The following is a 70774-nucleotide window of genomic DNA, read 5'->3' as shown; positions in this document are numbered from 1 at the left end:
GAGGGCTGGTCCCACAATAAAGCCAAACTCTGATCAAGACCAAAGACCCAGAACCTTGTGAGAGGGCCTCCTTTATAACAAAAGAATATCACAACTTCTAAACCAGGATAAAAATAAAGCAAAGGAGAAGTAATAGTCATTGGTTGAAGCAGCTACTTGACAATATAGGGGATAGTAAGGGTACTAAGCCCTCTTCATGAGAAAAAGACAATCATGTGATTAAGGTTGAAAATGCTAACAATGACTATATTAAAAATGTTTTTTACTAGAATCAAACCTTAAAACTTATACTAAAACAATCATACAAACACTACTAAAATAATGAGCATTATAACATTGATTCACTATTACTAACATTATTTAACTATCCTAAAATTACACTTATTATCTAAAGACTACTGTTAACATTAAAATCTAATCATCCTAAAAAGGGGTAGGGAATTTCTCACTCAAAACAGGGTGTGGAAGCTGCCACTCTATGGCTGAGCAGTTACTACATGCTATCAGCTCCAAAGAGGATTATCCATCAGCCCTAAGGCTACCTGATTAGCCCCAAGACTATTCCACCAGCTATTAGACTATTATAGAACCCCAAACCACCTCTTCTTCAAATAAAATTCTTCTAGATTGAGTGGAGTTTGGGTCTTCCATTCTTGGGGCGAGACCTGGCTACAAACTTGGGTATATTTCTCCCACTTCACTTGAGTATCTTTTCTCAGCCTTGTAAACTCTTTATTGCTGCAGGGTGAATCCAACCTCCCACAGGGGATTGGGTCTTGGAGGTGGGATGGTGTTGGTGGAATGATGAATGTGAAATAGCTTTCACATTCAACCTGTAGCACAGGTTTCACAGGAAAAGCTGTTCTACCTTGGCTGGGGCTTGGCTTTATTTTATACCCTCATTGTCACATATCTCCTTGGCACACAATTTCATTCTCAACATACATGTTTCCATAGAACCTAACAACAGACTCCAAGTCTAAGGAGATAGTAAACAAAACATTGTTGCTAAGTGTGGGGTCAGAGGACAGAATCAACACGATCCAGATTTAGGTGGGGGAATTCTGAGCACAGATTTGCCAGAAATTGTATGCCTAGAAAAGAAGGTCCTATCTAAGTGGGTACATAAAAATCCTTAGGTTTAATCTCTTGGTGATATTCTGGGGGGGGGGGGGGAGTGATGGAGTGGGACATCTGTATTAACCCTGCAGGCATGTTGCTCTCATCTATTTTTCCTGGGGTTAATTAAGAATAATAATAGCAATTCCAATAATAAGGGGATGTTAATAAGGACAGTCACTAAGTAAGAATAATAATCATAGCAATTCCAATAATAAAAGGATATTAATTTTTTAAAAAGTCACTCAGTTAATAAGGAAAGTTAATAAGGAAAGGGTTGAATGGTTATCTCATCTGCAGTCCCTGGTTTCCATGTGTGACCCTGTGACCTTGTCAAACAGTGTGGTCTTTGATGGCTCCCAGCACTTTATCAAAGGGAATAAAGTTAAAATGTAGTACAGGTGATCCCTGTAACAGTTAAAAGAGTGGTTGTCATAAACTGTGACCGCAAAAATATGGTTTCAAGACAGTGTCTTGAGTTAAATCAAAAATAAGTTGGTTGCCATGGGAAAAATTCCCAAATATGAAATACCCAAGTCAGCTGGGTTTTATGGAGATTTTAATTAATACAAATAAAGGAATTAAGAAAAGGAGAGAGAATAAGAGAAGTATAGTATGAAGGGCCTAGGCCAACACAGCCTAGGCCTGAGCCTTAAGAGAGAGACTAGTCAGTCTTTTATCAACTCACTACAAGATTTGTCCCAATCAAGCACTAGTGTTCAGAATCAACCTCCAGTTTAGCTCAGGAAGCTCCACTTCAGCTTCCAAGGCTGAATCTCCGTTCAGCCACTGAGAGAGAGACCAGCCTCCAATTCAGCTCCATAGCTGAAAAAAGTTCAGAGGCCTTCTGACCTTTTAAAGAGAATTTTCTCCTATGTCACCTCCCCTAAGTTTTCACATTTACCAATCACAGTAGACGTTTTCACAGGACTGACCATTCTTAATTCACATCTTCTTTAGTTCTCAACTTCTCTGGGTAGACTAAAACTTCTGAGTAAGTTCACACCTCTTTGCCCCTTGCAAGTTTGCAAGTTGCTTGACCTTTTAGTGATTAATTTGACCTTCATAGGTACTTAGCACCCTTTTGTATTAGATCTAAAAATAGACCTAGCTTAAGGTTCTAGCTTTACTATAAGTATGAGTTAGGGACTTTTCATTGTTCAATCAGGAGTTTGCAACTTTATCTTCCCCTAAGGCACTGTCTGAGTAGGGTGGAGTAATTTAAAAGTTCTCAATACATTCCTGATCAAGTACTTTCATTGTTAAAAATGAGGAATAGCTTAATCAAATCCTCTAAAATAGAGTCTGAGTAGTTTTTAAGATTCACATTCTGGAAGGCAATTAGGAACTATGACCAAAGGGCTATAAAACTGTGCCTTCCCTACTATAATACCACTACTGGGTTTGTATCCCAAAGAGATACTAAAAAAAGAGAAAGAACCTACTTGTACAAAAAGATTTATAACAGCTCTTTTAGTAGTAACAAAGAATTGGAAATTGAGGGGATATTCATCAATTGGGGAATGATGGAACAAATTGTGGTGCAAATTGGTGATGGAATACTATTGTTATAAATAAAATGGACCTGGAAACTATTTACCAGATTTATAAACATTTATTAGTAAAGAGAGGAAGGATTGAGAAAGGGAGAGAGAGAGAGAGTTAATAACACCTTTCTAGATCTGATTCTCCCTTTTGTTGGCTCAGGCCAAGCCTCAGTTCACCAGAGATGTCACAGTCAGATAAGGGAGCAGCTCCAAGAGAAAACCATCAACTTCATGTCAGGTATGGAAGCTAAGAGCAAGACTGGGCTTCCCACCTGAGTTTTTAAATCCTCTCAGCTTCACCCCCTTGGACACATTTTGATGCCTCTGTCACCAGGATGCCCACTCTGACAGGGAACCCAGGGGTTCAGTCTTCCAGCACACCACATAAATATGACTCCTCTGTCCTGCCACAAGGATGCACATTATCTAAGTTCCCTAAATAATTACTTCACACACTGTTGTGCTATAAGAAATGACAAGCCAGATGATTTCAGAAAAAGATCTTTCAGGGAAAAATCTACAAGAACTAATGCAAGCAATTTAAGCAGAACTGAGGGAACATCATACATAGTAACAGCAATATTTTACAGTGATTATCTATGAAAACTTGGTTACTCTCAGCAATGCAATGATCTGGGTCAATCCTGAAAGACATGACAGGGAATGCTATCTACTTCAAGAGAAAGAACTGTTGGAGTCATCTTTCACATCAGCATATCTTTGATTTTATTTTGGTGGTTTTGATTATATATGATCAATATGGAAGTGTGTTTTGCATGACAATAAAAATAAAATTAAAACAAAGAAATCTCACCAAGGATCAGATTTGGTGAACATTTGACTGGTACCTTTTATCCCCACAATTACAGTAATTTGTTTTCCATTTACGTGGAAATATAATTTTTAGCATTTGTTTTCTGATACTTTGAGTTCCATATTCTTTCCTATAAGAAAATTGAAGAAATTGTGGGGATTAGGACAGCAAGTACTTAAATGTGGAAATTAAGTGAACTACACTGAATCCATCTTGTGACTCAAATCTGGAGCTAGCTTCGTGCCATTTCTTTTCAATTATGGGTCCAGTTAAAATTCTTTCTTGTGACAAAACTTTATTCAATTGTGGGGATTAGGAGGAAACCTTATTGCATTGTCTGAAACTAGCCCTGTGTAGCTGGGAAACTGGACCACCTGTACTTGCTGTTTAGAGAACTTTAATTAAGGACCTGGGTTATGTTGCCCTGAAATGTGATTAGATCCTAAGACTGATGTAAGGAATTTTCTCATAATTACATACTTGAAGAAATATATGTCTTATCTAAAAATTGGCCCCATATACTGATCCATCAGTTATTGTTTCCATGATCCTTTGATTGTTTACATATACTTCAGGAAGAATGGGACAAGATCATCCTTTGATTCTCCACAGATTATTCTTTGGCCAGGGAAAAGGGTTTTGCCAGTACCTCTTGTCTCCAGGCTTGGCTCTCTATCCACTGAGCCACCTAGTTACCTCAATTCTTTTTTGTGACAAAATCATCTCGTCAGCTGAATGAAGCTTTTCCATTTCTCTTATCCTTCTCTGCTGGGAGCCATCAGGCCATGATGCCTTGACAGAGCCACACGTGGTAGCTAAGGAGGCCACAGAGTGGCTTTTGGCAAGATGTGATTGCCCACTCAGTCCCCCTTGCATGACCTCTCTCATCAATGCCCCTTTCCTATGGAATTGACATGATTATTATCCCCCCTAGTCTCAGAAGGAATAATGTAAGAGCAAAATACTTGTACCCTAATTCTCTAAAACATCACCAAAAGATCAGACCCTCAAATCGAACACTAAAAAGACTATCATGGGTTAACTTTTACTTAGGTAAATAATCCCCAGTAAAACCATAGCTACTGGCCAAGCCCAGAACTTTCCCAATCACAGAAACTTATTCTTATGAAGCCAGTACACAAATCAGTCATAAAGGCCCATACAAAACGTATAGGTACACCAAGCTTCAATATGCCTCAGTGACTCGATTTCACAAACCAGTAACTCAGAAACTTCCTAGTAAACCCTGAAAAATGACCAGTCTAATACTAAATCTGAATTGTGTTCCTAGTACCTCTCAACTTCAATGATATGATTGTTGAATTGTCTTTAAGAACTTTTGATTGATTATTTCCTTTTATTAAAACTAATAAGTAAATTTCCTTGATTGTTTGTAACTTCTCATAGGATAATGAAAAATTAAGCCACCTGTGACAAAATCATTTATCTTGTGTGAAACCTTTATGCTGTCTGTAATCACAATACAAGAATATAGAATGTTAGTCAAGTGATTTGTTAATGTATCACTTTTCCAATTATCTCCATTTAGACATGTGTGTTAGGTAATGTATCTGTATGCCAAGAAAATGGGTATGAAAATAAACATCAAGCCTGGGGATGGCGGAGCAGCTGTCAGATGCAAAGCATTCCCTTGGCTGTAAAAATACAGCTGTCTTCTGTTTGTTATTTTCTGGACTGATTGTTAGCCACATGTCAGGAACCCCTGGAGTCTCAAGTGAAGCTGGACCTTGCCCATGGCATTTCTGGTGCCGGAACAGGACCATTCCCGGCTAGATAAGTCCCCTTCCCTGAAGCCCTATAAGTTTTGAACAGATCAGGTTCTCCCCCAGGAAGAGGTCCCAGGTCCCCTTGTGGATATAGGAAGGTTTGGGGGGGGGGGTGTAGTGATCCAGGACTCCCAATTTAAGAGGAGCGGTTCAGAACAGGAAAAGGTAGGAGAAGAAAAGGGCCACCATGGGACACAGTGAATCCAAAGAAAGAAAGCTATTCACTGGAATTATTAAGCATACTTTACAGAAAAGAGGAGTCAAAGTCAGCAAGACTCAACTAACCAAATTTTTAGATTTTATCCAAATTTGCAGTCCTTGGTTCCCAGAAGAAGGGACAATAGATCTAGATACTTGGGGAAAGACTGGCCTTGATTTAAAATCTTATTATGCTGAGCATGGCCCAGAGCATATCCCCACAGAAACATTCTCATTCTGGTCCTTCTTTAAGGATGCACTAGGTTAACCCATGAGGCCACTCGCCTTGCGCAGACCTTCTCAAACTTGTCTGCAACTGAAAAACCCCCCTTAATATCTAGGCAAAATTCCAAAACTGAAATCTTCAAGGTCTCAGTCTCAGAGCAGGAGTCTGAAGAGGAGGATGACAATGAAGAGAAACTCCCCTCCAGAGATGAATCGACCTTAGAAAGAGAGGCAGCAAAATACAATACTGACTGGTACTTCCCAGTTAGGCTCAGGCCACTCCCCCCAGCCCCACCCCAACCCCAACCCCCTATACATACCTCCTCAATACAAAAGTGTAAAAAGAAGGAAAAGGGAGAGCAGAATTGACCCTCACCCGGCACTGTAGGTTTTTCAGGGGGCAATACAAAATGTACAAAAAGATGGAGATTTCTCTCTCTTCCCTGTCATTTATTGGGAGGAGGAGGGGGAGACTCAAATGATGAAGAGGAGTCCAGGTGGGAACCTCTCCCCTATAAAATAATTAAAGAAACCAAAACAGCATGCACCTCATATGGCCCCACTTCCCCATTCACCTTATCCTTAGTAGAAACCCTTGCGGGGAACTGGATGATCCCTTATGATTGGAATCAGATAGCTAAAGCATGTCTGACAGGAGGAGATTTCCTTCTTTGGAAAGCAGAATACAAAGAATCCGCTAAGAGAGAAGCAGCTAACAACAAAAGAAAGGGAAATAGGATCACTAAAGACATGTTGCTAGGTGAGGATGATTGGATAAACTGTGCAGAGCAAATTAAACTGCCCAAGAAAGCTCTGTACCAATGTGCCACCTGTGCTTTAGAAGCTGGAAAAAAATCCCAGTATCAAAAGGGCTAACCTCAGGGCTGGCAGATATTAAACGAGGCTCAGAGGAAAAGTATGCACACTTTTTGGATAGATTAATTCAGCAAATCGAGAGAACTATCCCCCATGAGGTTGTGGCTGACATTGTAATCTGTCAGCTTGCATACAAAAATGCCAATAAGACATGCCAGGGAATGCTCCAAAATGTAAAAAGGACAGGGAACATCAGAGACTTTATAAAGGCTTGTGAGGATTTTACTCCCTCCTTTGTCCAAGGAGTGGCAATAGCAGCAGCCCTCCAGGGAAAGACATATCCTCAGAAGATTAAAAATACAGGAGCAAGAAAAGAATGCTTCAAGTGCAGGGGAATAGGACACTATCAGAGAGAATGCCCACAGGGAGACATTAGACCCATTAGAATCCCACCACCCACATTCAACTATGGACCAGGTCCCTGCAACATATGTGGAAAAGGTTACCATTTGACCAAATACTGCCAATCAAGATAACACCGCAATGGGCACTCACTACCTGCTAGGCCTCCTCAAAACATGCAACAGGGAAACTTCAAATGGGGCCTGCCCTCAAAACAATGGGGCAACTGTGGGGCTCAGCCAGAAAAACCCATTCCTTCCCCAACAATTTGCTCCTTGCACCAAGCAACCCCAGGAAGTGCAAGATTGGACCTCTGGGCAGCCTCTGGTCTCATATTGAACCCTGATTCTCCCCATCCCCACCCCCATTTATTCCTACAGGGGTGAAGGGCCCTCTACCTGAGGGAACAATGCACCTCATTATAGGAAGGAGCTCTGTCTCCCTCCAGGGAATAATTGTAACCCCAGGGGTAGTAGACTCAGATTTCATGGGGGAATTACAAATAATAGTACAACCTCCATCTAAAACTGTGACAATAATGAAGGGACAGAGAATCGTCCAATTGCTCCTTCACCCTCATGTACAAACAATTAATCCAGTCCTCAAAACATTTAGAGATCAGGGAGGATTTGGGGCCTCTACTTGGGCATTCTGGGTCCAAGAAATAAAAAATTCAAGACCCATGAAAATTCTTAATATAAATGGAAAGAATATGGAGGGGTTACTAGATACAGGTGCAGACACTAGTTGTATAGCAGGAAAACACTGGCCACCAACATGGCCCACCAAAATCATCCCCTTTAACCTCATAGGAATTGGAAAGATCACTAATGCAGCACAAAACTCTCAGATTCTAACATGCTCAGACGGAAACCCCTGGAGTCACAGGTGAGGCTGGACCTTGCCCGTGGCACTTCTCCACAGCTTCATGGTCCTCAACTAGTTCATAGGCCCTTGAAAGCTCTATTATAGTCACTTCCTTGAATTCGATCAAACAGATATTGAAGTAGCCCCAGAAAGAGCTAGGATGGAAAAGTTACCCCGTCCGCATTTTTAGGGGACAGACCTGGTTTTTCCTTCCCTCCAGAAGGACAAGATGTTTGGGGCAGATAACAAAATGCTTTCTGCTTAGTTTGGGTGGCAAGAGACAAAAGAGGAATTTTAGGAATATCAAAGGGCCAGTGAACTAAAATTTGACTAAGTGAAGATAAACACTCCTTAGTCAATAGCCCTATCATAAATCTAAGAATTGTCCCCCCTATCTTGGACCCCACATTCCTGTGTTAAGGTTTATTTGTTAAATAAGAACTCTGCAATGTATATAATCTGATCTTTAATGTCAAACCAATGCAGTTTTCTATTAGGGAATTCTGTCCCAGCTGTTAGTTTCTTTATTTCTCTCTTTTATTAATAAATTATGGTTCCAATAATCAATATTCTAGGTGTTTGAACTCATTTGTGAAGTGTCCTGCTCCAATATTTTAACAGACAATTTTTCCCAATATGGAAATCATCTTCCAAAAATAAGTGGCTATGCTGGCAAGGGTTTTGAGTTTTGAGTTTTGAGAACTTAGGCAAAAGCAAGAAGGGATTTCCAGTCTTGTCTGGACCTGTTGATGGAAGTTTTATTAATAGGGAGGTAGAGACTTCCCTTTGACCAACAAAGTCACTCACTCCACACTTCCAGGCATGCTTTGATTCATGCCTGTTGTAAAAAAATGAGGAAATCAGAGGGGAAACAGATGAACTCAGTTGAATCAATTTGGGGTGTCCTATATGAAATTTTTGTTGAATGTCTTTTTCCTGCCACAAGTAAGGAAACATCATTTAAAAAAAACTATTTAATAACCTATGAATGTCTTGTTTCATTTTTATAGTCAACATAAATTACCAGGAAATTGGCTTGATTCATGTGTAGTCTAGAACAAGGCTATTACTATATATATTTCTTTGTCATTTGAATACTTCTCAATCCTGTTATCTCATTTAATTTCTGTCATCAGCTTTCTAGTGTGGAAGGTGAAGGAAGTAAAGAAGTGGTAATTAAATATTCTTCCCCTTACAATAGAAAATTTGGAGCTTATTTTACATTTTCTCTTGCAATTCAGAACCTCGGGCCAGGAAAAATTCTTTCTTATCCAGTATTTTGTCCACTTTTGAGTCCCACTAAAGAAGAATACAGAAGATTTTGTTTGGGGGTTATTTAATTAATTGGCAATAACACAAGTTTCCTATAGATCTGCAGTTCTAGATTCAATAGGAACAGCCTGCTCTTACTTAGGCAAAAGACAAAGCATCAACTGAAAAACCAATTAAGTGTGCAACATGTATGCACCCATCATCACTCATTTATGTGTATTATAAGTTACTTTGTGTGGTTATTCTGTGTTTTCTCCTAATATGTGGGGTTTTCCTTAATGGACTTCCCTGACCAGCAGGGTCCCACAAGGGAAGGGGCTCACCTTTGTGGTGGGACCCGAGGAGAGGTAGGAACCGAGAACCAGGGTGGAGAATGAAAGACACCGACAAATCAGTGATTGGATAGGGCAGGCAACCCCTATGATTTTCCTTAAGGCGGAAAATGAGGATAATGGAATACAAGGTGGTTGAGGAGATTAAGATAGAGAATGCAGGCCGAGATGGTTACAGCCTCAGGGAAGGAGAAGGTCAAGAAGAGAGAGACATAGTCATTGAGGAGCCCAGTGGAGCTCCATGGAAGGGAGAAAGGCCAAGAGGAAGTTCATGGGATTGCCTCTGAATTTATTCATGTCCTGCTTGGGCAGTACTCCCAAGGACGTAGTAACCACATCACAAAGTATAGACAATTAAGATTGGGTGGCAAGGTAGAGGGAACACCTTTTGGGCGTGTAGGACATAACCGCGCTTTCCCGGGCAAGTTTCCGAACATGTTAATGGACTTGTGTTGGGCAATAGGTCTCGTGATCAGGTCAAGGTTACCTTCACAAACCTTATCGGTAAAGCCTCATGCTTAGAGACACAGTAATAATACAGTCATCTATATTTCATAGATGTGAATATGCTTGGGATGCTACATAATAGAATGCAAACACCTTGAGGACAGAGTCTGTTTTGATTTCATATTCATTTCCTCAGATCTAGCCCTGGTTATCAAGAGTTTATGGAGGAGAGAAGCAGGTACTAGTTCAACTGAACTAAGTTGGAGGGTTTATGAGCATTCTAGCAGGGAGATGGAACTATAGTTCTGGAGGTGTGAATTGCCTTGATAAATGTGTTCCCTATGTGTATGTTTTACTACTTTTATTCTAAATGTATGACCTTTCTTCCTACAGGCATTCCTTGTTTTTGTGGCAGTATATTAGTGCCCCAGGTATGTTAGGGACAAAGAGAGGAGAATATATTTAATAGCTATTGTCCTTACTTTACACTCATGAAGGCCTTTTCTGAGAACTAATTCTGTCTGCTCACCAATTAAGAAATGAAGGAAACATGTATTTATTAAAGTGCCAATTATGTTTGAGCTCCTTTACAAATATTGTTTGATAAATAAAACAAGCCTGGAAGGTAGGTTCTACTACTATGTCCATTTTAAAGTTAAGGGATTTGCTCAAAATCAGAAAGCTAGTGTCAGAGAAGAGTTGAACTCAGGTCTTCTGTGGATTCTATTCTATTCAAAGTACCACTGAGTTGCCCAAGGAAAATACACAAACTAAGGATAGTGAACCAAAGTAGCAGGAGCCCAATTGTACAGAACATAAAACTCTATAACCTATGGTGAAATTATGGCACCTGTGTCAAATATGGCACACACTCTCTATGGGCATGTGTGCTGCCCTTCCCCCCTCCTCCAAGAGTTTGTTACTAAAAAGGCAGAGCTGCTCCCCTCCCTTTCTCCACCCTGGCTGAAGACATTCTTTACTTCACCCGCCCCTCTGCCCATCAGCCCAATAGGAGGGTTTTCCCCCTCCCCTGTATGAGGTAAGGGGAGGGAGTGGCATAGCACTAGATCTCTAGGGGCATGGCCCATTATCTCTAAAAAGTTTGCCATCACTGCCCTATAACCTAAGGAATTGTGGAGACCTAACCTGTAGCCTGAGAAACTTGGAAGCCCAACCTGGGAATAGATGCTAAAATTATATTACATGTTATTTAATTTTAAAAAAAGAAAGAAAATGAGAGGGTACTAAAACTGTGATTTCACTTTATAGGGAGTTCCCAAAAGAGGCAGCTTTCTCTACAATATAGGTAGAAACCTTATCTACAGTTTATAGCCTTTAGATAATTGTCTAAAGCACAGAAAGCTTAAGAAACTCAGTATCCCAGAGGCAACTAGATAACAGGGTAGATAAGAGTGCCAGGCCTGGAATCAGGAAGATTTGTTTTTAAAACTGGCCTCAGACACTTCCTAACTCTGTAACCCTGGGCAAGTCACTTTACCCCAATTCCCTTGCTGTTCTTCTGTCTTAAAATTGATCATAAGAGAGAAGGTAAGGGTTTAAAAGAAAATATTCAACATCTCAAGGCCAATATGCTTTAAAAGCAAGACTTGAGTAGAGTTATCCTTGGCTTAGAGACCATCTTTCTATTCACTATTGTAAACCTTAAAATTTCTTAGACTTATAAATGTTGGAAATTTCACCATTGGGAAATTTCATACTTGGAAAATTTCTTACTGATAGTCTATTGGAATGTGAACCCCATTGGCATGGGAGGTTCCTCCTCCTCCCTTTTTAAGATTACTTTAGGACAGAAACCTTTTGCTGAACAATGGAAAGGACTTTGACCTATGCTTAAGCATAGAACAGGAATTTCTTTGAGTCATGATTGATTTTAGAATTGATACAATAGAGATACTTGGAATGACAGAATCAGGTCTTGGAAAATACAATTTCCACCCCACTCAGTCCTAACAGGATTTAGGAAGGGCTGCAGCATAGATCAAAATTTAATTATTCCAATCTCTACCCTACTCAGGGTAACAGGATTTAGGAAGGGCTGTAGCAAAGGATCAAAGATTTAATTATTTGAGAATATGACCTTCAACAGACATGTGCAAAGCCAGAAACCTCTGGGCGGTCCTGGGTTAAGCTAGAGCCTCCATTGGCACAGGGAAATTGATGGACAGTGATTGGTAGATATGAGAACTGAGGGGAGGGAACTTGGATGGTTTCCTTAAAGATAGAGGGGTCTGAAGACTGGGGGGGGGGGGGGTGTTGAGGAGTTGGTCTGAGTGGTTGGAGTGTGCTCTGAGAAGCTTGCTCTGAAGGAAGCTGAAGGTGGGGGCCTTTGAGACTGTTTCTCCATTTTGGTCACGTGAGTAATAGGGACTGATCTCTTTTCTTTGCCCCAGCTATCTAAGGGCTTGGGCCTTTTGGCCCAGCCTAAACAGAGGGGGTATTTAAGCCCTATTCCCTTCTCTCCCCTTTCTCTCTCTCTCTCTCTCTCTAATTCCTTTCTTCCTCCTGTTTGTAATTAAACTCTATAAAAGGCTGACGGCTGACTTGAGTTTTCATTTAGGAATTACATAGCTGAATTCCTTGGCGACCTTAAATTAATATATATCAGTCTTTTAAAGTGATTTCCTTGTCACACTATACCATGATACTTTGTTTTCTTTTAATTAATTTTTTTTTACCTATTACATGTAATAACACATTTCCACATACATTTTCTGAAGTCATGTGATCCAAATTGTCTCCCTTCACCCCTTCCCTACCCCCTCCCAGATCTGGCAAGCAATTTGATCTACCATATTACTTCATAAAACAGTATTAAAATATACCCTAGAGCCTAGGCCAATCTAGCTACTGTGTGGAGGCACAATGAAAAATGATAACATTTTCATGTAATTCTTCCAAGTTTAGTTTATTTTCCTCCATCCTTGATCCCCTTCTATTAGTCCCCTCCAAACTAAGCCAAATAGCAATCAATAAATGAGGTTTCCCTGTTCCAAACAACAATATTTGGAAATGCCCAGACCTGATACCTTATCAAAACCTGAACTACCTTCTCAAGTATCAAAAATACTCTTGACTTGAGTATTCTGAAACCTGACAGTTGTAAGGGAGAATTTCACATTACTCTCTTCCAAAACTCCATACTGTAGCAAGGGAAATTACAGGGTGCAAGAGAATGATTGACAGGATGTGAGACTCAGAATCTTCCTGAGCCTGGTTGAGTCAGAACTCCTAGGAGCAGACTACTACCTGTCACACTGGAGCTGCAAGTTGAAGGGGAAAGGTGTGTGGCTGAGGCATCCTGGAAATCCATCCATCAAACAACTGGCCTTGAGGATTTACTAGCTGTGGTGAGAGAATATCTCCAGTCTTTCTGGTGGACAGCCGGTCTGGAGAAAAGATCTCTAACTTGCTGGGACATCTGAGGACATCAGCTGGACTCCCGTACCTGAACCACCAAGGACTCTTTGTGAGAAATCTGGTTATCTGTTGGACTTGCCTTTAGGAATTTATGTTATTAGCTACGATAGCTAAACAGTGGGTTTAAATCGAGGGTAAAGCAGTCAGATTTCCCTTCTCCCATTTTCCTTCCTCCCTTCATCTCTTCTGTTAATAAATTCAATATGATTTGTGGGAGGGACTGGCTGGCAGCCCTCACACAAGAGGAAAGATAGAAGTTTATCTCTTTGGGGGAACAGGATCTGAAGCTGGAGGGATGGCAAGAGAGAACCAGACACCGAATATATTTAAATCGAGCCCACAGACTTTAGCTCCGGCCTTCTACTTCATAGATACATGAGACAGTGAGAAGACCATAACACAACATCATGGGCATCAGAAATAAGCTTAGAGATTAATAGAGACAAGCCACAGTCCTTAAACCCGTGCTTTTAGCACGGACTGTTAGGGCTTAACGATAGGGGTTAGAGAAACAAAGATGCTGAGCACGGCCAGAGGCCAGCTCCAAGAGAGAGAGAGGGATAGTGGTAAGGAAGAGAGATAAGTGGGTAAAAGCTGAACTGGGCCTGTGAGCTCGTCTTTTATTGATTTTCACATGCACATAATGCATATTAATTAAAGACAGAGTGGATTATCATTGGTAGAAAAGTAAATTGTCACAAGATAAGGGCGTAGCCTTTTCACAGCCTGGTGAGAACAAAGAAACCTGATTTTGCGCCTAAACCTGTGGGGATCAAGGGTCAGTGCCTTACTGGCCATGTGCAGGATAGAGAATTCGCTCTCCTAAGACCATCTTTATAGCTTAATTATCTCTCTTGAGTAAACACAGCTGTGGACTGCTACATCATTTATATGTGCTGTTTTACCTTTGTATTACCTTCCTTCCCCCTTTCCAAAATATAGATTTAACAGTTGGCTGAGCCAGCTAGGATTTAAAAAAAAAAACACACCTTATTTTTTATATTTATATAGAAAATTTGTATAGGAAAGTCAATTGGAGACTGAAAGATTCTATTTGCACTCAGAGAGTGGTGCATTCCACAGGAAAGGGGTCAGTGAAATTTTGAGATTCTAGCTAAGCTGATAGGGACATTTAATCATTAAATACCCTTTGCCACATGGTCTATGCAGCCATATTGGTGACCATATTGGATTTTTTAAAGAAATTTTTTCCCTTTTGTTAATTGTGTGAATTTTAGATTACTCCACCCTACTTAGTCTAACAAAAACAGGAATGTCTACACCCACACTTAAGGATTAAGTATTTAGGAGGATGGCCTATGACAGACATATGCTAGCAAATGACAAATCAGAAACAACTGATAGACCCCTGGGCTGTCATAAGTCAAGCTTAAACTACCATTGGTACATGTAAGACACGGGAAAGTGATGTAAAAACCATCTATATATTTCACATCACTTCCTCTCTCCAGTCTCTTTGTCAGCGGAGAGGTGGCTGGCGGAGCATGCTGAGTGTTTTGGCATCTTGGGTGGTGGCTGCTATTGTCCAGGTTTAGTGGTGAGTTTTCCTTGATACCATACTGGAGGAAGCTGAGTAGCCTAGTTCAGGTGAGTCATCTTTACTGAGCTCTATCAGAGTTTAGGCTGATTCTTTCTCCTTTACCTTCCAAACACTATCCTCTTAAAAAGTCACTAATCTTCTTCAGGGACCTTGTGGCAAAGGACTTTGAACTTCCCCTGGTGCAGGCCAGGTGGGAGAAATCCTATACCTTTTCCCTCTCCCTTCTCCTTAATTCCTTCCCTCAATATTAATTAAACCACCATAAATTTAAAAAACTGACTTGGATATTTTATTTGGGATATTCCCTGGTGACCAAAATTAATTTAGATTAGGTCACAACCCTAAAATTATCCTTACAATCATTTGTTAATAAGTTATTCATAGTGGATTATAACAATTCAAATTCACTTGGATATATTTTATTGTCTATGAATGTAAATGTGTCTGGGGATACAGTAATGGATTTTTTTGTGGTGTTATGGGAGTGTGTTTTGCATATCCCATATATTGTCTTTGTACTTTTCCTTAATGTTTGTTATGTGGGTTTAGATTATAAGTAGATGAAACATTTTATGGAAATTACAATGCAAACTCTCCTGTCTTGTATCCCTGTAATGTGTATCTGTCTTTGTGTTGTGTATAAGTGTAGACTAATGTTCTTTCTAATTGGAAAATGGTTTAAAGCAATCATGATTTGGTTAACCAAGGATTCAGAGCTCAAAATAATGGTAATGCATATGAAACAACAGCTGGGCCAGATGGAACTATATATAAAGGAGAAAAAATTTGTGAATACAGTATATGACTGTGGGGGGAAAAGTAAATACTGGTATAAATGGAAATTTGAATAGGTTACAAGAAGAGGCTGAAGGGATGGTTTCTCTATTTCCATTAAGAGATCTTTCTGTACTCTCAAGGGATGAAATTTTCCAGGTCAAGACACACAAAAGATTCACCCCAGAGGACTTGGAATCCATAAAGAGAAGAATTCCAGCCTTTGTAGATGAACCCAATTGTGTAATTAAAGAGATGAAGAGTTTTATTGATTTATTTGATCCCAATTATAACAATTTTGCCCTCTTAATGAAAGAGCTATTAACAAAACAGAACGTAATAAGTTTATAGAAGAAACTAGACAGGATCCCTTCTCTCTCTTTCTGTCTTGTCTCTGTGTGTGTGTGTGTGTGTGTGTGTGTGTGTGTGTGTGAAAGAGAGAGAGAGAGAGAGAGAGAGAGAGAGAGTGTGTGTATATGCTGGGCATAGTGAATTAACAAAGTGTTTAACAGACTTAACCAGGAATACAGAACCAGAACCTCTGAAACTAAAACCTCAATATCTGTAAGCCTTAAGTAAGCTTAAAGAATTCATTTTACCTGCCCCAGCTTTGGATATCTCAGAATATACAAAACCATTTCAATTATTTGTCAATGAAATAAAAGGTATTGCTTCTGGTGTACTGACACAGACTTTAGGACAAAGTTATCATCCAATTGGATATTATAGTTGTCAGCTTGATCCAATAGCTGCTGGTAGAGTTCCTTGTCTAAGGGGGTAGAAGCTGAAGCTGTGTTAGTACAGAAGTCAGCTGATTTAGTTTTGGGATGTCCGTTGACTGTATATTGTTCACATCAAATAGAAGCACTAATGAGGAAATTTCATACTCAAGCATATTCCGACCAGTGAATATCTAAGTATGAAATTATACTCCTAGGTAGTGAAAACATCAAGTTGAGGAGGTGTAGTAAATTAAATCCAGCTACACTTCTTCCTGATTTGCCAAAGAACGATGAACCATTACATGAGTGTGTAGAAGTAGTAGATCTAGTGGATATGCCTAGGATGGATTTAAAAACCACTCCAATAGAAAATCCAGACAGAATATTACAGTACAAACTGACACTCACTTTGGGTTTTTATTCTTGAATAGACTCTTTCACTGCTCTTACTGAATCTTACAGTCATCCATGTCTTCTCTCTCCTTTTACTATTAGTTTGGAAGAGTTGCCATTTGAGGTATAACTGGGTATTAGAACTACAAGTTACCACTTTGAAAATCTTGTTCTGATACTTATTCTTGGGAGAAAGGATGAAGAATTTAGGTGTCTGCTGTTCTTTGGACTGTGGGAGATCTTCCCTAAGGGAGAGGTTCTAGATTAATCTGGGATTGGGGCTCACTTCGCTCTTTCTACTAAACTTGCATTTTTCTTCCAGTTAGAAGGAGGAAGAAGGATTTAGGGATTTCTGAGAAGGGAAGACCTTGCAATTTAGCCTTTGTCCCAAAGGGCTTCATTTTCACAACTGCTTCTCTCTCTGGAAACACCAAGGCTGGACTATTTGAGCGTCTGTCCCTACTCCTGGCATTCATCTCAAAAAGAATAAAGGGACCACAGGTCTCAGATGGATGCCTTGGAAGATTTTAATGACAGTGCGAGAGAAGGATACTAGAAATTGGCGAGATTAAAATGCTGAGAACAAAAGGAGAGCCTAAATATGCCGTGACTCGGATTCGAACCGAGGTTGCTGCGGCCACAACGCAGAGTACTAACCACTATACGATCACGGCTTGCCACGAAACGGGACGCTAGACTGGCTTTCATCTGACTTTCTTATCTCTCTTTAGACCCGCCCTCTCAAGGAAATTATTTTTTCTTCTTCCGTTTCTCTCTCCGATGTCACTTATTTCTCTTGCTCTTCTCTCTACTCTCTTAACAAGCATGCAGTTCTGCCTGGAGAGAGCACTGTGAAATCAGGGCCCAGGAAGCAATGAGAAATACTACAGTCCACAACCCTCTCTCCCTACCCAGTCTTTGTTTCTCTCTGCCTTTGTCCGTCTGACCTTTTGTCAGGGAATTTGATTCAGGTGTGCTAGGAAATTAACTAAGTCTGGAGGCCAACTCGACCTCCCCGGCAGTCGAAACAAAGCATTTCCTCCTCACCGGCCCCCTCACAAATCTCACCCACTTCCCTCGCCATCTCTCCTGCCTCAATCCCCCCACCCCCTACCCCCAGATCTGATTAAGGCAGAACCTGAATCCTAAAGGATGTGATCTAGAAGGCTCTGGTGTGAAGGGAACCAGATGTTTATGAGGGAAAGAAGAGACCCCACCACCACCACTCCTACCACCCTCCTCGCCCCCTCAGGTCAGTGGTTAAAACAACTAAATTGAATTTTAAATGAACAATGTCACAATACAAATTGAAGAAAGGAGACGCAGAATACCCTTTGAAGCGGGGAGACAGGTGTATGTGGGGAGGGGAAGCCCTATTAGAATAGGTCGAACACACCCAGTAAGTACAGCTTCTTTCTAGCGAACCTCAGTTTTATCCCAGGGAACTAATAGTAAAGTAAGCACATTATACAATAGTTGCTCCTATTCGCTGCCTTCTTTGCCTGTGAGCAAAATGGAAATCAGTTGGTGTTTGCTGCGCGCTCAGCCATGCCGTCGGTAAGAATTCCGCTAGAGAGGGCTGTTTTCTTCTTTCCTACTGCAAGTTAAGCTATTTCCTCTCCCGCGAGTGGAGCAAGAAAGACTACAACTTGATTGCCGCCCTCCCACCCCCCACCCCCTTTTGGGTACCCTAGTACAGAAAAAGGTGTGTGTGTGGGGGGGGAGGGTAAGGAGGTGAACATTTTCTGCTCCACAAACACAGGAAAAGCCTCGGTCAAGAGGTTTTTGTCCCCTTTTGTCCCCTTTCTGTCAGTCGATTGTTTCACTTTGATCATTACCCCTCTATTCTCGTCGAGGCAGCTGAGAATGGATTTTTCTTCTTGGATGCCACGCCTCCCTCCTCTCCCCCCCATCCCAGGGCGAAAATCCGGGCGCTTGTTCTCACTTTCCAGGGGAAGCTAACGTGAGAGACTACTAAATACGTGATAGACACTCTGGAAATCAAAGTGAGGAATTTATCTCGGACAGAAAACAGTCTAAGGCAATAAGAATGTGCGTATGCGCACACACCCCCTTCTTATTTCACATAATGAGTATGTGATCCCGGAGGTTCCTGGCTATTACAAGTTGTCTCCGTTTTTTCTCTAGCAAAGTATAATCGTTTATGTAGAAAGGTATTTTCCCAGAGCTCCCTATTTAATCCTTGAAAGATCTGCGATTTTCTCTTTGTGGGTTTCTGCCTCTAGCCAGGCATTGAACCTTGGAGAGTAAGAATATTTCTGACTGTAATTTAGGGTTAATCGCTTTAACTCGCTAGCTGTGTTTTCAGAGTGGCTTCTATATTGCTCGCCAGGCCTCTTGTTGGCATACATCGGTCTAGTGGGTGAGAGGATCACTGCTCACAAGACAAGCAGTATCATTTTTAGCCATCTGTCTCCCCCAAAGTGTCAAAGCCAGTGTGGGGTTCTGAGCGCCATGTCCTAGCCAACTGGGCACACCGGTCCTTAAGGCAAAGCAGAATTAAAAAAAAAAAAAATTAACCTAGAGTACAAGAAGGCACATATAGGCCGACGCAAAGTAAAATAAACAGAGAAAGGAAAATACCACGCACAATGACTACAGTAGTGACCATGAAAGGGCCACTCAAATGGCTGAGGGAAGAGGCGTGGCCTCACATACATAGAATGAGGCCCACTACCGATGTGGAACGACCCATAGTCACAGTGAGATCGCAAAGTACTGAACCATCGGTCTTGGGGTTCGACAAGTAGGTTCTCAGCAGGTTGTGTGTGCGTGTGTGTGTGTGTGTGTGTTTGCAAGAATATGTCACACGACGATGAAAATCTCCAAACAGTCGCTTTTTGAGTGGTGGTCTTGGATAAGGCTTTGGAGTTATAGCGCGCAATGAAAACATCATCTCGAAGGCGCAAAAACGCCTGAGAGAAAAGCTTCCGAGAAAACCAGCATGGAAGTGGAGGCTGGACTGTGTTGGACAGCGGAAAGGAGCCTGGTGGGGTTTCAGGGAGCGGCGGGAGCGAGAGCGAAGGACCCAGTGGTTTGTGGATGCGCGGCTCTTAGGTCCTCCCCTAGGGGAGTTAGAAGGGCCCGGCTTCCTTCCCTTCAAGAGGCTTGTCTTTCTGGGTCAAGCGAGAGCCCTCCCTTCTGCCCCAAGGGTCAGGGAGGCACGGTCCCTAGCTGCCGGCGGAGCTCAGCTAGGAGTCGAAATCAGCAAACCCTGTTCCGCGGTCAAAGAATGATCTGTGGAAGGGACTGCTTGTCGTTTCCGTAGTGTAGTGGTTATCACGTTCGCCTCACACGCGAAAGGTCCCCGGTTCGAAACCGGGCGGAAACAACTCTTTGCCCTTTTTGGCCAGCCCACTCTCACTGACTCTTCCCCCCCACCCCCCCCAACAGGTTTTCTCGAGGAGCTGGGAACAAACTGGGCGCCGGCCTGTGTAAGGCGCCTCCCATGCAATTAACGCCTGCGGCTCTGGATAGCCTGCCCACGAAGTCCCGGCACCGTGTTTGCCCCTGTAGGTCCTAAGCTGCCAGGGGCCAGGGCAGGTCGCGCAGGAGACTGCCGGGGACGTGGCGATGTGCAGTGTGTGTCAGTCAGTCAACTGGCATTTATTAAATATTTGCTTGTGTACTATCTGCCTAGCACGGTGCTAAGAATAAGCGTTGGGGCGACCAGAAAGGCAAAAGACCCCAAGGAGCTCACAATTTAACGGGGGGTGGGGGTGGGAAGGGGGAGTGCGCCCGCGCGGTTTGACTGCAGACAACTGAAAATAAGAGGTGGCAAAAGCAGCCTTTCCGAGGCAAACTGCTGCTAGCAGTCCATTAGAAAATGGACAAGAGAAAAGAGGTACGCCCAACGTGGGGCTCGAACCCACGACCCTGAAATTAAGAGTCTCATGCTCTACCGACTGAGCTAGCCGGGCACGCTCTCAGATGGCCCTCCCCAACCGGGAAGTGTACTCGGGATTCTTCTTGGCGTGCAAGAGAAATGTCTCAAAACTTGAGCTGACTTTGTGTGGAAAGCGGTCGAAAAGAAGTCGCGCCCAACGTGGGGCTCGAACCCACGACCCTGAGATTAAGAGTCTCATGCTCTACCGACTGAGCTAGCCGGGCGACCACACATACTCTGTCTCCCTCCTCCCCCCCCTCCCCGTCTCAATTCCTAAGTGTGAAGCAATCTTGAAGCTGGTTCTGGATTTACAGAAAGTCAAAGTGCAGTCCATACTCTCCTGGTTCTCTTCTTTACCTTGCCATATAGGGAATGATCGCTACTATGCTGCATTTTCCAACCTGTGTCGCAAAAAAAAAAAAGGCTCATTCGTGTGGAGGGAATGGACGCATTAACCAAGGTCCAGGAAAGCGGGAAAGACTGACTCTCAAGGTAGGGAGAGAGGAGGAAAGGAAAAACACATTCCCTACCCGTGCTCCCACTCACCATTTTTGTACCCAACATACAGCCCCCATTTTGCGTCATTTGTTTAGTTTTTTATTCTAACCCGAGCCATGCCATGGAGCATGTACAGAGCTGCCAACAGTAAGGGCGCATTTTTCATTAGATAACGTCAGTTTGTAGTGGACGCACTTTTTCGATAGCTCTTTGGCAACACGTAAATAAGGGCAGAGGAGGTCAATGGTGGAGCTAACCCTTGGTCTGGTTTTGTCAAGGAGTGATTGGCAATAGGGGAAGGAGACAAATGATTCAAGACATGTACAAGTCATTAAAAGAAAGTGGAGATGAGGAAGGGGCTCACTGAGGACCTGGCACTTGAACTGACCAATGAAAGAGCAAAAAAAAAAAAGTTGAAAGGGACAAATTACGTGAGAAATTGTATTTCAGAGAAGGTTTTAGGTGTTGAGGAGGGGGAGAAAATTCTTTGTTGTGTAGCCCGGCTAGCTCAGTCGGTAGAGCATGAGACTCTTAATCTCAGGGTCGTGGGTTCGAGCCCCACGTTGGGCGTACCTCTTTTCTCTTGTCCATTTTCTAATGGACTGCTAGCAGCAGTTTGCCTCGGAAAGGCTGCTTTTGCCACCTCTTATTTTCAGTTGTCTGCAGTCAAACCGCGCGGGCGCACTCCCCCTTCCCACCCCCACCCCCCGTTAAATTGTGAGCTCCTTGGGGTCTTTTGCCTTTCTGGTCGCCCCAACGCTTATTCTTAGCACCGTGCTAGGCAGATAGTACACAAGCAAATATTTAATAAATGCCAGTTGACTGACTGACACACACTGCACATCGCCACGTCCCCGGCAGTCTCCTGCGCGACCTGCCCTGGCCCCTGGCAGCTTAGGACCTACAGGGGCAAACACGGTGCCGGGACTTCGTGGGCAGGCTATCCAGAGCCGCAGGCGTTAATTGCATGGGAGGCGCCTTACACAGGCCGGCGCCCAGTTTGTTCCCAGCTCCTCGAGAAAACCTGTTGGGGGGGGTGGGGGGGAAGAGTCAGTGAGAGTGGGCTGGCCAAAAAGGGCAAAGAGTTGTTTCCGCCCGGTTTCGAACCGGGGACCTTTCGCGTGTGAGGCGAACGTGATAACCACTACACTACGGAAACGACAAGCAGTCCCTTCCACAGATCATTCTTTGACCGCGGAACAGGGTTTGCTGATTTCGACTCCTCGCTGAGCTCCGCCAGCAGCTAGGGACTATGCCTCCCTGACCCTTGGGGCAGAAGGGAGGGCTCTCGCTTGACCCAGAAAGACAAGCCTCTTGAAGGGAAGGAAGCCAGGCCCTTCTAACTCCCCTAGGGGAGGACCTAAGAGCCGCGCATCCACAAACCACTGGGTCCTTCGCTCTCGCTCCCGCCGCTCCCTGAAACCCCACCAGGCTCCTTTCCGCTGTCCAACACAGTCCAGCCTCCACTTCCATGCTGGTTTTCTCGGAAGCTTTTCTCTCAGGCGTTTTTGCGCCTTCGAGATGATGTTTTCATTGCGCGCTATAACTCCAAAGCCTTATCCAAGACCACCACTCAAAAAGCGACTGTTTGGAGATTTTCATCGTCGTGTGACATATTCTTGCAAACACACACACACACACACACGCACACACAACCTGCTGAGAACCTACTTGTCGAACCCCAAGACCGATGGTTCAGTACTTTGCGATCTCACTGTGACTATGGGTCGTTCCACATTGGTAGTGGGCCTCATTCTATGTATGTGAGGCCACGCCTCTTCCCTCAGCCATTTGAGTGGCCCTTTCATGGTCACTACTGTAGTCATTGTGCGTGGTATTTTCCTTTCTCTATGTTACTTTGCGTCGGCCTTTTTCCTCATATTTCTCTTTTCTTACAGAGAAAGCTGCATATTCATATGCCACAAAGGACTTAGCAATTCTCCAATTGTCTGAAGTACCCTTTGTTTTCAGTTATTCATTTTTTCCTATGCCTCAACAACAACAACAAATGCACTGTTAGGAGAGCTGAACATTGGTTTAATCATTCTGGAAGGCATTTTGGAATTACATGAAAAATGTGACTAAAATGTCCCTTTGTCCTAGAGTTTCTCAGAGTAGGCAGTAGAAAGGTAGTTTATTTATTCCCAAATGGAAATAAAATTGAGGCCTGATATTCTTGTACTTTCTCAAAGCACAGCAGTCCCAATGTGTATTGAATGGTGTTTGATTTGTGATGCCTGGATTTAGCTATCTCCTGATTGTAACAATGAAGATACTTAGCTATTTCTTTATTGTGAAGATAAAATTGTAATCTCCTGATTGTAACAATGAAGATATTTAGCTCTTCCTTTATAGTGAAGCTAGAATTGTAAGCTACAATCTATTTTTAGATTTTAACTACAAAAAGGTATTAAGTAACTACAAAAGATGAATTTACCAAAAGAGGTGTTAAGTAACCCCAAAAGATATAATCTAACCAGAGAAGGTGAGAACTAAAGAGTGGGCAGTCCTGGAGAAAAGTGTCTGCTGTATTTGGTAGATGTGAAATTTAGGGGAGATGACACAAGAGAAAAAGATCTTTAAAAAGAGGACCAAAAGGCAGAAGAAGATCATTCAGATTCAGACATTTGGACAGTGTTCATAGATTCTAGATTGGAGCTCAGAGGAGCCTGGAAGAGAGACCTGTCAGGAGTAACTGGAAGCCAGACACCCAGACTTCTTTTAGACTGTCACCATTGGTGAGTAAAAAGCTGACTTAGTGACCCCATCTTTCTGGAGGCATTAAGCCTCCAGATAAGGCCCATCTTCTTGAGACTCTCTTCCCCTGGCTGGGGTTTACAGATTCTAACTGGTATCAGAAGAAGCCTGAGTTCTCTCTCTCTCTCTCTCTCTCTCTCTCTCTCTCTCTCTCTCTCTCTCTCTCTCTCTCTGTCTCTGTCTCTGTCTCTGTCTCTGTCTCTGTCTCTGTCTCTGTCTCTCTCTCTCTCTCCTTAATATCTTCCTTCTATTGTAAATATTGTAAAAAAACTACCATAAATTCCATTTACTTTAGCAATTCATTTTGGGATTTAGAAATTAAATCTCTGGTGACCACCTAATTAATATATTCAAGTCCAACCCACAATTAATTTTATCAGATTTAAATGTAGAGCCTGCAGGTCTCCCTGATATGGTAAATTGTAGTGCTAGTCTCCTTGAATCCTACAAACACCAGTACCTTCTTAAGTAGTTTACTCTCAAATTTTTCCATCTGTTCAAAGTGTTTTAAGGAAGGGAAGTCATAAAGAAATTAAAATTTTCCAAGTAAGTCATTAGGAATTGTAAACTCTTTCTACCTTGGTAAGTGTAATGGAGAGAGAGAAAGGAAGTCTCCCACCACTGAATTCAGGACCAGAGTATGGTATAGATGGAATGTAGCCAAGAGGGGGAGAGAGGAGATAAATTGGTTTCCATCTCTCTTTCCCATTTCTCTTCTCAACCCCACTCTGGTTGTCTTCAGAATCACAGGTTACTGTTTCTCCAGAGACTTGAGTGAAATAAAATACAGGACTGACAGCCTATCCTTTTCTGAGGAGAGAAGTGTAACTTTCCTCCCCCCAAACTCCAAGTCTCCCTTCTTGAATACTATAAAGCAGGCACTTTATCTAGAAAATAGCTATTTATTCTAATGGAATACATGAAAGGTGGGGCAAATGAGTTCTGGGATAAGGCAATAGAAAGGTGGGAAATAGGAAGTACCTAAATAACAATTGGACCCCTTCTTCCCAAATCCTGCAGGGTCAGGCTTTGCCTTTCTGACCCTCTGGAGTCAATTGTGAGAGCTCTCCTGACTCTTAGCTGTCCTAACTATGATATCAATTCAAGACTATTTAGACATATTGAGAGGAAATTTTCTTGTGGTAAATGGCTTTCTGGCAAAGTCCTATTCACTCTCGTTTGTTTTCCACTGAATATTGGGTCAGGCTTCACAAGAAGATTCTCCAGGCTCAGAGGTTCCCTCAGATCAACCTCCCTAGTGGGCTTCCCAAAGAGACCAAAGAGAAGTGAGTTCAACTGTTTGGATCTTCTCAGTTCCTCTGTTCCTTCTCCAGAATTCTCTCTCCTTCCTGCCTTCCCCCAAATAAGTTGGTCTTCCAGCATGATGAATCTGCCTTCCTCTCTTACATAAGATATAGTTGTACAATCAAGGTACAATAATCTGTCACCACTAGGATGCTTTTTTATATTTTTCCTGTCTTTTTGGCAATAAAATGTTATACCCCAAAGCTCCTGAGGTTTCTAAGAATTTATACTTTTCTAGAGTGCAGTACAGTTCAAAACTACTTTTCCTTAGCCAAAACAAAATACATGCTTCATCCTGTTTAGAGATCATTTTTGCCATTTTGGGCTCAACAAAATCTTTTTATCATTAACTCACCTTTTCTCTTGACCCAAGTGGCCAAAAGCATTGCTTTTGTGGTTATAGAATTAAATGCCTTGCTTGATTCCAATTGCTTTTGAGAGCCATGTAGAGATGCATTACAAATTAACACAGTACAAAAACCTATAGCCCTGAATACTACCAATCTTCCAACAGAAGGACACCTTCAGAGCAATGAAGTTTCATAGTGATCACATCTTTGCTTCTGGGCTTCTATCACTTCTCATAGCTAGCTCTTCATCATACAATTGCTCCCAGGGTCACTCATCCAAGGACAACTAAGTCAAGGATTAGTTTGAGGCAACAAACTTCTCATTCACTGATTGTGCATTCTCTGATGAAAACCTAAAGTCTCCGGTTCACTTTTAAGTTGTCATCCATAGGCTGGACCTGATACAGGCTAATCTTGTAGCTCAGATTCTAGACCATAAAGGAATGAGATGTTCCTAGTCCATCCAACCAAAAAAAAAAAAGTTACCAAAGGGAGATGTACACAGTTATAATAGTGGTGAAATTATATTCAGCATGAATTTAGACATTTATTTAGTATGATGCCTTCTTTTAAATAATTTAAGATTATGAATTTAACCAATAGCAGCAAACATGAACATTTCAATACTCAAAGAACAGAAAAAGAGGGTTGTGTAAGAAATTGCAGTTTTTTAAAAAGTAGATTTTGTTTAGTTATATATTAAATTTCACAGGACAATAGCAAATTTCCTCTTCAAGTGTTGTGTTCCTGGTGTTTTAAAAAAATGATTTTCCTTTTTACTTCTTCCTTCATCCCCCCCTTTCTCATTCCCTCTCTTCCTTCTTTTCTGCTCTTATTTCTTCTTTTTTATATTCAGCAAAAGCAATACTCACTTTCTATTATTCTCACTCCTCCACCAAAAAAAATTATAGTCCTCTTTTGAAACAATTAAATATAGTCAAGCAAAACAAGTTCACACATTGTTTTGTGACTGGGTAAGACATACATTTCAGTCTGCCTCTAGTTCTCACTCCTTTTCAAAACTCTGAAGCAAGCTTCATTCCTCTGGAGTCATGATTGGTCAGTCCATTGATTAGCAAAAGGTAAGAGAATTTTCCTGTCCATAGATTGGAGTGAGGAAGGAGATAGTGGTAGGGGTGGAGGGCTATATATTGTAAATAGAGAAGATGTGCATTTCCTGGATGAGCTTGTTCAGATGTTGGTGTGTAAGGGCAAAGTGAAAAAATAGCCTTGGTAGCATGCATGGGAGAAAGGATGAATGCATGTGGCATTGAGGCAGAGAGTGTGTTTGCATTAGAGCTGATTTAATTTCTTCTGGACTGAGGCAGAGTTCCTTGATGCAAGTACAAATTAGTGTGAAGCTTGGGTGCTCCAAAGGCTTCTGTAATAAAACCTTCTGAAAGGGCATCTTTCGAAGTAATTCCTTAGTGTAAAGGTTAGCACTCTGGCCTCTGAATCCTGCGATACTCGTCTAAACCTTGATGGGATCTTTTAGTCAAGGTTCTCCTTGGCTAGGGAGAAGTTCAAAGGAGACCTTCTAGTCCATGGCTCCTTTTCTGTCCCTCTTTTTTTGCCCTGCCTTGGATTCCTGCCTGCCAGTTGGACTATCTCTAACTACAGCCGGCGAGATTTGATGGTGTCTGCAGTTATAATTATTTTTCTTGAGGACACAAATTTTCCCTCTCATTTTAGTTGTGTCTCTCACATTGCAAGCTTTCATTTGACCTTTTCTGGATTTCACTGAATCTTAAGCCTTGGAAGAGGTGGAGGAGGGGGTGAGGGGAAGGGCTTAAGAAAAGAGCGTGATTTAGTACATTTTAGGAACCTGAGTAGGTGGGACTAGTTCTTTGTCCCCATTTCTCGATTTGCTCCTCCTCCTAAAAAATCAGTGACTTGTCCTACAGCGCCTACCTCCAGCAGCGGTTCGTTAAAATTTGATTGACAAGATGAATCCCTAGGAGGTGCCAACTGCCCTAGAAAATTGATAGGATACAAAGGAAAATGCCTTGGAGACCAATAAAAAGTAGCAGTTGGTTTTCTAAAGATGTGAATTTCCAAAAAACCTTGCAAGTACAGAAAATAGCTGCATTGGCCGGGAATCGAACCCGGGTCTCCCGCGTGGGAGGCGAGAATTCTACCACTGAACCACCAATGCTTGTCTCTTTCTCCTACTGCTCTTCTTTCAGAGCTAATATTTCTGGAAACTTTCTGAAAGGAAATTGGCAAAGTATTACAGAATAGTTAACCTTTCCAGGCCCCAGGTCACTGATTTGAACAAGAATACTAGTTAGTTTTTATGGTCGCTAGCAGCTCCAAAACTATGAACCTCTCATTCTCACTGACTTTCCTCAAACTTGCCCATAGCTCAATCTAATACAAAATGTGGCTTCCATTGAGTCACTTCTAAATATAATCATCTCTAGTTCTTAACTCTCTTAATATCCAATTATATTTTCCACACAAGAGTAGGGCTTCAAGAGGAAATCAAAGGTCAACCACTTCAACTTCATAACTGCATATCACACTTTTCCCAAGGTTCTAGAGTCCAGACAAAAACAAAGGGGAAGGGAGTGACAGTGAGGAGGAGGGGTGACAGAGCAATTATAATACTGCTTTAAGCTGAGAAACAGTTGGAACCAGAATCTGGGCAGAGTCCAGTTTCTAGTTTTCTCTTCTATTTGTAATAGCCCAGAGGGGCGCAGGACTGGGACCAGAGTTCCCCAGGTAAGGATGAGGGAAAAATAATAGAGGAATACAAAGGTAGAAATTATAAGGACCTTGCCTGTAGGTAAGGACAAGGGAAAAGAGAAGAATCAAAAGATAACAGACACAGTGTGGAGTTGGAAGGATTTCACCTTGCTGATGGCAGGCAAATACAGTTTATTGAATGCTACTAACAACTTTTAAAGGAATAGATCATAAAGAATGAAAGCATTCCTTTGAGACAGGTCCTTGGGAAAGTGCAATATGGATGGTAGATGACACCTGGTACAGGATAAGGACTCCAAGAATTAGGGTGAGAGAATATTTCCAAGAAATGTAGATAGGCACTTGAGGTAAGATAATTACTCAAGCACCATCCAAGGTTCATGGAACAGTCAGCAACAGCATGTCTTTGCCAGCAACAGGCATGTATTACTATGAGAGGCCTAAGGAAGGGGAGGAAGAGGGCACTTGGGCTCATTCTCAGACAGATTCTGAGTTTTCACCATTTGACCGAGGGCACTCAGATCTTTATCTTAGATGGGCTCCAAGTTATCAACCTCTGACACTACATCACATTGGTTTACAGTTCTTGGTATATGTTCATAAGACCTTGTTATTCCACTGAAATTGCTCACTTCAAAGTTACTAATGATCTCTTAGTTGCTGAATTCAGTGACCTTTTCTCAAATCTTCTCTATGATCTCTCTGCAGCACATGACACCATTGGTCATTCTCTTCTCCTTGATATTTTCTTCTCTCTTTGTTTTTGAGACTCCACTATCTCCTGGTTTTCCTTCTATCTATCCTATCCCTCCTTTGTCTCCTTTGCTAGATACTCCTCTAGGTTAAATCTTCTAACAATAGGTGTCCCTCTGGGTTCTGTCCTGGGTCCTCTTCTCTCTCTCTACCTCTTCATTTAGTTATCTCATCAGCTCCCATTTCTGTGCTAATGATTTTCAGATATACCTATCTTGTCCCAACCTTTCTGCTAACTTCCAATCTTCCATCTCAGCTTTGGGGTACCTCCTGGATGTCCAGTAGATATCTTAAACTCAAAATGTCTAAAACAAGGTTCATTATCCTTTCCCTTAAACCTTCCCCTCCTTCTACTTTCCCTTTTCCTGTTGAGGGCAACACCATCCTCCCATCCCTCAGGTTCACAGCCTAGGATTCATACTGAATTTCTCATCATCTCTCACTCTGCCCCCAGTTGCCAAACAGTTGCCAAGGCTTGCCGATTTTACCTTTGCAAAATCTCATGACTACCCACCCTGTTTCTCTCCTTTGACACTGCAAATATTCTAGTTCAGGCCCTCATCACCTCATGCCTTGATGACTGCAATAGACTTTTGCTGGATCTGCCTGTCTCAAGTCTGTCCCCTGCAATCTATTCTCTATTTAATCACTAAAGTGATTTTCTTAAAACACAAGTATGATCATCACACACACACACACACACACACACACACACTCAATATACATCAGTGGCTTCCTTTTGCCTCCAGGAGCAAATACAAAATGCTCTGTTTGACATTCAAAGCCCTCCATAACCTAGCTCTCTCCTACTTTTCCAATTTTCTTACCCCTTACTTCCAGCCACATATTTGATCCAATGACACTGGCCTCCAGTCTTTTTCATGAACAAAGCACTCCATCTCTCAGTTTTGGACATTCTCTCTAGCTGTTCCTCATGCCTAGAATGTCTTTTCTCCTCCACTCTGCCTTGGCTTCCTTTAAAATCCCACCTCTCACAGGAAGTCTTTCCCAACTCCTCTTAATTCTAGTTCCCTCTGTTAAGTAATTCCTACTTATCTTGTATATAGTTTACTTTGTGTTATGTTTGTTTGAGTGTTGTCTCTGCCATTAGGTTGTAAGCTCCTTGAGGATAGGGATTCTATTTTTACCTCCTTTTTGTATCCCCCCCTTAGCACCAGGCACATAACTGTCCTCCAGGTCTAAACTAGTTTTTGTTTACTAGATAAAATGAAGCTTATATTCTCAATTTTAATTATCCCAATTTTAGAAACTGCTCTAGTGTGTGGAATATGAAAACATTCCTAGGATTGTCAAGACAAAGGAATGAAGAAAGAGGCTTGAAAAATACATTACCAACTCCTATTAGAAATCAAATAATATAGTTAGTGCATTATTTAGAAATAAAAATAATACATCATTAAGAATGATGCTAAATAGAGGCTAAAAGAGGCTAAATAGGTTTATTAAAACAGATTGAGATTATACATTAAAGTCAGGAGAGCTGGGTTGAAGGGATTTGAGATTAAGCTATTCACTCAACCTACCTGGCTGTCCTTCCCCCTGGGTGATGCTTAAATTTTCTATATTTCATAACAGGAACAGGAAGAGGTTTAATCAAGGAACTCTGCATCCATTTGCTGGTTTGAGGTACTTCCCCTGAAGCTGAACTTGTGACATGTTCTTTTCCCTGGAGATCCTCCTGCTGATCTATTGCTAAAAAACACAAATGAGCAGGATTTCCTGGTATTCTCCATAGTGCCCATTGTAGGGGTCAGTTAAGGGGATATGATGGCAGGACTCTATCTCGGGACTCTGGCCACTCTCCTTTGGCTCATCCCAGTACTAGCCAGCCTCAAAATGTCAGGAACTAACTGAAGCAAAGTGAAATAAACAGAAACAGGAAAACATTGTATATAGTAGCAACAATATTGTATGACAATCAATTGTGAAAACTTGGCTACTCTCAGCAATGCAATGATCTGGGACAATTCAGAAGGATTTTTAATGGGGAACACTATCTACCTCCAAAGAAAGAACTGCCAGCGTTGGATGAATGAAGATCAAAGCATACTATGTTTCACATCAGTGTATTTACAGTTTTATTTTGGGATTTTGGTTTTGTATCAGTGTGCTCTTACAACAATGACCAATAGGGAAGTGTATTTTGCATAATAATACTTGCATAGTCCAGATCAAATTGCCTACCATCTCAGAGCAGAGGGAGGGAAGGGAGGAAAGGAGATGGCTTGGATCTTACGATTTTGGAAAACATATGTTGAAAATTATTATTACATATAATTAGGAAAATGGAATATCTTTGGATTTCAAAATGTCAGGTACTACTTTAAGTGTACCCCTATTCCATGAAGGCACCCAGCTCTGGCTTCCAAAATTGGGATAAGTCCTGGGACACCATGGATCTTAAAAGAGAGAATCAGATTTTTCTCACTCCCTGGCTCATTATGCCCCTATCAAAGAGCAGAACTCCTGGGCAAACATTGGCTCATGTCTAAGTCTTTCCCAAAAGGAATTTAGAAGCAACCTTTCTGCAAAAGTTACTCAATCTATAGAGTAGATATTGAATATAGGTCTGTTGAAGGCAAAATGAACCTTCCTTCACTGGGCCAACACACACAAGCCTTGGAGACTGATTTGTATAAAAGTATCTTTGTTTGTTAAGAAATCAAGGGTAAAATACAAGGATTAAAACACAAGGATGCCCTGATTCTAAGTCCTAAAACTCCAATCCTTCAATTTACATCCATCTCACCATGGAGTCTTCTGGTCTTCAGGCTACACTATTTCTCCCTGGCTCTAGCTAATTCCCCACCAAAACCTTTTCTTATCTACCTGACTACAGTCCTCAGTTGTTGGTTTAATTATTTATCTCAGAAGTTGTCTCCAAATTCACTAAGAATGAACCCACGATGGCTGAGTTCACTCAGAGCTAAATATGGCTCTGAGGTAAAAACCTCAGAGCCCACCAAGCAGGATCTCCAGATAAATCTTCTCCCAGGCAGTGTTGGTAAAACAGCAGATATAGATAGACCTTCGATAAGATGTTCTCTCCAGTGAAACAGGATTCTTGGAATGGAATCATGCTAGTAACTCTGGTGACAGCATCCAATATTCTTAAACTTAACCTGATCAAAGTTTATCTTCCTATAATCCTATACTTATACTTTACTACAAAAGAAATGCTCAAAACATAAAAGGCTCATAAATAAAATTGTACATACTTAATATATAAACTCTCACACTGTTCTTATTATATTCTCCCCAGAGATAGATAAAACTTTAGGGAGACTTTAGAGACTGATTAAAATTTTTCATTTTTAACTCAGTTTCTCTTTTAGGAACCACAATTCAAGAAAGGTCCATAGTTTGTGACCATCCCAGAAGGCATAGCTGCTATCACATCCGTTAAGAAAGTCATACCCAACAGTTGGAGTTTTCAATGACCCTGGACCTCTGGAGCTCAGGCAGTAATTTCTAAATCTAGAAACATTTCCCTTATGATGAGTGCTGGATCATTCATGCTCAGTAAAAGAAACATAAAGCAGAAGAGGCAATTTGGATCCAGTTCCAGCCTTGCCTAGAAAACATCTACCTCTCAAGTCAGGTGATGATGGACACAATAACTGATGCTGGAGAAGGAATGAGAAGGAAAAACCCATCTAGAGAAATGCAAGGTAGAAATTACAAGGTTCCCAAGTGGCTCAAAGGGGTAGGTACCAAGAGGAAAGAGAACTAGAGATGCTAATGCTCTTTTTAAACCTCTTCACTGGGCAATTCTTCCTGTTAGGTCACCAGTCATCTTTAAGGGAGTATCCATGAACAAAGGGACCATGAATATACACCTGATTAAGCATGCCTTGAAATAAGGATACAGAATTATGTCTACCTTGTCAACAAAGTGACTCAAGCTTATGCTCAGCCTTATAACTTCCCTCCTTGATACTCTTGAGGGTTCTCAGCATGGCTCTACAAAATCCTCAGTCAGCTTTTGAAGCTCTCCATAGCCTGACTTCCATATGCCTTTCCAGTCATATTTATATTATCTCTCCCTTCCCTTATGCTTGTCCCAGTCCACCTTTCTTGCAAGATCCCATGTACACAGATTACTATCTCTGACCTTTATGCATTTGCACAAGTCCTTTGACTACAATGACTCCTTATCTAGGAGAATCCTCAGCTTTCCTCCAGAAACAATTCCTGTGAAATACCTCTCCTGCCTATATATATGTCTCACTGTGGCTCACAGATTCCTTATTTATGCTCCCACTACCTCACAGGGGATTACTTTGTATTTCTTTGTGCGTTCTTAGGGTTTCTTTATTTATTTGCATATTGTTCTTCCCCCAAAGAAAGTAAAGCTCAGTAAGACACTGCTTCATTTTCACCTTGGTGTCCTTAACATCTAGCATGGGTTCTGTGTTTAGTTGGAACTCAATAAAGATTTGTTGTTATCTGTACATGAAGGAACAGATAACAATATCAACCAAGGCTATCTCAGTGGCAAAGAAGATGTTAGGGCCCAGGGTGCACCACCCTCAGGATTCCTTGAAAAGCAGGAAAACCTTCTGGGGCAGAATGGTTTGGAGTGAGCATAGAATTGTAACTTCAGTGCCTTTCTATGAAGAGTGAGCAGGAAAGGGAGAGAGTCAGAATAGAAGTTAATGCTTAGTAAGAACCATATTTATACTGGGAATCCCCTGAAAAAGATGTCCAAGCAGACTCCACTCCCCCCAACCCTGCCAACCCCTAGCTTTACCTCCCCCCCCCAACCTAGACAGGGCCCCAGTAAATCTAGTCTACTTCATTTGGCTTTTCAGATTAGAAAGTCAGAGGGGGAAAAAATGGTTGCTATCCATAAGACAGTGTTAGGATGCCTCTACCAAGTAGTCTGATTTTTCCTCAAAAGGTTCACCTTGTGTAATCAGAATCTGAACCCTAAAACTTCAATTCCCAGCATCCCACTTTCCTTCTCAACTTGCCTGCTGACTTAGGGAGTATATATATTTTGTGTAGCCCCACCTCTCTTTCCTCCTGATCAAGGGCTATGAAGGTGGGGTGAGGTGAGGCAGGAGAACTTACTCCAGTGGGTTTATTTTTTGTTAGATAATTAGGTTTGAACTTCCATTTAATCTTTTAGTTTATTTGCTTTCTATTTCAAGTGATTATTAATAAACTTTAAAAATATAATACTTGGAGTTATTGGAAATTAATTTAAATCTTACAACCCTACAGATTGTTTGTATGTATAATGGTTATCAACTTTGCCTCAATGGTAATTTGAAGGCAGGAAGAAACATCCCCTTTAGGCTAAAATTTCTGTGATGCTAATTTTCCAGGAAGAAAAACTTTTAGTCTCACCTTGCTCTTTGGCACATCATTGATTAAATCTATTCCCCTGGAGGCCAAGAAGAAAACACAGTTTACCTTAGTCAGAAAGGTTTTATGTTTGCTGCTTCTGCAACCCCTGGTGTTGTTCTCCCCTCTTTATCCTTCAGCTGCAGGAAAAAACACAAACCAAGGTTAAATAGGCGCTAATTCAGATCCAAGCATCCAAGTATGCTAAGTCATGAGAATTAGAAGAGATCTCAGACTCTTCAAGTTTCTAAGTTGCTTGAACAGTGAATGATCCACTTCAGTGCTGAGGCCTTCAGTCCTCACTGGACTCGAAGTTTTGACCTCTCCCACTCCAGATCTTTGGAAGTTTCCAAAGTCAAAGACTTCTAATCCTCTTTCCTTTAAGAACAGAGAAGAATTAAAACCGAATCAAGTAAGAGTGGCTAGGTGTGAGTAGAGAATGGGGAGGGAGGAACTGGATCCTCTTTCTACCCAGAGGCTTATACATGTCTTCCTTACTGGAATCAGCCAGGCAAGAAAGAGGACTGAAGTCTGGATGAGAGTTTTTTTGTCTATCCGTCAATTCTAGTTCAACAGCCTCTGGTAAATGGGCTCTTCTTCATCAGGAGGTAACCTGAGTGGAAATAGAATACCCTTTCATGCTAAGAATCAGAGAGCCAGATCATTCCATATGATCTTCAAAAACTTACAGAAAGAGGCACTGTTAAATATACATGCTCCTAGGACACAACAGTCAGCATACCATTTCATAAACATATGCATTATATGCACAAGATTCTTACAAGATGGTATGGAATGGGAGTCGGGGTGGAATGGCTAGTCCTTGAACCATCCACAGATAATCTGCTGATTCCAATCTAAACCCATGGAAACTTTAGAGAGCCACTTTCAGGGCATGATAGAGGGTGTGATTAGTTTTGGAGATGAAGTAATTGGTAACAAGAATGCTTAATAGGAAACTGAATTTGCCCAGAAAAAATGAACCAGCCTTTACTCCATCTTTTTTCTTTGTTTGCTCTAGAGCATCCAGATTTCATACTCTTTTTGTATTTTAATTATTGTCCATCTACTGTTCTGTCCAGGAAGGAATAAGAAAGAATAGAGTTGTTTAGAGATCAAGATTCATTTGCATTCTTCCCCCGCCTCATTTCTTAGGTTGCCTATTTCCTTCCCATCAGAGTGAAAAACACTCGGGCTGCCACCCAGAAAGCCTAGTGTGCATCTCTACTATCCCCTGACAACTCGGTAATAGGTGAGCCAGGAAAGTAACTTGTCCTTCTGGTCAGATGGAAATGGAGGGAGGGAGGAAATGGTGTTGTGGAATGGGATTTATTTCTATGTTTCCTTGAGCCTGGGTTTGACCATGCGCTCATGATGAACTCCAGTCTCCGGAAATTTAAAGTCGAAGGAGGTGCCGTCAGAAAAGGAAGTGAAGAACAACAAAATTTTCCCTTGTGTTAAGGGAGTCAAATGGAAACCTTCAAAGCGTCCTGTTTCGTGGCAAGCCGTGATCGTATAGTGGTTAGTACTCTGCGTTGTGGCCGCAGCAACCTCGGTTCGAATCCGAGTCACGGCATTGTGGGGATGTCCTTTTTTCAATCACGGATTTTTATTCTTGCTAACAGCTAAGGTGATTGATCCTCTTCCCCCATTCGTGCCAGGAAAAGTGCCTCTATTATAGTTCGCAGCCTCGGGATTTGCAGTTGAGACTTGTGAGATTTATTGCGTTTGAGATGAACGCTTGCAGCAAAGACTGGTACCCTGTATGGTAGAGTCACTACCAGAGTAGTCGTGAAAGGGAAACCCTTTGGAACCTCGGTCTAATAGGAACCAGTCCCATCTTTCCAAAGACACCCTCCCCCATTCTTCTGGATGGAGTTGTAGAAGAGAAATTTAACAGAAAAGGCTGAAGAGAATGGCCTAAATGGAGGACAGTCTAGAACCTCTCACCCGGGGAGAGTCTCCCACGGCCAAAGGACAGACACCAGAATCCGTCCTCCCTTCTACCAAGAATGAGCACCGGGGTCAAAATAGCAAACTTTTAGTTCGAGTATGCAGTTATACCCAAAGTGATTACTCTTTCCTGATGACAAGAAAAAAGAAATACGTGAGGAAATTGATACCTTCCAGAGCCATAGGAATAGGGAAGAGCAAGTAGTCTAAGTATTCTTAAGCCAAGGACCTCTAGTAAGCAGCAGGTAGACTGGTTACAATTGTTGGGAAAGTCAGCTCATGGAAAGTGCATTAATATCCTTGTGAAGCCACTTGATTGTGGCTTGAAGGCCAGGTGAAATTCTACACTTCCATCTTTTGCTGGTTAATTAATTAAGTCACTGACTACTTTTTAGTGTATGTTTCAGAAAAAAAAAGAAAGAAAAACAAGTCAGATGTGGCAAGATACTTCTGTTTCAGCCCTGGGCAAGGTCACCTAGTGAGCACCTTCATAGGCACCTCTTTCACTTGTAATAATGGGATTTTAAGGGAAAGGGAGAAAGGAGGAAAGGGAACACAAACAAGTAAATAAATAATTTTATTAACAGAGGGCAGGGAGTTGTAGGGAAGGATGGACCATCTGACTATTTTCCCACCCAGATTCTTAACCCAATAAAGTTTCTACACTAGTCTTAATCTACCTAAACTAAACTAATCTAAAAGTAAAACAAAGGATAAAGTCCAAACAGGGAGCCCGGATTCTCACACTCTCCAGAATCCTTGCTGGGTCAGACAGAAGAATTTAGTTGAAGGTCCTTAAAAGATCCAGGAAGTAGAAGAATCCTCACCCAAATGACTTTGTCCACCAGAATGAATGGGGAAGTCACACTTGATAATCCAAGGCAGGAAGTTTAAGAGATGGTTATTTCAGAGAGCCTCTCAGATTCACAGTTTCTGTGTTGAATCCAGCTTCAGAGAGAGAGAGACAATTGAAAGCTGCCCAACCCTTTAGAATCTGACCCAGCCAGCTCTCACAGAACCTAGACTTGAGGGCTGTCAATCAATCTTCCCAATTTCTTTGCAACTTCCCTTGCTACACACTTCAATACAAAGAGAACTACAGTAAAACACGTAGAGATTGAAAGCCAGTGAACCTTGACTGAAATGCTTCACCTAGACTCCATGGAATTGAGTTTTCATAATTTTTGTTTTAGTTATATGGTGTTTTGTCTATCTTTTTCTTTTATTTATTTATAACTCTTGGTTTAACATCATCTAGATTTCCTGATAGATTGAATTTTTATAATTCTATTGGAGGTCATGGCAAAACCCAAATTGATCCTTTCAAACACCATGGTCCATTTACCAATATACTTTATACTACTTGCAGAATATCCTTATCAGGACAACATTAATTAGTCAGTCAACACAACTAGTGGCAAATTCTAGTCAGTTAAAAGATAAGGAGTGGAGCAGAGCCAAGATGTTGGAGTAAAGGCAGGGACTCACCTGAGCTATCCCAAATTCCCCTTTGTGACTGTGAAAATGTGGGTTTCAAGACTGTGAATTGCCAAAACTGTAAAGATAATTTTTAGTGTCTTGGTTTAAATCAAAAATAAGTGGATGCCATGGGAAAAATTCCCAAATATTAAAATACCCAAGTCAGCTGGGTTTTATGGAGATTTTAATTAATACAAATAAAGGAATTTAAGGGAAAGGAGAGAGAGTAAGAGGAAATAGTAGGAAGGGCCTAGGCCTGAGCCTTAAGAGAGACTAGTCAGTCTTTAATCACTCACCACAAGATTTGTCCCAAGCAAAACTCCAGTCCTTCACTGAAATCCTCAACTCCTGAACTGAGTTCAGAGACCCATCTTCCAACTAATCTGAACTCCCCCTAAGTTCAGAGAGACAGCTCCTTTTAAAGAGAAATTTCTTATGTCACCTCCCCTAAATTTTCACATCTACCAATCACAGTAAACGTTTTCCCCAGGACTGACCATTCTTAGTTCACATCTTTTATTCTCACCTTCTCTGGGTAGACTAAAACTTCACACCTCTTTTGTTAAGCTTGCCTTTTGTAAGTTGCTTGACCTTTTAGTGATTAATTTAACCTTTATAGGTGCTTAGCATCCTTTTGTATTAGATCTAAAAATAGACCTAGCTTAAGGTTCTAGCTTTACTATAAGTATGAGTTGGGGACTTTTCATTGTTCAGTAAGGAATTTTACAACTTTATCTTCCCCTAAAGCATGTCTAAGTATGGGTGGAGTAGTGTTAAAATTCCCAATACATTCCTGACTTGTATTGTTTAAGATGGGGAATAGCTTAATCAAATCTTCTGAAGTAGAGTCTGAGAAATTTTAAGATTCACACCTTTCAAGTAACTTTAAAATGAATTCTGGAGCGATTGAACCAATAAAAGGTTATGGTGGGGGTAGCTGGGTGACTCAGTGGATTGAGAGCCAGGCCTAGAGATGGGAGGTCCTGGGTTCAAATCTGGCCTCAGACACTTCCCAGCTATGTGACCCTGGGCAAGTCACTTGACCCCCATTACCTAGCCCTTACCACTCTTCTGCCTTGGAACCAATACACAGTATTGACTCCAAGACGGAAGGTAAGGGTTAAAAAAAAAAGGTTATGGTGAAACAGTTTTCCTTCCAAAGACAACTTTGAAAGTTTGTAGTGTAGCTAGGGAATTTGCAAAGTTGATGGACAGTCCTCAGGCCAAGATTCTGTAGAGCTGACTGGGTCAGGATTATAAGGGGCTGGGCAGATAACAACTGTCTCTCAGAAGCTAGAATTCAGACAGAAAGGCTGTGAGTCTGAGAGTCTCACTGAATAAATCTTCTTTGAAGCTGCCTACCTTGCATTTCCCTCAAGAAAAATGTTGAGTTTGAGTTCTCCATTCACATGGTGGACAGAAGTGATTTGGGTGTGATCTCCTCCCTTTCCAGGATCTTAGAAGTACCATACAACTGGATTCTTCAGTCTGACCCTACCAAGTACTCTAGAAATTTGTGAGAATCTGGGATCTCATTTTGGACTTTATCTTTAATTTACCTTTTAGTTTAGTTATAGTTTAGTTAGGTTAAGCTTAGAGTAGAAACCTTATTGAGTTAACTATCTGGGTGGGAAATAGTCAGTTGGTCCATCATCCCCTACCAACCCCATCCCTTTGAGCTAATATATTTGTGGGTGTTCCCATACTTAAAACCTTCCTTTCCCTTAAATTCCCATTATAACAATAGGAAACATCTGCCTCACTAGTGTGAGAGTGGATCACATTCCTTTGCAGGCCTAACTAAATTGGCAATAGTGACTCCTGGAGTTCTCAGTCCACAGAAGATAAGGGAATTGGACAATCTGTCTAAAGGAGATCACCATTTACTGACAGTGGATACAGTGCTCTATTGCATTACCCATACGAAGTTCTAAGTGACCATCCCAGGGTAAGAAGAATCTTTAGCATACTAAAGTCCTAAGCTGCAGGGGAGCAGGGGCCCTACCCCCCAGTTCCAGGGCAGAAAAGAGTTCTTGGAATGGCTCACAAATAGCATAAATAAAGAAAGCTGTGGTCCCACCTCTCTCTACATCATATAGGAAGAACTGAAAACTTACACAGACTCCCCAGAAATAGCTCTGAAAACAATAGCACAAAAAACCTGAAACCTGGTATAGTGCCCTCTTCACCTCAGGAGCAGATCTTAACTTTAACATAAGTTAAAAATCAAGAAATAAGTTGTAAAAATGAGGAAACAACAACAAAAAGAACCTGATCATAGAAAGTTACTATGGTGATAGGGAAAATCAAAACACAAACTCAGAAGACAATAATCAAAACAGTCACATCCAAAGACTCAAAGAAAATTGTTGATGGATCACAGGATCAAAAAGAATTCCTAGAAGGAGTCAAAAAGAATTTTAAAATTAAAAGAGGTAGAGGAAAAAAGTGGGGAAAGGAATAAGATCAATGCAAGAAAATCACACACACAAATCAAGAAAATCATGGAAAAAAGAGTCAGTAGCTTGGTAAAGGAGGTACAAGAAACACAATTTTTAAAAATAACACCTTAAAAAACAGAATAGGCCAAATGTTAAAAGAGGCACAAAAATCCATTGAAGAAAAGAACCTTGTAAAAAGCAAAATTGGTCCAATGGAAAAGGTGGTACAAAAGTTGACTGCAGAAAATAATTTATTAAAAACTAGAATTGGGCAAGTGGAGGCTAATGACTCCATGAGTCATCAAGAAACAAATTTTAAAAATCAAAAGAATGAAAAAATAGAAACAAAAAAATCAAAAGAATGAAAAAAATGGAAGAAAATGTAAACTATCTCATTGGAAAAATAACTGATGTGGAAAATAGATCAAGAAGAGATAATTTTTTAAATAAGTAGATTATTTAGGTAAGATTAATTTTAATGATATTGGCTCTGCCATCCATGAAAAATTACTATTTCTCCAATTAGTTAGATCTGACTTTATTTGTGTAAAAAGTGTTTTATAATAATCTTCATGTACTACTTGGGTTTGTTTTGGCAGGTATATTCCAAAATATTTTAATTCTATCTGTGGTTATTTTAAATGAAGTATCTCTTTCTATTACTTCTTACAGGACTTCATTAGTAATACATAAAAATGCTGATGATTTATGTGAGTTTATTTTATAGCTTGCTACTTTACTAAAATTACTGATAGTTTCAATTAATTTTTGGATGAATCTCTAAGATTTTCCATGTATATCATCATATCATCTGCAAAAAAAGAGACAATTTTATTATTTCTTTGCTTGTTTTAATTCTTTGAATTCTCTTTCTTTTCTTATTGCTATTGCTAGCATTTCTAATACTATATGAAATAATATTGGTGATAATGGGCATCCTTGTTTCACTCTTAATCTTATTGGGAAAGTTTCTAGTTTATTCCTATTACAAATAATACTTACTGATTGTTTTATGTAGCATACCAGGCATCTTAGTATCTGGGAAGGATGATTGATGTATTGATATTGTATTCTGGATATTCATTTACCAAACACATGGTCAGATTATGTGATGTTCATTGTATGGAAAGGGACAGTCTGAAGCACTATGTGGAAAGGAAACTAGACTAACAGTTGGTGGGGGAAGGGACAACTGGGAGTGACAGTTGGGTCTTGTGACTAGCACTTCCTTCCTGCTGGGGGGGGGGGGGGCTTGGGGGGATTGCTTCCTGGTGTTGGAGGAGATTGGAGCTTGTTCAGCCTAGTCTGGAGTGGCATGCCTCTTCGTTGTTCAGCCCTAAGATTCAGGCCCAATCTCTTCTGAAGGTTAGAACTTGTCTTGTTACTTTCTATATACTGCTAAGATTCTGAAATAGGCAAAGCAGGACTGATATAGAGTAGACGGGAGTGAGAGAACCCTCTGCCAGCCTCTAGGCCAGGCCTCAACTCTGAAGCTAAGGAAAAAACTCCAATCCCAACTGGTTATTAAACTTTATATTATTTGAATTTGCAGTCAGATAAGTGGACTATCTTTTCTGGTCATAGAGGGAGCTGAACATCAGTTCAGTCATTCCAGGACAAACAGTCCTTATCAGACCCCTGCTGTTTCCTCTCAGCAGGGGGCATCTCCCTCCCTTGCCTCACCAAGCAATCTCTCCTCCATACCCTGCTACAAACCTCCCATTATCTCCCATTTTTCCAATCCTATTTCCTTTCCCAATAAAATATTACAACTAGCATAGGATGGGCAAATTCATGGGCTGGGCCTTGACAGCCACACTGCCTCAGCTCCAAGTACATTCATTTGCAAAGCGCAGGTTGGATTAATCTCTACCTCTTTGATCTCGTCATTGTCAATTCAACTAATGTTAAAACCTATGTCATGTTACCTATTTGTGGATCATCTCCCAATATACATTCCTAAAACCTCCAATAAATACTGGGGAACTAGCACGAAACTCACTCTCTCTTACTCTTACTCTTACTTTCCCTCTCTTCCCTCCTCTCTCTTACTTCCCTGTATCTTCTTAGCTCTCTGTCTTATCTTTTCCTGCTGATCCTAGCAACACTATTGCCCCCAATGCTTCCTATTAATGCTCAGACTCCCTTGTCTATAGGAAGCATTAAGGAGTTGTGACTCCCCACTTATTTTCTTATTCCTCATATTTCCCATTAATTCTCAGTGGAAAATATTTCCTCAGAGTTCGTGCCACTCCCCATATCTTCTAACTTGTTGTCTTTGAGTCTTTATTATTCTCCCATTTCCTTAGTCTCCCTTCTCCATCTCAGGTTATTACCTACAGATAAATAATATAGGACTCCTGTGGGGGGGGGGTCACTATATCTTAGGTAGATACTTCATATCATTTTAAGTAAAACTCCATTCATACCTATGTTTTCCATGTTTTTAATAGGAATGAATGAGTGTTTTATTTTATCAAAGGTTTTTTTAATAAATCTATTCATATAATTGCATTATTTTTATTATTTTTGTTATTAATAGAATCAATTATGATGATAGTTTTACTCATATTAAACCATCCCTGCATTCCTGGTCTAAATTCTACTTGGTCACAATGTATAATCTTTGTAATACGTTGTTGTAGTCTCCTAGTTAGTATTTTATTTAGGATTTTTGCATCCATATTCATTAATGAAATTAGTCTATAATTTTCTTTCTTCATTTTGCTCTTCCTGGTTTAGGTATCAGTGCCATATTTGTTTCATTAAAAAGAGTTTGGTAAAACTCCTTCTTCACCTATTATTTAAAATAATTTATTTAATATTTGAATTAGTTGATCTTTAAATGTGAGGCAAGATCATTTACCTGAAATCCATGATAAATAAAAATCTATCCATTGTGAAGATTGGATTTAGCTATCTCCTGATTGTAACAATGAAGATACTTAGCTCTTCCTTTATTGTAGGGTTTTGGGTTCTAATCCAATCTGCTATTTGTCTACGTTTTATGGGTGAGTTCATCCCATTCACGTTCAAAGTTATGATTGTCATTTGTGGATTCGCTGGCATTTTGATACCTTCCCCTAGTTCTGACCTTTCTTCTTTAGCTATCTCCTTTTGAACCAGTGATTTGCTTTAGTCCCCTCCCTTGAGATGCTTCCCTTTCTAGCCCCTCCCTTTTTGTGCTCCCTTCCCCTCCCCACTCCTCTTCCCTCCCTTTTTATGCTCCCCCCCCTTAATTTTCCTTTCTTTCTTGCCCTAATGGATAAGATAGAATTCAGGATCCCACTGGATCTAGATGTTCTTCCCTCTCAGATTTAATTTCACTGAGAGTAAGGTTTAAGTAAATCCACTTCATGCTCTCTTCCTCTCCTTCTCATATGAGAGTTCTTCCCCTCCCCTTCCCATGTGTATCTTTATATGGGAAAGATTATTCTATTAAGTCCTCCCCTATTTCTTGAAGTAAGTCTTAGTATTATCGACGGTTCCCCCCTCCCTTTTTCTTTCTTTGCCCCCCACTTTCCCCAAATCTTCTTAATGCCCCAATCTTTCCCTATTCATGTTTCTTCTAACTACTCTTATGATGCTACAATTTTTGAGAGTTACACAAAACATTTTCCCCACATATTAATATATATAATTTGATGTAAATGTAGTCCTTATAGAAGAGAGTTTGACTTAAAGAAAAAGATAAGATTTATCTCCTTTTCCCTTTCTTTCATATTTACCTTTTCATGTTTCTCTTGATTTCTGTGCTTGGATATCAAACTTTCCACAGAGCTCTGGTCTTTTCTTAGCAAATGCTTGGAAATCTTCTATTTTGTTGAATGCCCATACTTTCCCCTGGAAGTATATAGTCAGTTTTGCTGGGTAGTTGATTCTTGGTTGGAGACCCAGCTCTCTTGCCTTTCTAAATATCGTGTTCCATGCTTTGTGGTCTCTTAGTGTGTTAGCCGCTAAGTCGTGTGTGATCCTTATGGGAGCCCCCTTATATCTGAAGCTCCTCTTCTTGGCTTCTTGTAGGATTTTCTCCTTTTCTTGGAAGCTCTTGAATTTGGCAATTACATTCCTAGGGGTTGTCTTTTGGGGATTTAGTATAGAAGGTGTTCTATGAACCCTTTCTATTTCTATTTTGCCCCTTTGCTCCAGAACGTGTGGGCAATTTTCTTTTATAATCTCCTGTAGAATAATATCGAGTTTATTGTTTATCTCTGGTTTTTCTGGGAGACCTATAATTCGGAGGTTGTCTCTTCTCCCTCTGTTTTCGAGATCTGTGACCTTCTCAGTGAGATATTTTATGTTTTCTTCTAATTCATTAATTTTTGGGGTTTGCTTTATTGATTCTTGCTGTTTTATGATCTCACTTTCTTCGAGTTGCTTGATTCTGGTCGTTAGGGACTGGTTTTGCTTTTCAGCTTTGTCTGCCCTTCTATTGGATGCTTCCAGCTCTTTTTCCAATTGAGCAGTCTTATCTGTCAGACTGCTGATCTCTTTCTCCCATTTTTCTTTCCAGGTTTCCATCTTTTGGGTAAGCTCCAGTTTGAGATCTTCCAGAGCTTGTTGATAGTTTCCATTTTGGGAGGCATGTTCTGATTTTTTTTGGATTTCCTCCTCATTCTCTTCTTTTCCTTGGGTACTTCCACCATAAAAGTTTTCAATAGTCACCTTTTTCCCTTTCTTCCTGGAGGCTTGATTTTGGGCCATGTGAGCCATCCCTTTGGTGGTTTTATTCCCCTTTCCTTTTTGGTCTGGGGTCTGGGTGGTATGGGCAGGTTTTCTGTGAATTTAGGTTGCCTCAGACTAGTTCTTCCCAGTCTCCAAGGTTTCTTAGAGTGCTGGGCCCCTGATCACAGCCACACTGCCGAGGTGTTCAGCTCAGCCCAGATAATCAGCGTGGTCCACCCCTGGTGTTTAGCTCCGCCCAGATGTTCAGCGCAACCGCCCCAAGTACAGCTCCGCTGACCCCCGTGCTAAGCACCGGGTTCTCCCGTGAAACTGCCCTGAGACGTTTTTTCCTGGCAGTCCCCAGATCCCAAGGACCCAGGAGTGCCCCCCCATACAGAGACGTTCTCCACTCACTCGTTGTCCCAGTGAGCGCTCAGGTAGCTCACTCTGGTTTGCTGGGGGAGGCCGGGGGCGGGGGGAAGGGTGGCTCAGTTCACGGTTCTGTGCAAGCTTTTCCTCCTTCTTATTATAGTGTGGAAATGTTCAAACCCCACGTACCTTCGCCTCTGTGGAGTACTGGGGAGTACTGGAGTGTCCTTCTGTTCCTCCAAAGGTGATTTTTATGCTCCTTTGATGTAGTCTATTTCGTTCGGTGCCGGGGAGAGGAAGCATGTGGCGTCTAGATTGCAGCCATGATTACCCGGAAGTCGCTCTTCCTTTATTGTAAAGATAAAATTGTAATCTCTGGATTGTAATGAAGGTCCTTAGCTCTTCCTTTATAGTGAAGCTAGAATTGAATTCACAATCTATTTTTAGATTTTAATCTACAAAAAGGTGATAACTCAGTATTTTATGTACACCTACCCATTTTAACCACAAAAAAGTGGTAAGTAACTACAAAAGGTGAACTTACCAAAAAAGGTGTTAAGTAATCCAAAAAGATATAATCTAATAAAAGAAGGTGAAAACTAATGAGTGGACAATCCTGGAGAAAAGCATCTGCTGTGATTGGTAGACGTGAAATTTAGGGGAGGTGACACAAGAGAAAAAGATTCTTTAAAAAGAGGATGAAAGGCTAGAAGAGGAGATCCAAAGATATATTCAATTTGAGTTTCAAATTGGATGAAGGGCCTCTGACTCAGAGTTGGACTCAGAGGAGAGATTGGATACAGACACTTGAGGAGCAACCAGAAGATAGATACCCAGACTTCTTTTCATTTAGATGGTCATCATTGGTGAGTGAAAGGCTAACTTAGTGACCCAGCCTTTCTGGAGGTGTGAAGCCTCCAGGAAAGGCCCATCCTCTTGAGATTCTTTTCCCCTGGCTGGGGCTTAGAAATTTCTAACTGACTCAGAGGAAGCCAGAGTTTTTTCTCTCTCTCTCACTCTCTCTCCCTTAATATCTTCCCTCTATTGTAAATAAACTACCATAAATTCCATTTATGGTAGTAATTCATTTTGGGATTTAGAAATTAAATCCCTGGCAACCACATATTATATATTCAGAGTCCAACCACAAATAAATTTAAAACCATTATATTTCAAAACATTATCAAGGAAAACTGCCCTTGTATCCTAGAACCAGAAGGTATAATAGAAATTGAAAGAATCCACTAATTATCTCCTGAAAGAGACCCCAAAATGAAAACTTTCAGAAATATTATAGCCTAATTCCAGGTTTCCCACATCAAGGGGAAAATATTGCAAGCAGCCATATAGAAACAGTTCAAATGTCATGAAGCTATATACAGGATTGTATATACACAAGATTGAGCTGTTTCCATGTTAAAAGAGCAGAGAGCTTGGTATAGGATATTCCAAAGTGCAAAAGAGCTAGGATTACAAGGATAACTTAACCAGTAAAACTGAATATAATCCTTCAGTAGGGAAAATGGATATTTAATGAAACAAAAAACTTTCAGTCATTCAAGATGAAAATACCAGAGCTGAGTAGAAAAATTAACTTTCAAATACGTGAATCAAGAGAAGCATAAAAATTAAACATGAAAGAGAAACTGTAATGGATTTTTAAAAATTAAGCTGTTTATATTTTACATGGGGAAATGATACTTGTAAATTCCCAAGAACTTTATCATTATTAGGATAGCAAGAAGGAATATGCATAGACAGGGAGCACAGGTGTGAATTGACTATAATAAGATATCTTTTAGAAAATCAAAGGTTTAGAAAGAGAGATAATTACAAAATGATATTTTATGTTATAAACTATAACATATAATATTTCCTATTATAACATGATATTTTTAAAAATAGAGGGATAAATGGAGAAGAGAGAGATAGAATGGGACATAAAAGAAATTTGAAAGAGCTTTTACAATGGAGGAGAAGTTGAGGGGATGTGGCAGACAACACTTGAACCTTACTCTCACTGGAATTGACTACACCTTGTGTATGTCCAGTGTGGATGAGTAAATTGAAGAAAACCTGCAAACAGAAGCAATGGATGAAGGTTTGCAGAAGCTATCAATCAAGGATCATTCTGGAAGAGAATGTGACAGGAAGGAGACTGTTAAAAAGGAAACACCCAAACTGTTGGAGGTCTCTCTTTCTCCTGAGACAGGAAAGAGTAAGAACTGAGAAGATCCTCTTCTTACTGATTTCTCTCTATTGTATCAGAAAGTGACTCAAAGATCCTCAACCCTGTTAGCCACATCCCTCATTCAAGGCTCTACAATATTATTCTCAATATAGGATTATTTAAGATCAGGGAAACCCTAAACCCTCTCTCCCATCCAATTTCCTTGTCCTCCCCCTTTCCTTAAATAAACCCCTAGTTCCAACCATTCAAAGAGTGAGTTATCTATTAGATATATCAGGAAACTTACTCAGAACTGACTTCCAGTTTGTCACCAAATGAAGAGACTAACTGAAGGGGAGGGTGGCAGAACTGATTCTTCATTACCATAATTTCTTAAGAACAACCACCTAATACACTAGAAATCTGTCTTACCCTACAGGGAAGTAGGAGAAGAAAGGAATAAAAGAAGGACAAGCTAACAGAAGGGAGGGCAGATTGGGGGAGGCAACAGTCAGATGCAAAACACTATCACATGAAAAAATATTCTAGATTACTCTTGATTAGAGAAATGCAAATTAAAGCAATGCTGAGGTACCACCTCATATCTATCAGATTGGCCAATATGGCAGTAAAGGAAAGTGATAAATGTTGGAAGTGGTGTGGCAAAATTGGGACACTAATACATTGTTGGTGGATCTGTAAACTGATACAGCCATTCTGGAGGGCAATTTGGAATTATATCCAAAGGGCTATAAAACTGCATATCCTTTGATCTGGTAATACCACTACTGGGTCTGTATACCAAAGAGAAAATAAAAAAGGGCAAAGGACCTACTTGTACAAAAGTATTTATAGCAGCTCTTTTTATTAGTGGTGAGGAATTGGAAATTATGGGGATGTCCATCAATTGGGAAACAACTGAACAAATTGTGGTACATGTTGGTAATGAAATACTATTGTGCTATAAGAAATGATAAGTAAGATGATTTTAGAAAAAGGTAGAAAGGTCTGCAGGAACTGATGCAGAGCAAAATGGGAAGAACTGGGAGAGCACTACACACAATAACAGCAATATTGGACAATGATTATCTTTGAAAACTTGGCTACTCTCAGCAATGCAATGATCTGGGACAATCCTAAAAGACTTTTGGCAGGGAATGCTATTCGCCTCCAGAGAAAGAACTATTGGAATCATCTTTTGCATCAATGTGTTTTGGGTTTTATTAGTGGATTTTATTTGTGTATGACTTTGCTTTTACAAGGATCAATATAGAAGTGTGTTTGCATGACAATAGAAAAAGAAGCAGCAGCAGGAAAACATTTTTGCAGAAAGTCTGGTGAAAGGAGAGAGAAAAGGGAAAATAATATGGAGGAAAATATTCAGTAATCATAACTGTGAAAAACATTTTATAGCTAATTTCTCTGATAAAGACCTCATTTTCCAAATATATAGAGAACTGAGTCAAATTGATAACAATACAAGTAATTCCCCAATTGATAAATGGTCAAAGGGCATGCATGAACAGTTTTCAGATGAAGAAATGAAAGTCATCTATAGGCATATGACTTTAAATCACTATGGATTAGAAAAATGCAAATTAAAACAACTCTGAAGTACCACCTCACACCTATTAGCTTGGTTAATATGGCAGAAAGAGGAAATGACAAATGTTGGAGAGAATGTAGGATAATCGGGACAATAAAAAGCACTGCTGGTGGAGTTGTGAAATAATTCAACCATTCTAGAGAGCAATTTGGAACTATCCTCAAAGGGCTATAAAAGGGTCCATATATCCTTTGGCCCAGCAATACCCCCTACTAGGTTTATATCATAAAGAGATATTTTTTTAAAGACATAAATATTTAGAGGGGGCAGCTGGGTGGCTCAGTGGATTGAGAGTGAGGCCCAGAGATGGGAGGTCCTGGGTTCAAATATGACCTCAGGCACTTCTTAGCTATGTGACACTTAATCCCCACTGCCCAGCCCTTACCACTCTTCTGCCTTAGAATCAATACTCAGTAAAGGTTTTAAAAACATATATTTAGAGCAGCTCTTTTTGTGGTGGCAAAAAGCTGGAAACTGAGGATGAAGATGTCCATCAATAAGAAAATAGCAAAACAAGTTGTGGTATATGATTGTGATGAAATACTATTATGCTATAAGAAATGAAAAGCAGGATACTTTCAAAAAATCCAGGAAAGCCTTACATGAAAGTGAAGTGAACAGAACCAAGAGAACAGTGCACACAGTAACAATATAATTGTATGATGGACAGCTGTGAATGACTTAGCTATTCCCAGCAATACAGTGATCTAAGACAATTCTAAAGGACTTATGATAAACAAAAACCCTATATACTTCCAAGAAAATACCCAATGGAGTCTGAATACAAATCAAAGCATACTATTTTTCACTTTGTTTTCTTTATGGGTTGTTGTTGTTGTTTTTGTCTTTGTTTTCTTTTGCAAAATGGTGAATACAGAATCCTATTTTGCTTGATTGCACATGTATGAACTATACCAAATTGGTATGAAGAAAGAGAGAAGGAGAGGAACAAGGGTATTTGGGGCTCTAATTTAAAAAAATGTTAAAAATTGTTTTTACATGTAATTGGGAAAAAATAAAGTATTCTTAAAAAGAAAAAGAAGAGAAGGCAAATTTCTAAGTTAAATCCATCCTTCCCTAGAGAAATTGAATGTTCAGATATTGTAAGTTGTTTAGCAGTGCAATATACAAGTATATTGCTGATCCAGATAGTTTGTCTGCTTATTAGAGACCAATATTCTGGAGCCTTTAGTACTAGTTCCACCATGGTACTAAGCATCCATATAATAGTGACTGCCACTTCTAAGTTTCTTCATCTATAAGAGATATACTTAAGATACAAGTTTCTTCATCTATAAGAGATATACTTAAGTTTCTTTGTCTAAGTTTCTTCATCTATAAGAGATATACTTAAGATACAAGATCTCAGTGGACACACCAGCTCAAACATTCTTCCTATTTTAATAAAATTCAAAATAAAAATTCATCTACTTTTATTGGGTAACTTAAAACTCTGCACAGATGACTGTACAAAAATCTACATTTTCAGGCCTGACCTAAGAGGTATTTAGCAAATGCTACTTGACCTTGCTCTTTATCTTTTTTTATGCCTATGTCCTAGCTCATCAACCAAAGAGCAAACTCTTTGAATTCAGGGACCGTATTTTATACATTTTAGTATGCACAATCTCTACTATCCTGCTCCATTTACAACAGAGAAGATGACTGTTTCAGTTTCAGAACCTCCCGAAGTCTTTCTTGAATAAGATTACCTGGTCATTTCTTAATAAGCTTCATTTCATTCCTAGAGGAATGAAAAAAGTTCCATCCCAGATAATGAATGTGGGTTTGAACTGAAGCTTCTTCAGTGGAAAAGTATAGTTCATTCATGTTGAAGTCAAGATTAGTCACTGATAGAATAATGAGGCACTTCCCCCTTCTTTCTAGTAGAAATTTTGTATTTTGTCAATCTATTTTGTATTTTCTGGCTGTGTTTCTCAGCTGGAGTATAGGTTTCCTTCTTCACATCTCCCTTTCACTACAGACAACTATTCCCCACCCATTGCCTGGCTTCACCTCCTTCCCTCTCTCCATTCTGAGTCTTCCTAGAATCCTGACCTTCAGCCACCTGTATTACTATTCTTGCCTGCTCTTCAGCACACTAGAAAAGTAAAGTCCTTTTTTGTTTCTAGTCTCTCAGAACCCAGTTCTTCCTTTGAGGTTGGGGGAGGAATAAAAGAAATGGGTATTTATTAATAAATTTTATTTGTTTAGCTGTAGTGACTCATTTTTTAACTTTTAAAAATTAATTTACACCTTTTGTTTTTACATAGTAGTAGTAGTAGTAGTAGTCTTTCGGTAACCGAGGATGACTATTGTCTTTGTGTGTTTTTGTGCACAAAGACACTTGTGCATGAAGATTTAAGTGGAAAAGTCGATGCACAGAGACAGTCCCACTCTCTTGGCAGTGGAAGCCTGGGTCCAGTGGCACAAAAAGTCATTACATCTGGAGACTTCCTCAGCTACATTGGATGGCCGTGTTGTCTTTTGTGCTCCAACACGCCCTAAGCACTCCACAGTGCCTTGCTGCGTCACCATCTCAGCCGTTGAACCTTCTTATTGGTTTCTTCTGTCCAGCCGAAGCAGTTTTCACATGCAGGGTGAGCAAGCCCTAGTTTACCAGGGGTCCACGACGATCTGATGGCTACCCTCACAAGGTTTAGCCCGCCTGTCGAAGCCGTTGCCCGGGGTGTGGCTGCTGCGGCATACTAGTAGCTACTAGGAGCCACAAGTGAGAGCTTTTTACATAATCTTCTTTTTTAATACATCCCTTCCTTCCCCAATCCAGAGAGCTATCCTTTTCAACATAAAATAAAAAAAGAAGAGAGGGAAGAAAGTAGTTCAACAAAACAAATTAATTCAGTCAAGTTCCCCTGGATACGCCATGTTCTATCTCCATAGCCAGTATCCTTCTTCTTCAAAGTGAGGGAGCTACGTTCTCATTACCTACTCTCTAGTTCCAATATTGATCATTATAATTGCACCATGCACTATTTAATGTTGTTCCTTCCATTTATACTACTTAAGTCATTGTGTATACAGTTTATCTTTTTTTATTCTTTTCACTTTGCAGCAATTCATAAGTCTTTCCTCCAACTATTCCTTTCTGTTTGTTTCTAGTACATATACATCACTGGACTCACACTGTGCTTTAACTGTGCATTTAGGCAGGATTTTCACAGAGATAGATGTGGATTTACAAACTTCTTTCTGACTATCTCATCACCTTTTCCCTGGCATATAATAAGTACTTAATAAATTTTCCACCCAACCCAGTTCAAACAGACCAGTCTTGGATCCCAGAGCAAGGTTATGCTTCCATCTCTGAGTTCTGGAACATGCCCTCTGAGTAGTTGAGAGTGATTCTTTTATGTCTTTGACTCAAGTCCCATCAGTGTGCTTCCAAACTCCCTTGACACCAAAGATTATCAACTAACAATTAATTTAATCAGCCAGAAAAAAAGAGTTTTTCTAAAGGAGTCATTTATTTACTAAAGTGGAACAATTAAGACAATAGGTACAAAGTGTCATCCCCAAAAGTGTGTGACAGTCTCACACAAGTATATACAAAATCTTAAGCCTAGAAAGTACAGGTGACAAAGGGGTAACACAACTCCTGGTTGTTAGAAATCCTTTTCTCCCATTCATTCGGTGTTCAAGAAGTTTCCTTTACACATGATGTAGTTTCTTTGTTGAGCAACTTCTGGAGTTGTGAATCTATGCACAGTGTGTCCTTGACTCCCAATGCAGACCCTCCAATCAGTCAAACACAAGATGCCACTAGGATATCAGTGGGAGGATGGGAAGTCCAACACCCTCTGGATCCTTTAAGATCTTCCTCCAAACCAAGGAGGGAGTAGGAAAAAACCTAAACCAAAACCTGTCTTCCCTTTTCTACCTCAAACCCCAAGAAGTTCCTCCTGAGTGGAGAGGGGTAGGGGGATTGAAAGTGCTCTCTCCTTCTTATCTCTTTTGCCACTGTCTGGCATTCTCCAATTCCAGCAACTCTCAAAATTCCTCCAAAGGCAAACCTGCCTAAAATCCTTACAAAGAATCTACTGGCTTTCCAAGACTTTCTAGTGGGGGTAACTATTGATATGCTCAATTATCCCACCCTTAAATTCTCCCAACAGTTCTGACATGTGCTATCACCAGCAAATCTCATGATCTATGCTTGGCAAAATCCATAGTTCTAAAACCTAGGAAGCTCTTTAGTGATTCAGACATCTCCTTTTGAATGCTTTATCAAATACCTGTAGTAAAGTATCTTGGGAAAGTTCTATTATGGCCCAGTTGCTAATGGAACAATAATTCACATTCTTCCATAGTTCCAATAACATAGGGATCCAATTTAACAAACCGGAATCATTTTACAACGTTCTAATAGATTATGGTCTTCCTGTCTGCAAAGTACCTTGCCCAACCCAAGACAATGGAAAATTAATATCTTACTACCCACTAATCAACCATAGGCCACTCATCCCTTCAGTAACAGAATTCCAAGTTATTTTTAAAACTGGTTCTGAAGTCTCAAGAATAAGAAAAAAAAAACTGCTCCAGGTGAGGATCGAACTCACAACCTCGGCATTACTCGCTTGCACTGTCATATAAGTACCGCGCGCTAACCGATTGCGCCACTGGAGCCTCCTAGCCAACGGAAAACCGAGCGAAGGTATAGAAATGAAATCAAACTGCTTTTCTGCAGCTTTAACGGCAGGTCTCATTTAATGCATTTTAAGGACATTTTCTACAGTGTGAGTAAGTCTGTTGGGTTATCAGGTATCTGTAGAAGTTGAAAGAGGAGGAGTTAAGATGAGGGACTCCTATTGGACAGCAAAGGAAAATGTCTGGAAAACTCCGTTCCGTTATACAGCAGTCTGCCTGGAGCACCCGAGCGTGCGAGGCACCGGGCTGGATAGACTGGATGGGCTGGATGAAACCCTTTGCAAGAAAGGAGGCTAATCACTGTTCTCAGACCACTAGAACACTGACCTGCAGTGTCTGCACCCGAAACGCAGGCCAGGCGCACTTTCTGCTCTATGCATAGTTACGGACATGAATGTTGCACGTGGAATTCATAAGGAAATGACAGAAAAGGAACACAAGCCCACTGACTCCACGCCGACCACCCAAATGTGCCTCTATTACAGCACACAGCCCTAGAATAGACTCAGTGCTGAGCCCGTGGCCGAGGTGAATTCATCGAAGTTTTTATTTTCTAGTGGCATTCTGGCTCGGTCCACAAAGCCAAGGGACCCTCCCGCTCAGCGCCTCCGTACCGGAGGACTGAGAGAACCCAGTCCCGGGCGGGCTAAATAAAAGTACTAGGTTCTTTTCAGGTCCAAATCCCGTCTGATTCACGCCAGTTGGGCAGACCACTTTCTCTTTTCCTGCCCCCATTCCCCTCCCAGGAAAGGCAAATCTGCATTGTACAGCTTTGTCAGGAAGATGTTAGGAAGATACCAAAAGTTAGAAAAATCTCTCGCTCCTCTCTCCCTCACTCTCCTTCCGCCTCTCTTCGTCTCTCTCTCTCTCTCTCTCTCTCTCTCTCTCTCTCTCTCTCTCTCTCTCTCTCTCTCTCTCTCTCTCTCTCTCTCTCTCTCTCTCTCTCTCTCTCTCTCTCTCTCTCTCTCTCTCTCGACTCCCCTGTCCCTCCGCCTGTGTCTCTGTCTGTCTGTCTCTTTCTCTTTCTGTGTCTGTTGTCTCTGTCTCCCTGTCATTCACTGTCTCTGTCTCTTCTCCCCCTTTCCCTCTTCTGTCTCTGATTGTTTTTTTCTGTCCTCTCTTGTCTCTGTCTCTCTGTCACTTTGTGGATAATCACTTTTTCTCAGAAACTTTGGAAAAGAAAACAACAAATTCTTAAGAAACAGAATTGGGAAACAGCATCATTTTTCTCTTGTGAGAAAAGGATGGAAAACCAGAAATTGGCTAGTTCTGTTCTAGGCAGCATGAACAGCTCTAGAATCTATCATTCGTTATTCTGTGTGATTTCTCCAGAGTTCAGTTTCACTCTTTTTTCCCCCTTTTGACCTGGTCAGCTTTTACTTCCATATCAGTTCTCTCAGTGTTATCAATGAAAACAACAGTAGGGTGGGGCAAGCCACTCCTTGACTCCAGTCCCTTGACCAGGGCCTCCAGTCCACTGAGCGTGTCCTCAAATTTTTTTCACTTACTCTTATGTGTCACACACACACACACACACACACACACACACACACACACACACACACACACACACCCCTCTGACTGCTCACTTCTGAATCTCACCCTTGAGCCACACTTGCTCTCTAGGATCTGACTCCTCTTGAGAAACTTCTTTCAGATTGGATAAGAAGCTATGAGTGGCAAGGCTAACTAGGAACTCAAATCAATAAACTAGTGAATTCCAGTATCTCAGTGAACATAAGGCTTCATAAATATCCTGTTACATACAAAATGCTCATAAACTGAGTCATGGAGAAATCCTTGACCCTTGCAACAGTAGTCCATCACGTCTAGTATATTCTTTAGGGAAGACAAAGCCTCTTATAGGAAATCCTGGAAAGGTATTTCACTTTCATATCTGCAGTGTGCTGCCTATAACATTAACCAGTACAGATCTGTTGCCTCTGTAAATCCTTTTACCTGTAGCATTTTCCCAGAGGCTGTCATCTCCTCCAAGAAACTGATGGGTCATCTGCTTTATTTACTACCTAGTGTTCAACTTGGTTTGGTTTTCATTGTACTTCCCCCAAGATAAATTCATCACCAGAAATGTCATCATTATGAAGATTACCTCAGCTTTGGAGTTCAACATCTACTCCATGCCCTCAGGTGTCTCTCCTCTCAGATTAGAGAGCTGGAGGTCAAAGTAAAAACTCCTGAAGCCTCTCTTTTTAGAAAGCCCAGAACATCTAGCCAAGTCTACATCCACTCCTCCCCCTGAGCTGTCCTGCTTGGTTTCTACTCCACACACATCATGTCCCTGCCACATGTCCCTCTTACATTCTCCTTGCCCCTGCTTTTCAACTTTCTCTTGTAGATTATGTTCTTCTATTAGAATATAAATTCCATGAGATCAGGGACTGTCTTTCTCTTTTCTTATTTATATCTCCTTTGCTTAGTACTGGGGCCTTACATATATGAGTTCCTCCTTGATCATCTTACATTTACTTTGTTTAAACTAGTTTTTCTTGATAACTAGGTCTTATCTAGGTCACATTTGACCTGTTTCAGGGCTAATTGGAGAAAAGAATCTGACACCTTATCAAAGTCATTAGTCTTTTCTCTGCACTGCCATTATTCCTATCTTGCACAAGAAAACTCCAAGCACTCTCTCCAAATTTATAATGAGGGAGAGTCATCTCTAGACAGGGTTTGGCAGAGGGAAGGCATCCTCTTCTAAAACAACAAAAAGTAAATGGTGAAAGCAGGCAATACAAAGTTCATCTGGACAAGAAGATGCTTGTACATCGTGGTCTCTCCACACATAACAATATGGGAGAGGGAGCAACAGAATTGATCAATCAATAAATAAACACTTATCAAGCACCTACTATGTGCCACTCACTGTGATAAGCATTGGGGATATGATAAGAGGAAGAAGGGATCAGAGATGCTTGGGAGGAAGTAAGCAGAACTTTACCTTTAAGCAGCTGTTGATGCTGCAGATCTGTACAAAGTCATAATATTCATCCTCTAGCTATTTGGACTAGGTTGGGAGGGAGAGAGGAAAGTACCTAAACCATTCTAATCACCCAACTCCCTTCTAATGATCCCTCCTTGCTGCTTCTTCAAAGTGATATAATGTCCCTTTAAGTTACTGACTTTTCACATGATTAGAGTGCTAAGAAAAAATAGTTATTGGCCTGGAGATGAGAGGTCCTGGATTTGAATCTGGTCTCAGACACTTCTTAGCTGTGTGACCTTGGAAGAGTTACTTAACCCCAATTGCCTTGGAACCTATACTTAATATTGATTCTAAGACAGAAGGTAAGGGGAAGGAAGGAAAAATAGTTATCCTTTTTGTATATGATAGGCTGTAGTATATAATAATATTATGGATGTAATAAATAAGTGTTTCATAATTATGGAACTAACATCAAATAATCATACAGAGAAAATGAGAATTTGATTATTAGCCATGAACTTATATTGGACTATTCTGAGAGAGGTTCCTAATTTTTAACCTAGAAAGGTAAGAAAGGGTAGAAAATAGTAAAAGGAAAAATTTCCTACTTGTATCCATTAAATTTGAGGCTAGAAATGGTGGATATTTCTGTTGCTGCTGAGAAATAAGTTCAAGGTAAAGGAAAAACTTGAAAGCAGAGAAGTCACTCAGCATATTGAGCAGTTTGCCTGAGATTATCATGCCTGGTGAAGTGTTAGTCAGGCACAGCATGGATCATCTCAGCTTAGCAATGGAACTAGCTGTTCAACATAGAAATTGTATTTATCAAGGAACTTTTATGGACTGAAAGAGGACAATGAAGATTATTGTTGAGTACCAGCCCCTACATAAAATTCTTGAGTGGGTTTAATCACCTGTGGAGGGAAGGTAAAAACTGGGAAAGCAATGGATAAAGATTAAGGACCAGAGAGAATGATACATAGAATGAGCAAAGAGACAAGGAACACAGAGGTCATCAGCATCATGTCAGCCTGTCAGCTCTTCCTCCAAAAATCCAAGAGAGATCCTGAACAAGCTGAACTGATTTTATTTAGGATCTGAGGATTGGGGGTTCTTGGGATATCAATCAAACAAGTAAAAAAAACAGAAGTATTACCATAATATTGACAACCAATTACAAGATAAAGAATAGATAGCAGCATAATGGTACAGCAGGGTGCCCAGGAAAGAAGCTCACTTCAAAGTTCTTCCTGACTTTGATCAAACCTCCCAGAACACTGGCAACAAAACTTATCTAGATATTAAGTGTAGGTCTTTGACATTACAAAGGAGCCATACAAAGTGCTTGCCTGCCTTCCAGACTGCAGAAATAGTAGAAATTTGCTTTTTAAGTTCCACCAAATTTAAGCGCTATCCAATTTAAGGATTCAGAAATCAATCATGTGAAATATTAGAAATATATCCGTAAGTCTGGTCCATGAACCCTTTGCTCATTAGAGTCAGCTTTTGAATACATCTTTAATATCTTCATGATTCATTATAACTGAAACCCTTCAATTATAATTCTAGACCTGTGAGTTATCTCCTAGCACATTGGTTTAACTAATTCATGTGCTTCATTGGCACATTTCTTTGTATACCTAGTCTACACACACACACACACACACACACACACACACACACACACACAGAGAGAGAGAGAGAGAGAGAGAGAGAGAGAGAGAGAGAGAGAGAGAGAGAGAGAGAGAGATTCTGAAGACTTTGATGAGGAAAGTGATTCAAGTTTTTATGTGGATTATGATATATTTATTATTCCTGGATTTAAGATGTAAGTACTTGTGATATTGATATTTATGAGGTGTGCAGGAAGGAATAGCACTTCTGATGAAGGAGGGGGGGGTGCTTGCCAACCCCTTTTCAGGACTGTTCATCCACCTTTATTGTCTATATTTCATCTAACTCTTACCTCCAAGGAACTGTTATATGCAGCAGCCAGTACCCAGTAAAACCAACTCAGCAGATGGACTAAACTAGGTTGAGGATAACTGACAGTTCTTAAACCTGTTGGTGAATTAGGGAGATGTTGACTCTAAGAATGTGAACACTTCTCTCAAAGAATGGATGAATGAGAACATTTTGTTCCAATGGCCATGAAGGCAATAGAAGGCAATAGAAGTATGTGCTGAACTTGGTCAGACATCAAAGATGCCAAGGTCATCCACTGAATCTCAGACCATCACCAGTCATCCTGATTTTTGTCTTGCCACTGGACTTCAGTGATTCTGGAAGAGAGAATGAGGCTTATGACTGTGTAACTCTGTCCCACTTAAAATCTATTCAAATGCAAATCAAGATATCACCTGTGGTGTCATTGGTCCTCTGAAAATAAAGGACAAACAACAACAACAACAACAAAACTTGTGATATTGTAAACTTTGAAACTACTCCACCCTACTCAGATCAAACTTTAGGGGAAGATAAAGTTGTAATCTCCTGATTGTAATAATGGAGATACTTGGTCTAACAGAATCAGGAATGTCTTGTGAACTCTATATTGCTCTACCCTACTTAGTCTAACAAGGTCAGGGATGTCTGCACCCATTCTTAAGGATTAAGTATCTAGGAGGATGGCCTTTGATAGAGATATGCAGAAATAGCTGACAGACCCCTGGGCTGTCCTAAGTCAAGCTAAGCTACTGTGAGATTTAAAATGGTTGAAGGCCTTAAACTATAGTGATTAAAATAGTGGAAGATATAAATTGTGATAGGTATAAGAGAGGGTAGGTAAATTTGACTGCAGAAAATATGTTTCACTACAGTGTCCTGGTTTTAAATCAAATATAAGGTGGTCGCCAGGGAAATATTCCCAATTATTCAAATACCCAAGTCAACTGGGTTTTATAGAGATTCTAATTAATACAAATGTGGAATTAAAGAAAAGAGAGAAAGAGAGAAAAAGGAAATAAGTATGAAGGGTCATAAGCCAACATGGCCTAGACCTGAGTCTTAAGAGAGAGAGATCAGTCAGTCAGTCTTTTAACACTCACCACAAGGTCTGCCTAAGCAAGAATTCTAGTGACACCAGGCCAGCTCCATCTCAGCTGCTTTCACCAGCTCCCTCCTCCATCTGAATGTTTCAGAATCAGTCCTTCCTCAATCTGAATGTTTCAGAATGACTTTCAGCTCTTCTCTGAGCTGTTATTTTTAAGGGCAAAATCTCCTATGTCACCTCCCCTAAGTTCTTCCATCTACCAATCACTGTAGATGTTTTCCAAAAGACAGCCCATTTTGAATTCACTGCTGAGTAGATTAATCTCTTTAGTAAGTCAGGAAAAAAATGCTGCTGTGTCCACTAATTTCATTAAGAGAAAACCTCTGAGTAAGTTTTCACCTTTTAGGTCTAAGTAGTTTACAAGTTGCCCCACCTTTATAGGCACTAAGCATCCCATTGTATCAATTCCAAAAATAAGCATGGCTCAAAGAACTCCTTTCCTTTATAAGTATGGTTTTCAAGTACTTTCATTGTTTAGCAAGGAGTTTTCTGCCCTAAAGCATTCTTAAGTATGGGTGGAATAGAGGTCCTCCCATAGCAAGGAGTTTCCTCCCCTAAAGCAGTCCCAAGTAGGGATGGGGTAGAGATCCTCCCATAGCAAGGAGTTTTCACATTCAAGTAGAGTTCTCACTATCTGGTAGGGAATTATTTCAAGTAGGGAATTGGAGGATTCCTCAATGTGGAGTAAAATTTTTAACATTCATAAGTCTGTGAAATTTTAAGGTTTACACTACTATTTGTACAGATAAGATGCAGGAAAGTGACCTAAAACTGTCTATATAGGGCACATCACTTCCTCTCTTTGGGGTATTTCCCCGGAGAGGTGGCTCTGGCTGATCACTTTCTGTGAGCTGGCTGGGTGCCAGTTCAATCCTGGAACTGGAGCCTGGAGGAGCGCCCCAGACAGCTTCCTTGAGACAGTCACGTGGTGAGTGATAAGACTGACTTCCTTTTCCCTTGGGCTCAGGGGAGGCCCCTTTGGCCAAGGCCTTTAACTCCTGCCTGGCTCAGCCTGAGCTAGAGCAGTTTAAATTAACTCTTTCCCCTCTCTCTCTCTCTCTCTTCTCCTTAATTCCTTCTCTCTATATTAATTAAAATCACCATAATTTCCAGCTGACTTGGGTATTTTATTATTTGGGATATCCCATGGTGACCAATAATTAATTTAGATATTAAGTCACAACTATAAAATTATCCTTTACAATATTGCTATTATTTTATTAGGTAAATAGTGTTGAAAATAAATAAATATGACTGGGAAGCAATTATCTGAGCCAAACCGACATTTCATTATAGGACTTGTAAATTACTAAATGTCAGGGTCTAGGCCTGTCCCAGCTTGGCCAAAGACCCAAGATCTGAACTGCCCAAGCTTTTTATAGTCTATGCAAAAGAGTCAGATTACTCAAATTCCCCAAAAAAGTTGGGGGAGGGGGTCAATCAGATGTTTATTCAGAAGGGGGGAACCAAAGTTGTTTTTTTAGAAGGTTTCTTTCTTCCAGAAGGTCAGGTTGTTTCCTTACCTTCTTATGAAAGGGAATCATGTAGGTCTCCTATACTATATATGGTGAAGTGGCCAAGTTTATTCCATAATTTTGAAGCCAAAAGAGATACCACAGTACTGAGAAGTCTGGATATATTCCAAGACTCTAAGACGTGCCAACTCTCTTTGGCAAAGGTATTTTTGCAAGGTATTTCAAGGGAGTTTTAACTTATTTTACTCACAATATGATTATTGATTGCTGATTCTTATACACAACCATTCAGTCAATTAATAATTGGGATTCTTCCTTACAATGTATCACCAAAATATTAGTTATCTAATAGGATTACAAGAATTGAATATACAGTTATATGGAGACACAAAACAGTGACTATAAACTGAAATTGTTTACTTAGATTATCTTTTATAGTGGTTATACTTAACATTCAAAAATGTCATTAAAGCAAGTGGTTAGTTTTGTGTAATTGAAATCAGGAAGAACTAGGTCTCTGAGATAATTTGAGTGTAAATCATGTGGTTATAATCCTTCCCTTAGAAATTAGACCTAACAGTATAAGAATATAATGGAGTAAGCAAACCAGCCTCAAGAGTATGTTAGGCATCTATACACCTTATCTGAGACATATGAGTTGTAGTGTGGAGTCATTTGGAAATGGTGGAGATAGATAAGAATTGAAAGGAGTCAAGCATTGTAGGGTGGTAGATTCCAGAAGTCCCACTTTCCAGCTTGGTAGTGGGATGATCCAGGATTTCTTGCCATACTCCAGGTAGCTGCAAAATTTGATTACTCTCTGTCTTTATCCTTATATAGTCTATGTTAGCCTTCTGAATCCTGTTTCTGTAATCTAGATTGTCTCCTGGGCATCTCCAACTCAACATGTGAAAACAAAATTCATTCTCTTTTCCCCAAAACTCTTTATCTTCTTTCAAATGTCCCTAGGAAACTGCCATTGTTCCAGTCACTCAAGGACCCAACTTAGCCCTAACTCCTTATCCTAATTCATTTCACATATTCAACACATTACCAAATGGTGTCTTTCCTCTTCTCTTCACAAACACAAGCTGAAATCCTAGTTCAGGTCTTCATCACATTTCACCTACACAATTGCAACTGTTATTTAATTAATTGACATGCTTCAAGTCTCTTCCCAATCCATTTTGTCCCCCCACTCAACTGCCAAAGTGATTTTCCTAAAATTTGGGTCTGACCATGCCATAAAAATTCCTATTTTTTACTCTTAACGCTCTTTATATTTTCTTTCCCTTCACTGGCTTTTTTTACTGTTCCTCCAACTAGTCACTCTACTCACTCTGTGGTTTCTTTGGACCCAGACTGTCTCCCACACCTGGGTGATTTCTTCTTCATCATCACTGTGGCCCACCTTTAATTAGGAGGCTTTTCCTGATCTCTCCCTCCACCCCAATGCCTTCCCCTTTGCAATCATCTCTCATTTGCTTTGTTTAGAGTATATTCTTAATTATTTACATGTTGTTTCCTTCTTTAGTGTATAAATTCCTTGAGGAAAGGATTCGTTTTTCTTCTTTTCTTCCTGTTCCTAGAGCTTAGCACGGTATTGGTATATACTAAGTGTTTAATAAATGTACTTTGGCTGACTGTAATCACTTTGAAATTGGATAAGCATATATCTGTGCTATTAGTCAAAGCACTGATAAAATTGTAAAAAGGAATAGAGTCAAAAACAGGTTTCTTTAACAAGTCCATCGTAGATCCACTTTTTTAACTGGGTAAGTATTTGTGCTCATCGTAAATATCAGACACTCAAGCAACATATCCGACGCATTGGATCTTTACTCAGGAAAGATGGACAACCACACACCTACGTAACTACTCAGTTAGTTTGGATTAACTTGGTTTTAAATTAAGCTGTGGAAAACTGCTTTGTACGCCTTTACAAAGGGACTCAGAAAGACCCAAAATTTTGCTGGCCCGTACGGGGATCGAACCCGCGACCTTGGCGTTATTAGCACCACGCTCTAACCAACTGAGCTAACCGGCCGACACAAACACCTCTTTTTTATAAACATTCTCTGAAAACGAAAGGGGGGGGGGGCTCGGGGGAAAGAACCACTTTTATTTGGGAGATTAAGGAGGATTTCTGCTTTTCCTCTCCTCTGGCTACTAGACAAAACTTTGCTTAGAATTTCCTGGAAGACATATCTCTAAGAACCGAAGTTTCTGTTTTCCAGAGCCGGTTCCTGCCCTGCCTTACACTGGCACAAAACACCTCCCCAAGCTCCAGACCGTGCCCACTCACACTCACACTGAGCCGCCACCTCTTCCCGGCATCCCGCACGTCTCTACACATCCCCTGACCCTGGACTTTCTCCAGCTCTTCACCTCTACAGCCTAGCTTAAGCTGACACTGCCTGTCCCAGCCCCGTGGAAGGTGGGGAGAGTTCTGACTGATGACACGGGAGTCTGCGAGCCTGGACACCAGGAATCAGACAGGCTCGAGGCAGAGGGGATGGAAGAGCAGGAGGCTAACTGCGCGACGCTTCAGAACCAAGTCTTCGTTCGATGCCTTTCTCGACCAGCGTTGTTCTCATATTTCTTTCTCACCCACGCGAGGGAAGCTTGTTCCCTTTGGATTGGACTGCCAGCCTCCCGATCTTAATCACAGCCGACTCCTGAAACCAAATGGGGAGCTTATTTGGAAAGCTGAGATTTTCGAGGGGAAGTGATCTCGAGATCACTGGAGAGCAACGTGTCTGTGACTTGTGAACAGAAGTGTGTTTGGAGAGTGGGGGCGGGGCGGGGGGAGCCCAAGTATACAGTGAAAACAGAGACAGAGACAGAAAGACAAAGAAAGATCCACACTGTCTTTCTTTGTCTCTGGATCAGCCTCTGTTTCTTTCTTTCTTTCCCATCTATTAGTCTCCCTCTCTCTGCTTGTCTCTTTCTGGATCTCTCTATCTCTCTATTAGACTGTCTCTGTCTCTGTTGCACTCTCTATTAAACTGTCTCTGTCTCATCTCTCATCTTTCTTGTCTGGCTTCATTTTAGCAAGGAGGCAATTACTGCTCTAAGCCAAGTGGGCAGACCCAGGTCCAGGGGAAGCCCTGAACACCCACCTAGCCCTGCTATTGCTTCTTTTCCTGTGGTGTCTATCTTTTCTCCCTTGGGTGGAGTACCAGAGACTGAAAAATTAGACTATGGTTTTAGGAGCTTGGAAAGATCAGGAAAGCACCATGTACTAGAGTACCAGTCGGTTTCTAGACTACCAGTCCTGGAAGTTGGAAGCTTTGGGTCTGATCCAGCTTATCAATGAATTAACAGTGAAACTACTGGTTTTTTGAAGCAAAGGAGTGACTTTGTTCATAGTGTCTGACACTTAAGCAACTTGGTGAGGCCATTGTTATGGAACATTCAAGTTAAATTTGAGACCAATTTGGAGGTATAGGGGAGAATGTGCTCCCTGGTGTTGGAGGAATTGTACCTCTAGGTTGATTCTATTTTCTCTGTAAGAATCCCTTTATGAAAAATAACTGATGTTAAATGATTAATGGATACTATGTTTTAAGGAAGACACTAACAGCCACTGATTGATTTTGTGACCCTGGAATAGAGGCTCCAGCGGGGAGCATTTGAAATACATATCAAGGCCTCATGGGGATCCCCTAGAGCACTAAGGGAGGCATGGTGTAGCTATCCTCACTCTGGCTACATCACTAGTGGAGATGTTTAAAATCATCTACAAACCGAAGTGGTGATCTGGTTGTGCAATGTTGTTGTTATTCAGTAATGGCCAACTCTTTTGTGACCCCATGGACCATAGCATGACAGGTCCTTCCATCCTCCACTCTCTAGAAGTTTTTCCAAGTTCATGTTCGTTGTTTCCATGACACACCATCCATCCATCTCATCCTCTATCTTCCCCTTTCCCTTTTGCCTTTGATCTTTCCCAACATCAAGGACTTTTCCAGTTAGTTCTGTCTTTTCATTAATTGGCCAAAATCTTAATTCAAGCTTCATCTTCAGTATTTGACCTTGAAATACTATCTGTGGGTGCTTTTAAAAAATATTTCTAAAATGCTCTTACGAAGTTTAAAGGAAACTGGACCAAGTTATGGGAGGCAAACAATTGCTGCAATTAGTTCCTCCCCCTTTCCTAGCAGAAAAAAAAAATGGGCCAAAACCATTAGTTCCAGGATGGTCAGAGTAGTTTGCCCCTTCGGTCTGGTAAGGTGTGTATATAATCTAGTACGAACATACACACATATACCTATGTGTGTGTGTGTGTATATATATATATATATACATATATATATATGTACATACATGTTATGTACACACTGGTATTTATCTCTATCTTACAGCTTACCGGGAGATGTGATACAAATGTACACCTATGTATCCCCACGACAGCACCAACGATTAGGGAAGTATGGCTGCCTCTTATTCAAGGACAGAGGTGCCACCATCCCACTAAGTATTATTCTTTTCTTTTTCTTGTCTGGCAAAGGTAGAGGGGCACTTTACGGGGTTGGACCGAAAAAATCAAAATCAAATCTGTTTCCGCCCGGTTTCGAACCGGGGACCTTTCGCGTGTGAGGCGAACGTGATAACCACTACACTACGGAAACCGCCCTTGAAGGGAGTTTTTTCTATATCCACCTGAAAAATCGACTTTTGTAGCCTAGAAGGCCTTATTTTGTTTTGTATATGTCCAGTGACTGGCCTTTGCTAACAATTATTCAAAGATCGTTGATGATAAAAGAGAGAGAGAGAGAGAGAGAGAGAGAGAGAGAGAGAGAGAGAGAGAGAGAGAGAGAGAGAGAGAGAGAGAGAGAGAAATTATGTAATCTTTGGAATTGCTACCAGTGATATGGTGATAAAGGTTTAACAACCCGCTGGGGGGGAGGGGGGGAAATAGATGCACAATACATTAAAAAACAAACAAAAAAACCCTCTTACTTTCTATCTTAGAATCCATACTGATTCGCTAATTTCTAAGGCGTAAATACGCACACTGAAAATTTTAACAATCAGCTTTCTCCATTTCGTAAGATCCTACCGTTATACTCCTGGCTGCCTCCACTACTGTTGTGATCAGCCCTGGCTTAGAAATCGGGTCATCTTTTCATTTGTTCTTCCTATTCACTGTCATGATCCTATTCTTTCTCTTCCTCCCTTCCCTCTATTCTCATCCCCAACTTCACCCCTTCTATTATTATTGTCTTAGTAAAATCCTGTATCCTCCTCCCAGTGACTGACTTCCCGTTTGAAAGGGTCAAGAAAGAGGGTCTCAACCCTACAAAAACCTTGCAGAAAGGAAGAATCTGCAAACAGGGAATGGACTGGGATTTGCCCATCTTTCCACTCAGATCCATTTAGAAGATGAATCAGAAGAGAGGCGGTGGGTAATACCATTTTCAGACAGAAATCTGACCTTGGCTTCCAGAGCCTCTGAAAACTTCCCAGAGGCAATATACAACAAACACTACAGACAGCTTCTGGCCACATCAGTCACTCTTGTCAACAGTCCAAGACACTCTCAGGTGACACTCATTGTAGACTCAATCAGAGAGCCAAGCTTCCTATGTGCCAGTTACTACACTTAAACACCTAGGGATACAAATAAAAACCAAAAGAAAGACATCTGGGAGATGAAGAGGAAGCTGTAAATCAAGGAAGAAGGAGAAAGGAAGATGTGGCGTGGGGGCATGGCGACTAAGTCCAGAGCAGGAGGAATGGTTAGTCCAGACCATTTCCCAAAACTGAGGTTCCAGGAAGAATTTTGCAAGTGGAGAAAGGGCTCACAGGAGCAGAGTGAGAAGGTTGCATCTGGGGCACAATGGCATGGTGGCTTTTGATGATAGTTCTATAAGAGGAAAGGAAACAAGCATTTAGTAAGGGCTACTATGGGGTGAGTGGAGTGGTACAGTGGATAGAGTGAGCACACAGTCTGGAATCAAATCTGGTCTCAGACATTTAATACTAAGGTACCCTGAGTAAGTTACTTAACCCTGTTTGTCTCAGTTTCCTCTTCTGTAAAATGAGCCAGATGAAATGGCAGACTACTGCCAAGAAAACTCTAAATGGGGTCACAAAGAGTTGGGATGGACTGAATGACAAACCTGTCAAGTCCAGTGCTATCTTACTTGACCCTCACAAGAGACCTAGAAGATAGGTGCTATTATTATTATTTCTGAGGGAACTGAAGCACACAGCTAGTATCAAAGGTCAAATTTGAACTCAGCTCTGTTTTGATTTTAGGCCACTATTCAGAAGAAGAAATCTGAATAAAATAACAACTATATCTCTCCAATAAAACTTTCCTTTCCTTCTCCCCCTCCAGGCTAGCTCCAGAGAGTGAATTGGAGGAGACTTCAGAGACTACATAATCTAACTTCTACTCAAACAAGAATCCTCTCTCCAAATGACCAGACCAGTGGTCACCCACTATTGTATTTTTGGGTAGTTTTAATTGATAGAAAATTCTTCCTTACTAAATTTGTCTCTGAATTCATCATCCAGTTAAAGGTGTGCTCAAATGTTTTTCACTGCAGCAGAAGTAAAATAATCATGAGTCCCATTTCCCAGGTGAGGAACGTGGATGTAGGATCGAGTTCCACTTTCCTACACTACCTAAATTAGTTTGTGATACGAGAGACTGAAACGCTACTGTATGAAGATATATTATAGATTTTTCTTTTGAATTATACAGATCTTTTCTAAAAGGAACTGGCCCGTACGGGGATCGAACCCGCGACCTTGGCGTTATTAGCACCACGCTCTAACCAACTGAGCTAACCGGCCAAGCGATTACTTCCTCTTTCTTTATATGAGTATCAAAAAGAATTTTTGATCCAACAGCTAGAATGGGATATTAATCATAGTTTCAGATAATGTTATTCCACCGCTAAGAGAGTCTGCTTTGGGATTCCTCTGTCCTCTCTCAGAAGTCTCCCCGGACAACGCTTTGTTCACAAATCGAGGAATCAGGAAATAAAAAAAGATATGTCTCACACTTTGGTTTCAACTGCATTCCGGATTTTCAGAATCTCTCAGATAAACAACTAATCTGGATGACTCAGAAATAAACCATTTCTTTTGCGTTAAATATGTAGTCAATTACTGACACCTTCGAGCTGTGTGACCCTGGGCAAGTCACTTAACCCTCATTGCCTGCGTCTTATCATTCTTCTGTCTTGGAACCAATACACGGTATTGATTCTAAGGCGGAAGGTAAGAGGTTTTATTTTTGTTTTTGTTGTAATGTTGTTAGTTTTTTTTTTTTTAAATGATATTGTTCACTGCTGGCCAAGTCTGATGACTCTCAATTCCCCTATTAAAAAAAAATACTCATGTATATTCAGACAAAAAAATTACAGAATCTTACATATGGTGAGGGGAACCCTCCAATCGTAGAATGGTTAGAACCGGTAGTCTGGTCCAACATGCACTTATGCATGATGTATTAGGAATCTGTCCACGTATTTATTTGCCTCCCTACCAATCGACTTAATTTTACAATAAAGATTTCTTTACTTTTTTTGCAAATAATATTTGTTTACCAAGTTTTCTTTTCTTTTCTTTTTTAGGGAATGTTTTAAAAAACCTTACCTTCCATCTTGGAGTCAATACTGTGTATTGGTTCCAGGGCAGAAGAACAGTAAGGGCTAGGCAATGGGTTTAAGGGACTTGCCCAGGATTACAAAGGTGGGATCTCCTCCTTTCTATTTCAACTCCTCCACCCACATCAGAAAAAGGAAAAAGCCTTGTAACAAATAAGAAGTCAATAAAAACAAATCCCATACTGATCATGTGCATCAAGGTGCATCTCCTAGATTAGTCCATTATCCCTAATTAAGGAGATGAGCAGCATTCTTCATCATTAGCTCTATGGAATAATGATTGATCATTTTGTGCTGAAGCCTTCCAAAGTTGTTAGTTTGTACAATGCTGTGTTTATTACAGAAATTATTTTCCTGGGTTTGCTTACTTCCTTAGAGGTCTATTCATAAAAATCTTTCCAGTTCTCCCTAAAACCATTTTTCATAATTTCTAATGGCATAATGCTAATAGCATAATAGTTAAATAAAGTAGAATAAGAATAGCATAATAATAATACATAGCACCTACTATGTGCCAGACACTTTACAAATATTGCCTCTTTTGATCTTCATAATAAAACCTGGAAATAGGTGCTACTATTATCATCCTCATTTTATAATTGAGGAAACTGAGACAAGCAACAGTTAAGTGACTTGCCGAAGGTCACACAAGTGTCCAAATATGGATTTTAATTCAGATTTTTCTGATTTCAGGTATAGCACTCTATCCATTGTACCACTTACCTGCCTAATCCATTATATTCCTATACCATAATTTATATATCCATTCATCAGTTGATAGGCAGCATTTTACAAAAGAGTTGCTATAAATATTTTGTATGTATAAGACCTTTTTCTTTATATTTAAACTCAGTAGTAGCATAGCTGAAAGAAAGTGTACACATAGTTTAATAATTTTGGTAACATAGTGATAAAATTGCCTATTAGCAATTCACAGTGCCATCTACAGTTTATCAGTGTGGTTGTTACTCCATAGCCCCTCCAACATTTTTTGTTTTCTTTTTCCCTTCAACTTTGCCAATTACATTGAATATGAGATGAAACTTCAGTTACTTTTAAATTTTTTTTTAATTATTAGTGATCTGGAGCATTTTTTTTTATCACCATAGCTAGCTTGGATTTCTAGTCTTGAGAACTGTCCATTCATATCCTTTGACCATTTATCAATTGACAAGTGGTTCTTAAAAATTTGATTCAGTTTCTTATATATCTTGGAAATGAAACCTTTAACAGAGAAAGTAGCTGCAAATATTTCCTCCAGTTATTCCTTCCCTTCTAAACTTTAGTTGCATTAGTTTTGTTTGTTAAAAAAAATTAAGTTTATGTAATCAAAATTGTCCATTTTATCTTCTCTGACCCTTTCTGCTTTTTGTTTGTTAATGATCTTAGATCCATTGATTTGAAAGGTAATTTCTTCCTTGTTCCTATCATTTGTTTATCATGTGACCTCTTGTATCTAGGTTATGCATCCATTTGGAGTTTATTTTCTTATCAGGTATAAGGTGAAATCTAAGCCCAACTTCTGCCAGATGTTTCCCAGATTATTTTTAGTCAAATGGTGGCAATAGTCCTTCCCATTCCCCACCCCCAAACCCAACTCATGCTCTAGTTGTTAGTATTTTTAGAGTTTTTCAGCACTAGAATGCTGGGTTTATCTGTTTCTGTATAAGGTGAATTTAATCTGTTCCATGGATTGACCTCTCATTTTCTACCCTGTTGAAAAGATAGACCCCTACCCCTTATACTTGATTGGATTTTAATGATAGTGATAGGTTTAAGATAATCAAGATTGTGATTCTAAAGTGATTAGTATATTACCCATAATCTTAATTACAATCAATAGACTTCATGGTTATTTTTAAGGATTTATAACTAAAAGCATAAAATTGCTTCTAAGGGGGTTTTCAACCCCTCCCTTGTTAATTATGAGGTGTGTACTTCCCTTTATCATAAGATGTAGA

The 70774-nt window shown here is 40.5% G+C and overlaps 12 non-coding genes across 12 annotated transcripts; 3 read left to right on the top strand and 9 right to left on the bottom strand.

The window, feature by feature from the left end:
- Positions 1 to 17316: 17316 nt before the first annotated feature.
- Positions 17317 to 17388, bottom strand: TRNAH-GUG (transfer RNA histidin (anticodon GUG)). Its single transcript has one exon. It is a non-coding gene; the product is annotated as a tRNA-His (tRNA).
- Positions 17389 to 19993: 2605 nt separating this feature from the next.
- TRNAV-CAC (transfer RNA valine (anticodon CAC)) lies at positions 19994 to 20066 on the top strand. Its single transcript has one exon. It is a non-coding gene; the product is annotated as a tRNA-Val (tRNA).
- Positions 20067 to 20582: 516 nt separating this feature from the next.
- On the bottom strand, positions 20583 to 20655 carry TRNAK-CUU (transfer RNA lysine (anticodon CUU)). The gene has a single exon. It is a non-coding gene; the product is annotated as a tRNA-Lys (tRNA).
- A 117-nt stretch (positions 20656 to 20772) lies between these two features.
- TRNAK-CUU (transfer RNA lysine (anticodon CUU)) lies at positions 20773 to 20845 on the bottom strand. Its single transcript has one exon. It is a non-coding gene; the product is annotated as a tRNA-Lys (tRNA).
- A 771-nt stretch (positions 20846 to 21616) lies between these two features.
- TRNAK-CUU (transfer RNA lysine (anticodon CUU)) lies at positions 21617 to 21689 on the top strand. Its single transcript has one exon. It is a non-coding gene; the product is annotated as a tRNA-Lys (tRNA).
- A 516-nt stretch (positions 21690 to 22205) lies between these two features.
- TRNAV-CAC (transfer RNA valine (anticodon CAC)) lies at positions 22206 to 22278 on the bottom strand. The gene has a single exon. It is a non-coding gene; the product is annotated as a tRNA-Val (tRNA).
- A 5337-nt stretch (positions 22279 to 27615) lies between these two features.
- TRNAG-CCC (transfer RNA glycine (anticodon CCC)) lies at positions 27616 to 27686 on the bottom strand. Its single transcript has one exon. It is a non-coding gene; the product is annotated as a tRNA-Gly (tRNA).
- An 8184-nt stretch (positions 27687 to 35870) lies between these two features.
- TRNAH-GUG (transfer RNA histidin (anticodon GUG)) lies at positions 35871 to 35942 on the top strand. The gene has a single exon. It is a non-coding gene; the product is annotated as a tRNA-His (tRNA).
- A 17659-nt stretch (positions 35943 to 53601) lies between these two features.
- Positions 53602 to 53693, bottom strand: TRNAI-UAU (transfer RNA isoleucine (anticodon UAU)). The gene is given in 2 exon segments: positions 53602 to 53637; positions 53656 to 53693. It is a non-coding gene; the product is annotated as a tRNA-Ile (tRNA).
- Positions 53694 to 63158: 9465 nt separating this feature from the next.
- On the bottom strand, positions 63159 to 63232 carry TRNAI-AAU (transfer RNA isoleucine (anticodon AAU)). The gene has a single exon. It is a non-coding gene; the product is annotated as a tRNA-Ile (tRNA).
- Positions 63233 to 65746: 2514 nt separating this feature from the next.
- TRNAV-CAC (transfer RNA valine (anticodon CAC)) lies at positions 65747 to 65819 on the bottom strand. Its single transcript has one exon. It is a non-coding gene; the product is annotated as a tRNA-Val (tRNA).
- A 2102-nt stretch (positions 65820 to 67921) lies between these two features.
- On the bottom strand, positions 67922 to 67995 carry TRNAI-AAU (transfer RNA isoleucine (anticodon AAU)). The gene has a single exon. It is a non-coding gene; the product is annotated as a tRNA-Ile (tRNA).
- Positions 67996 to 70774: the final 2779 nt, after the last annotated feature.

This window comes from Monodelphis domestica, chromosome 2 (genome assembly GCF_027887165.1).
Source record: "Monodelphis domestica isolate mMonDom1 chromosome 2, mMonDom1.pri, whole genome shotgun sequence".
NCBI lineage: Eukaryota > Metazoa > Chordata > Mammalia > Didelphimorphia > Didelphidae > Monodelphis > Monodelphis domestica.
The sequence above is the reverse complement of the archived record's forward strand: the minus strand, read 5'-3'. Positions and strand labels throughout refer to the sequence as shown.